Raw genomic sequence first — 72089 nt, forward strand, 5'->3', positions numbered from 1 at the left:
GAGAGCAAAGGAGTCACCTCGTTTATGACTGCTGGAGGAGGGGCCTGAGGGTCCACCGCAGCCATGAAGGCCTAAGGTGGGGAGAGTTCTCTCCTCGTCCCCGAGCGTCACGGCCTTGCCGGATGATCATGGTCAATGGCGCTGAGATAGCTCAGGGAATAGCGGCCCACTCCGAGGGAAAACTTACCCAAAGGCCAAAGAGGAGTGGTGAGTGTGAGGAGCCAGCGCCGGAAAAAGAGGATGAGGGCAAGCTGCTGCTGGTGTCGGGGGAAAGATGGGCCCAGTTGGGGTGTCCCATCTCCCGGGTTTCGGCACCAATGAAAGGAAAGGAGCGATACACAGCAGCAATGCACGGGAGAATTCTGCTTTATTAGGGAAAGGTGCTGGGTTATATAGGAAGGGGCATGAGCTGATAAGAGATGTCACTTCTACGGGGCTGGTGGCTATTGGCTAGGTGCTGGGATTAGTGGGGGGCGAGGGGTGAGTTTGCCATCTTATGGATGGGGGCGCTTCACTCTCTACTTTTAGTCAACATAGTTCTGGAGGTCCTTGCCACAGCAATTGGGCAACACAAAGAAATAAAGACCATCCAGGTTGGTAAGGAAGAAGTTAAACTGTCACTGTTGGCAGATGACATGATACTGTACATAAAAAACCCTAAAGAATCCACTCTAAAACTACTAGATCTAATATCTGAATTCAGCAAAGTTGAAGGATACAAAGTTAATACACAGAAATCCATTACAATCCTACATACTAACAATGAACTGGCAGAAAGAGAAATCAGGAAAACATTTCCATTCACAATTGCATCAAAAAGAATAAAATACCTAGAATAAATCTAACCAAGGAAGTGAAAGACCTATACTCTGAAAACTACAAGAAATTCACAAGAGAAATTAAAGAAGATACCAATCAATCAAAACATATCCCATGCTGACAGACAGGAAGAATTTATAATGTTAAAATGGCCATCCTGCCTAAAGCAATGTACAGATTCCATGCAATTCCTATCAAAATACCAACAGCATTTTTCAATGAACTAGTGAAAATTTTTCTAAAATTCACATGGAACCACAAAAGACCCCGAATAGCCAAAGCAATCTTGAGAAGGAAGAATTAAGCTGGTGCTATTACGCTTCCGGACTTCAAGCTCTACTACAAAGCCACAGTAACCAAGATAATTCGGTACTGGCACAAGAACAGAACAATAGACCAATGGAACAGACTAGAGAGCCCAGATATAAGCCCAAGCATATGTGGTCAATTAATACACGATAAAGGAGCTATGGACATACAATGGGGAAATGACAGCCTCTTCAACAACTGGTGTTGGCAAAACTGGACAGGTACATGCAAGATAATGAAACTGGATTACTGTTTAACCCCACACACAAAAGTAAACTCAAAATGGATCAAAGATCTGAGTGTAAGTCATGAGACCATAAAACTCTTCAAAGACAGCATGGGCAAAAATCTTCTCACTATAACCATGAGCAACTTCTTCCTGAACGCATCTCCTCGGGCAAGGGAAAGAAAAGCAAAAATGAACAGGTGGGACTACATCAAACAAAAAAGCTTCTGTATGGGAAAGGACATCATCAACAGAACAAAAAGGAATCCTACACTATGGGAGAATATATTTGTAAATGACGTATCTGACAAGGTGTTAACATCCAAAATATATAAAGAACTCACATGCCTCAACACCCCAAAAGCAAAGAATCTGATTAAAAAATGGGCAGAGGATACGAAGAGACAATTCTCCAAAGAAATTCAGATGGCCAACAAACACATGAAAAGATGCTCCACATCACTAATCATCAGGGAAATGCAAATTAAAACCACAATGAGATATCACCTCACAACAGTAAGGATGGCCAGCATTGAAAAGACTAAAAACAACAAATGCTGGTGGCAAGGATGCAGAGAAAGGGGAACCCTCCTTCACTGCTGGTGGGAATGTAAGGTAGTTCAACCATTGTGGAAAGCAATATGGAGGTTCCTCAAACAACTAAAAAGAGAAATACCATTTGACCAGGTAATCCCACTTCTTGTAATATACCCAAAGAATACAAATTCTCAGATTCAAAAAGACATATGCACTCCTATGTTTATTGCAGCACTATTTACAATAGCCAAGATATGGAAGCAACCTAGGTGTCCAGCTGTTGATGAATGGATAAAGAAGATTTGGTAGATATACACAATGGAATACTATTCAGCCATAAGAAAGAAACAAAAGGAACAAATTCTACCATTTATAACAACATGGATGGATCTGGAGGATATTATCCTCAGTGAAATAAGCCAGGCAAAGAAAGACAAGTACAAAATGATTCCCCTCATTTGTGGAGTATAACAATGAAGCAAAACTGAAGGAACAAAACACCAGCAGACTCACAATCTCTATGAAGGGACTAGAGGTTATCAAAGGGGAGGTGTGTGGGAGGGTAGGTGGGGAGGGAGGAAGAAGGGGATTGAGGGGTTTTATGTTTAGTACACATGGTGTGGGGGTTCACGGGGAAGACAGTGTAGCACAGAGAAGTCAAAAAGTGAATCTGTGGCATCTTACTATACTGATGCACAGTGACTGCAATGGGATATGGGTGGGGACTTGATGATACGGGTAAATGTAGTAACCACATTGTTTTTTCATGTGAAACCTTCATAAGAGTGTATGTCAATAATACCTTAATTTCAAGAAATAATAAAAAAAAAATACTTCACGTGAAATGTGGTACTGGTGCACATTTTGGGAAAATGGCTGGTTAAATTATGGGCACTACCCATTCCTAGTTGGTGTTTGAGGCTGAACTGTCAGCATTCAGGTCTTTCACATAGAATTGATTTGTGAGTGACAATACTCATCACCTTGTATCACCCAGTTCATGATTTTATTTAGACTCTGAATTGTATGTCTAGACGGTGAGAAGATCAGCTCTTTAAAATACGTAACCAGAGGAAATGCAGAACAGGCTGATAAGGGCCCTGGCATGCAAACAAATACCATGATAAAAATGCCCTCCCTATCAGGCCTCCCAAAGTTGCCTTTGTGCTAAAGGCAGACTCCCAGTGCTCTGTCTTCTGCCTTTGATAACATCTTTACAATGAACTTTTTCCTAAAGCCAGGCTGGGACAACCCACAGAGGTTGCAAAGATCCTGTTGCTTCTGTGTTTAAAAGCTTCTGAAATGTACAGAGCAAATTATCCTATCCTTACTTGTTCTCCTATTAAGACAGGTCTAGTGTCTCTCTCTCAGATGTATTTCTTTCCTGAGGTGGCTGGTTATTGAGAAACAGCTGCAGCCTTTGCTGGCAGTTTGAAGGTTTAGTAAAGGTCACAATCTAAAAGCAAATGACTGACTTTATTGAATTTAGCCTTTCTGATTTGGATTCTAAAATGTGGAATCAGAGCAGATCATTTGAGCTGCTTCCTCCATATAAACATTTGTAAGTCCGGGGAGAGGAAATCCTGGGGCAAAATGCCTCTAAACACCAAAATCAGTCAAAGGGAAAAATAAAGTTTAAAAAATCTGTTTATTGCTTACACACCACAGTCCGGGCCCTTCTCTCTTTCCTGCTCCAGCAGAAACAAAACTGCTACAGCTCCCCTGACCTCTCAGCTACAGAGAAGCCCTCTGTTGCCCAGGTAATTACCCATTGATATGGAGATGAACTTCTCTCAACCCCTGAGGAATGATGCAAATGGACTAAAGTCATACTTCTCTCCACTCTTGAGTGCCTGTTGATATGCAAATGTACTAAAGCCAGGCGAGATATTCTGGAAATATTACAATTTTACCCACAGGCCACCCTTCCAGAAATCTCACCTTACAATTTACTCATTCCCCCTCTTCCGACCAAACTAATGACATACAATAAAATCATGATAATCCTCAAGCCAGAGGACTCATCCTATACAGATTAAGTAAATGTACTTTACAGCACAATCCCTTACCAAGCACAAAATATGTTTCTCCACCTGTTTACTCATTCCTAACAGCCATGCTAGACTGCTCACAAAACTTTTACCAAACATTAGTCAAAGTCAATCCTCTAAGATTTTTTTTCTTGACAACAGCAATACGATCATGATAATTCTCCAGACAGAGGATTCAACAAGGTTCAAAGTCCCATGCAGATTAAGTCCAAAGCTTGTCCATTCCAGCCATCACGTGGCAGCTGCAGTCAGGGTACACATCCAGGACACAAGGACTGTAGAAGTAAGTTGTGGGGGGCCACTTTGCTGTTTTTCCAGGACACATGAGGACAGCTTCCAGGCCTTTTCCCCAAAGTGCCAGAAGAGCCAGCCATTGCTGGTCCATGCGTCGAAATGCCAGGGCCATGTCCATTTGATTCCTAATTGCTGCACCCATCCTTGCAATGCACATCTAATAATGTGGGTACCTTACTCGCTCTCAATCACCGGCGACGGGCCATAGGCTGCAAAGAGATGCTTTAGGTCCTTCTTGGTGGTTTGCTGATCTGCACAATGTGCAGGGCACTTCTTCCAGGCTCGGCTGACTTCTTCAAAGGTCAATGGCAAGCCCCACCAATGGGCAACAAGCCCATATTGTCTTTGTCCCTGTGTGCAGCAAACGCTGATGTAGCTATTGGCCCACATCAGTGGCAGGCTTTCCTTCTAGCCAGGGCACCTGGGGCAATGCATCTGCTTCATCATTCCCTGGGGAATGCAAAAGCAAATGGCCAGTCACATGATATACAGTAGATGTCTGTGCCACACCACTCCATGGCCTTTAGGTCCAGTCTCTCAGTTATCCCGTGATGGGACAGGTGTTTATTATCTTGGTCGGAGCTTTTCTGGCAATGGGCTCCGGGGTACATAGCAGCCAGTTGCTTCTCTAGCAAGATGTACTGGACCTCTGCTCCTTTCCACAGTTGTGACCAGGCTCCAGCCGGCAGCAGAAGCAGCAGCAGTGGCAAAATCAGTAGACTTAGGCTCGGGCAATGGGCTGGGGTCGGCGCTTCCATGACCACATGAGTGTAGACACACTTCCCTTGGTGCGAGCGCCACTTCTTCCCATCATTTCTAGGGGCAGCCCTCCCAAAGGTCCTACCCATTGTAACAGATTTTGGGTTCAGAGGAATACTGCTAACTGCACCAAATGTTAAGTCCAGGGAGAGGAAACGCAAGGGCAAAATGCCTCTAAAAACTGAAATCAGTCAAAGGGAGAAATAAAGTTTAAAACCCATTTATTGCTTACAAACTGTAGTACAGGCCCTTCTCTCTTTCCTGCTGCAGCAGAAACAAAACTGCTGACGCCCCCTTCACCTCTCAGGTACAATAAGCCCTCTGTTGCCCAGGTAATTACCCACTAATATGTAGATTAACTTCTCTCCACCCCTGGGGAATGATGCAAATGCACTGAAGCTGTTGGTGCCCTCCCTGCCTCTGTCCTGCAGATAAGGGAGGGGACATGATGAGATATCAAAGATCTGAAAGGGCCAGCCAGAGGACTCAAGGCATAACAGTGCAAGAGTAATGCCGAAAAGGCACTCCTCATATTTATTGAGTAAATGAACCCAAACATCCAAAGAATTCTGAGTAGGGGTTTCAACACATGACCAACACACAATCATTATCTGACCTAGGGCGTGATGCTCCTCAAAGACACCAAAACCATGTGAGGGTGGTCATGAGTTGTAGGAACTGTTTTGTCTTTACTCATTCTGTTACTGATCATGCATCAGGAGTTGTAGGAGAAACAATCAGGTCATACGTATTTGTACATATGATCCCTATATCACTTGATTTATGTGTTAAACCCATTAATCCCACAAAAGCCATACTTCTCTCCACCCTTGAACACCTGTTGATATGCAGATGAACTAAAGCCAGGTGAGATATTCTGGAAATATTAAAATTTTACCCACAACATCATTTAAAATTTATCTTTAATTGCCAAGAAAAGGATCTGGTTAGGTTATGAATCAGTAATACAAGCTCCTGATGCTGTTCTTTATCACTGTAAGGGACATTTCTTAAAAATTATGTTTGTGATCATTTAAATCCAAGGATTGAGAAGAAGATGAGGAGTGTCCTTTGCAGATATTATACTCCCATTGGAAATAAAGATGTAAATAACACTGACATTGGCATTCAGATAGTAAGGATTTTGGGGTTCAAAATGAGTCATAAGTCAAAGATAACTTGGCTAAGTTCAGTGCAGCCCAACCCAAAGAATGCTTTCATTCCTTTTTTTATTGAAATAAAGTTGACATACAGTTATATTTCTTTCAGATGTACAACAAAGTGATTCTATAATTATATGTATTACTGGATGCTGACCACCATAAGTGTAGTTACCCTCTGTTACCAAACCAAGATATTACAATAGTATTGGTTGTATTCTTAATCTTATCTTCTTAAGAATGATAAAGTGGTTGAGTCAATGGGCTCAACACCCTTTTTGCTAATCAACATTAGAAGAAATCCAGTCAGGGATACACTAAGACTAAGACAGGAGTGTATATGTGTACATGTAGGCAGGAGAAGTTACTAAAAATAGTGAGTTCTGAACACAGTCTTGAGCTACTGAAGTTAGTGTTATTTTCTTTCATTTAGTCAATCATATTTTTTAGTTTGTAGCACCTTAAAGGCACCATTCTAAGTTATGAAGACACACTGGTGATTAAGACAAACAGTCCCTCACTCATGACACTTAAATTCTCTCCCACTTGGAAACACATCCCAAGACAGACTCAAGATTTATCCTCTGGCTTTTCATGGGAGACACATTATGTGGACCTGAGGATCAAAGCCATAGTCCTAAGTCATCATTACTGTTTCATCCACTGTAGGCCATATATATCCCAAGGTAAAACAAGCCCCAAGTAGAAGTCTTCAACCCTGGAGCCAAGGCAGTGGTGGTGGAAGGCAAGGATTGGGTGAAGGGTGCAAATTCCTTTTTTTTTCTTCAATTGCATGCATCAAATACATACACCTTTTCCTTTAATTTAAGGGTCTGATAGTAGAGAGGGCTTAATTTGAGCATGGGCTTTGAGAATCTTGGAATAGGCCTTTTATGAACCACTGCAATTGGATCAGGAGCCATCCCGACTCAATCTGGCAATAGGAGTGGCAATTATTTACTCCTTAAGGACTTCCAGGTAAAAAGTTTTCCCAATGCAGATCCAGCTTGCTTTGAGTGAAGACTTTCTTTTTCATCAAATTTCAATGAGTTTATTGCACATGTATTTGTTAGTACCTGTTTTGGGACAGGCTCTGTTCTGGTTTCTGAGCATATGGTGTTGAAGCAGAAAGACAGTTATGAGACTTATGGTAACTAAGTAAAGATAGAATTAAACAAGTAAATTTAAAATTTATTATTTGATCCCAGCAATGCCATTTGCTCTGAAGGGTGCTGAGTGTGTAAGTGATAAAGCAAACTGACTTATTCTGGGGATCAGGAAAGCCCTCTTATTTGGCTAGAAATAGGTGAATAGGAATTGGCAGGGAAAAAAGGAGGACAGTTTTAGGCAGAAATAAGAGAGTGAGGAAAGAGTGGCAGATGTGTGTGTGAAGAATGGAATAACAGAAAAACACATTTGTTTAAAGCCTGGACCGTGAGGAAGACAGTGCTGCCAGATGAGGAAGGAGATGGGCAGGCCTCATAGTACTATGGACCTCAAAGACGAGGGTGAGGAGTTCAGAAAGTCTGTTAACAGAGACAAGAAGCATTTTAAGCTGGCCATGAGTAAGATTAGATTAGCATTCTTTGAAGATCACTGCAACTGCCACATGGAAGTGGTTTGAAGGGAAGCTGATGTGAAGTACAAGAACTGTCAGGGAAATAGTACAATTGTTCAGCAAGGAATGATGAGGGCTGGGATTCAGGTGGTGTGAATAGGTATAAATTTTAAACACCCTTCCTTGCAAAGAATTCTAGGGTAGGTCAGCCATCTAAATTTTCCCCACAGAACTTTCTGCTCTACCAGAGGGGAACAACATGGGTTCACACTGGGGCTGGTGTGTCAGCTGCATTCATGGTACAGCATAACTGTACGTGTATGCTATCAAACACAGGTCCTTTTGCAGAATCAAGATATGCAACAGAGCTAATGCCCATTTATGGGACTTGGACACAAGAGTATTGTTTCAGGTGACCAGAGCAGCTTCCAGCTATTGCAGATTTGTGTTTAGGATAGTTTGGTCATAGCTCTGATTTATTGGATGTTGAGCCCTTAATTGGGATGCTCTTCCAAAAATGGCATTTTTCCTGTGGGGAATATGATTACCTTCATGACAGTCTGATTTATGGACAACTTTTCAGGAATACCCATTGATTCTAGTGCTCAGCACCAACCCTGTTCTAGGTCAACTGTGTGCTAGATATAGGGTATACAAAGATGTCTTCAAGAAGGAGTTCACAACCCAAGAACGTCAGGCTCATTTCTAGCTGGAAAAACCCAAACTTATACTCCATCTAACCAGATTTCTTAATGATCACTGCCATCATGTTTTCTCACACCACCCCTTTCAGCTGGCCCTTTATCCTGTCCAGACTGACATCATCCGTAGTCACAATTCCATAGAGATCCAGGCCAAAGGGCCAGAAAGCAAAAACAAAGGAAACCATTTATTCATGGATTGCATTCTAATATCTTCCTAGGCCATGGTTTATGTATCCAAGTATTTTCCACAAAAGACCTAGTATCTCAGAAATATGCCAAAGCAAAGCTTTTTTTAACTGTTTTTTTTTTCCATAAAAAAATTCTCAGACTTGAAAGTGCGGCCCTTCATTAATAAAATATGATACTTACTAACTCCCTGATGTAATGAAAAATGCAGTGTTTGGAGATGGGAGCATGTGTGCAGATTATTTATCACTGAAGTAGCTTCCAAAGCTGGATTTCCAAGCATGAGCCATATAAATAGAAGCTCAGAAAACCTCTTGTGAGTGACCTGGCCTTTTTGCTATCACCTCTCCTGAGCTAACAAGATAAATACTTTGCTTCTTTTAGAGGAAACACTTCAAAGGCAAAAATAGCTCTTCCAAGAAATCATTTCTAAAAGCTACTGCCTTTGAGGAGGCTACACATGGCTCTCTAATGAAGCAGTAGCTTACTGTTTTTCTTCCTCTTGCTAAACTATTTCCTCTTGCTTGTTCTTTTATGTTTTTTTTAAATTTGCTTATCTTTCTGAGGCTTTTGTGAACACAGCTAGAGCATAAAACTCTTTAAAGTCCACTATATCTACCAGGAAACTGACTCTGTGATTTTGTGAAGAAGCAACCAGAAGAACTGTGAGCAGTGGTCCCGGCTGGCTCCAGAGAGATGTTGTTTAGAGGTTTCCTGCACAGAACCCAGCTGTGTTCTAGTCCCTGACTTTTGTGAGTTTACTCTGACAAAAGTGTAGCCTCATGCATCAGAAATGGCATCAATACCCTAAAACCTTGTTTATCCTCATGTGTATGTAAGTGGATGTATGATGAGAAAGACAGAGAGAGACAGATATCCAGGTAATAGTGGTTCCCACAGTAATTGGTAGTAATAAAAATGTTAATATTAATAATAATAGTAATCATATTGATAACAATGAGTAATAAAACTATAATGCATTGAGTACTTGCTTGTACAGATAATGAACTAAAGTGTTGATATTTATTATCTACCTCAATCCTCGTAACTCCAGAAGATTGATTATATTAGTCAGAATAGGCAGGTGAAACAGCAATAATAAATTAACTCTAAAATCAGTGGTTAACAAAGGTTAAGATTTATTCCTTACTTGTATCTGTTGTGATTTCCTTGGCCATTATACTCCAACAGTGGTAAAGTGATCTGAGTAGTTTCCTCCTGCCATTCTCCATCCCTTAAGTTCTTTGGTCATCTATCTGTGTAGATGGAAACAAGTATAAAGAACACATATGTCCTCTTATCAGTATCAGACCAGAATTGGCATGTTTTAATTCCCCTCACAAACTATCGACTAGAAACAATCCCATGACCCACACAAACTGCAAACGAGGGGAGCATATGCACTACTTTGTGAGCACCACTGTCTTGTCCATTTGATAACACTATCATCATCATTTAACAGACAGAGAATGAGAGACTTTGAGAGGTTAGTGTTTCAAAAATAGTAAGAGCCAGGGCCAAGGTTGGACCGAGATCAGGGATGCTGAACCTTGTTCATATTCTTTCAGGATAATTAGACTCATTCATTCATTCATTCATCCCACAAACATTTGACAAGCATCCATTATATACTATACAAAGAACTGTGCTGGGCTCTGACAACACCACAGTGAGTAAGTCAGATGAGGTTCAAGGTAAATACGTGTGGGGCTAAAACATACATATTTTCTTTCTATTCAAAAGACATTTCTTGAGCATTTCCTGGGTAGTTGTACAAGACACTATATTGAGGAGATCATAGTAAAATCCAATGTAGATCCTGGCCTGAAGACTTGATGATCTATTAAGGTAAACTGGATATCAAAACTCTGTATACTCAACAGTGATATCATGCTTTGCTTGATCATAAGGTGGAACATACCAATTACTGTGGGAACCAATAGCAGGCAGAAGACTAGAAGTGTTTTCATGGTACAGATGTAATAAAACAGGGTAATGGGAAGTGGGGAAGATGTCTAACAGATAGTGTTGGAGTGAAGGATGGAGAGACCTGCATGAGGAAAATCCCATAGAGAAAATAGTGTTTGTTCAAACAGAGGTAGCAAGATCTCCATGCATGTGGAAGAGAAATGTATGCATAGGCAAGTGTGAATAGGGTCAGAGCTAAAAAGCTAGACATCAGGCGACATGGATAAAGCAGTTCAGCAAATGGTCAGGACTCTGCTGTCATGAAATAATATGTGAATACTAGCTTGGCTTATTCCTTACTGTGTGGCCTTGGACAAGCCCATTAACACTCTGAGTTTCAATTTCTCATTATATTAAAATAGGGATAAATTTAGAACCACCTCATAGGATTGCTGAGAATATTAAATCAGATAATGTTTCTAAAGTCTGGCATGTAGAAATCCAATTCTGTGCCATGCCTAATGCCTTATACTCAGGTGGATTGACTCACAAGGGTCATTATGGTCATTTTCCAATCCAGTGTGCTACATCCAGAATGTCCATTTCCTCCAAAAGCCCCACATCTGTATTGAGTGAATCACAGAATGTGCTCTTGGCTTGGGGTGGGAAGTTTGGGTGATGGCTAGTCGGGTAAGTTCTGTAGTTCTGTCTTTCAAGATTCTCTTTGCTAAGACTGATTAAAAGCTATGATTCTTACATTCTTGTTTTGAATGGCTCAAAGGTAACATTGATCTCTTTAGGATGGTTGTGGTAGGGATGCTTCCCTTAGAAACTAAACTGTCAGAGATGGAGGAGCCAATGTGGCTTTTTAGAGGAATTTTGACTCAAGGGATATTCTTAAATTCTTTTGAATTAAGTACTTCACTAGTTGTTTTCCCAACTAGAAAGAGCCTCTAGCTTGTAAGCAAAAAAGCATTAAATACTGTATTAGTTATTACAGAGACCCTTCATGTTTTTAACTAGAAGAAATGATTAATATTTATTCCTTGCCTCAGGATTATGATGTTCATAAGATCCTGGGTCTTGAGGGAAAACTGCCCCATCATTTGGCAATGGTAACACTCGTTACTGTTAATGCAATGGTAACACTCGTTACTGTTAATGGACTTGCAGGGAAGCGCACTCCCTCTCAAACTGCCTCAATCTATTCTGGAACTGGAGCCAGTACTGTGAGTTTTAGCTACTCAGCAGAGCAGGCAAAGCCTAACTTTTCAGAAAAGTATTTTAAGCACTTTCTGCTAGCTTCCTTGTTAGGTAAGGTATCAAGGTAATTTAAGTCCCTTTTGTGATCTAAAGCCTCTGCTTGCTGGCTTATTGCTTTTTAATACTTTAATACTAGTGGCTTCTGGTTTTATAATATTTTACATTTATTTTACAGACTTCTAGATTTGCTGAGATGACTCAACTAAAGAAGTGCAAACTGATTAGCAACATATGACAGAAGGGGAGCTTCCTCCTTGTCTCCTGCCTTAACGTTCTCAAGAATGTTCAGAAGCCTGGGTAGCTCAGCATCCCTGAACTCCCCTCTGCTTTTGGTAAAGGCACAGATTTTGGACTCAGCAGAATTCATAACAGACTCTGTGTGGTGCCACACTCATGGGTGAGCACATGGTATGTGCTTCTGAAACCTCTACTGAATGAGTGAATGTCCACAGGACATACTCAGGAAACTGGAAGAAAGCATTTTGTGGATAATTCTCAATTCACCAGGTACGCCATTGTTTTACCCAATGCTTTGCAGTAGTTCCATCTTTAACCAGGGTACTTTTTTTTGCAGCTGTTAAGAACAAATATAAATTCTGCTTGTGAATATAACCTATGAAATTACTTATATGGGATGTGAGAGATAGCTATATATCTAAAATGTACAACTATCTATTTCTTTATCTATACATATTCCCATAACCATATATGAACCTTTAAATAAATATCATTCTATCAAAAAAATTAAGGGCACGTGTAACAGGTAACTCTAAAACTCAATGGCTTAAAACAATAATCACTTAACATCGTTCATGAATCAGTGGGTTATATGGGTACTTCCGCTGATCATGGATCAGCCTGCTCATAAGTCTGAGGTCAGCTGTACATTCTTTAAGTGTGAATTCTAGTGTGGCCTCACTTGGGGTGACTGGGGTGTTTCAGTCCTCTTTAACATCTAGATTAATGTCCCTAGTATAATGCCCCTCTAGCAGGCTAGATCTGGCATGCTTTCATTGGGGAGACAGGGATTCAATAACAAGCAAGAGGTAACATGCAAGCCCTCTTGGGGCATAGGCTTGGAAATGGCACCATGTCATTTCCTCTGCATTCTATTGGCTTAAGCAAATTACAAGGTCACCTCAGATTCAAGGGATGGAGAATCCGTTCTGCCTCTTTTGGAAAGGAGTGAAGAAACAGAGCTATTACTTCAATATGTCTACCACAAGCAAAGAAGAGCATTAGTTGGAATTGTGAGGAATAAGCTAGGAACAAAATAATGACCAGAGATAAATTTTCTTTAATACTTAACTAGAATCTTCCATCAGAACTGAGGATTTATGGTTTAGAGGAATGACTGGGGGAAGCCCCATGGACTGATGTGGAAGCTGGGACCACTACTTTGAACAGAAGTTCTGGAAGCTAAGATACTACTAAAGGCTTCATGTGGTCTGACTACAACAAACAGAATGGATGAAATTGCCACATAACCACCTGGGCATGGAAGAGCTCCACAGACCTGCTTCTTCCAAGCATAGCCCCATTGTCTGTTTAGGGTGCAATAAAGAGTTTCTGACTTGCTCTGTCTCCCTTGTGAACTTTATCCTTAAACAAATGTGAAGTAGGTCAAGAGTAAAAGAAAAGTAACTATGCACTTTCTCTTCCTTTTCTCTCCATGTCAAGTCTCCTTCAATCCTATTTCCGTTTTGGTCTCTATGAAATGGAGATGACAGAGGGAGAAACATTAAGACACCATTCACAGAAAACAATGTCATCTTTGCTTATTCATACACCCATGTATAACCAAGGCTTGGTGTATATGTTTCTGTTGTGGAATGAAATTAAACAGCTTTGGTTAATTTTTGAAGTTTAAAATGAGATAACAAATATTTTGGCCCTAGATCTGCATACAATTTACCATTAGCACTGAATTAATCAGTTACCAATCAGTCAGTCAGTCCATATTGAGTGTACCTATTATTTTCATCTCTAAGGAAAAGTAATATCCATGGTTTCTACTCTATATAGTTATGAGCTTTAATTCAGGTTAAATTTACCTTTAAATTTGCTGAACTTGGGGTTCCTCAAATGAAATCAGGTGTATGTAACCATTTCTGGCCCAGGTAGCTTACAGAGATGATAACAAAAGAAATGGGACAATGGATGGAATGGGACTTTGAATAAATCTCTTCAAGATATAAGGAATTATTGAGACTGAAAGAGGATAGTTGTTTTTTCAGGTGACAGAGGGTAGTGTTTTGCCAGGTGACAGAGGGTAGTGTTTTGCCATGCCTGATGGAACGCTTTCAAGTGAAATGTTTTCATTTCCATCAGCACATTTCAGTGCTGTATATTAAAGTAGGACGTGTGTGGTTATATGCATAATTAAAAGGTAATAAAACAGCTACTTCACAGTATTCTAATTCAGAATGTGACAGATGAGAACTTAATTGTTCACTCTGTGATGGCTGCACTCAGTGTCCACTTAACAGAAGGTGACTCACGTGGAGACTTTCTCATCAGGGCCTTGAAGGGCTTCTGTTACAATCTCCATTCTCTTGTTTCTGATGCTGCTGCTGTTCCAAGGTGGTGACAATCCACTTAAGTGTCAAGGAGAAATTAGAATCCTTTCACAGCACTGGATTGTACTGCTGGCCCCTTGAGCCGAGCACAATCCATCTAATTGCATGTCCTTATTGAGTTCCTCGGGATGTATGTGGCACTGATTTTAAAGACTGAAGGGGAGGAGGACTGAGAAGCCTACAGTCTGGCTTGACTGATAAGCCTTTCACACAGAGGCAATTAAGGAACAAGATAGTACATGCATGGTTTAACAGCTTCCAAAATGTATTGTTTGTGCATCTACTGTGCATTTATTCTAATCTTACTTGTATTAACTGTGTCAATATCTGTTACTGCCACTTGTGTGTAAATTCTTGAGGGGAAAGAACAATTACATATGTCATGTCACTCTCAATAAAAATCCTTCAGTGGGATTTCTTTCTTAGGTCATGACAGAGTTTTGGGCACCAAACTCTTTGTCCTATGACAAACAATTAGGGCTGTGGAAAATGGATCAAAAAACTGTTTACAGGCATTGGTAAATAGTGTAAGATTATGACTTGAGATAGAAAAGAGAAAAATGAGGTGAGACCTATATTCCTTTTTGCCTGGAGTAATTTTCTAAATTGTGCAGAGAGGGGAAATCCAAGCAGAATCAATGTGGTCATACTGAGTTGATTGAATTTCAAAGAGAATTAAACAACTGAAATGTTCAGAGAAGAGAACCATAGAAGAGGAAGTTACACAAAGAAAGAGCTCAAGATTGCATGGGGCTTTCCTGAGTCTTTGGTGAATAGTGATTTATGTATGTCATGAAATTGGGCTAAGAGCAACTATCAATAAACTCTAGACCGAACAATTCCCAGACTCCACATGGGGTTGGGAGACTTTTGAATTCCTGGGAGATGACTGAATGAGTCAGAGTAATGAGTCTTTATTGAATACTCATTCTGTAGAGCCCCCAGAAGAGTCAAAGCAGTCCTAGGGTAAAGGCCATTCGAGATGTTCACCAACAAAACCATAAAACCAACCATGAAAAGATCAAACTGATCTACAAGAAATGTCAAAACCAATATTAGTACTCTTTAAAGGATAATAACAAAATCCAGGCATTCACCAATGTGATTTTCACAATACTTGTATCTAATCAGAAATTACTAGAAGTGCAAAGAATCAGTGTAACCTATAAACACAAGAAAAAAATTAATCAACAGAAACAAATTTAGAAATGACAGAGATGCTGGACTTAGCAGACAAGAGAGAAGGCCAGAAAAAAATACCCCATAATATTGACCCAAAGCCCCAGCTGCTGCCCTCTGGACCCACCTCTCTGCTTGCACTGAGACTGTGTTTCTTAGGGCTTCTCTAAGCCAATGACTGAACATGGCAGAGGATTTAAGGTAAGCCCATTCCCCCAATGGGAGACATTGAAGATTTCCTTATCTGTCTGGTTGAACTCTTCTTGGTACTGCTCAGCTGTCTAAGATTTTTCTACCCAATCCCCTTCCTCCCCTCTCTCTATGATAGTTGTCAGATCTGCCCCATGGTTTGAAGTCTCTCTCTGCCTTTTCATGCCTTCTCCCCTTTATCCTTCATAGGCATTTTCACCAATAAATGCCTTTTATTTCTATTCCTGTGTCAATATTTGCTTTTTGGAAGACTTGAGCTAAAAATGTCAAAGGACAGAGCTTCAAAATTCATGAAGAAAAATATGACAGAAATGAAAAAGAGAAATACATATGGCAGAATATATATTCTTTTAAAGTATACATAAAATATTTATCAAGTCAAATCATATATCGGTCCATTGAGTGAGTCTTAATACATTTGTAAGGCTCAAAATTATATAACATATTCACCCTTGATTCAGTAAAATTAAATTAGAAATCAATAATAAAAGGATAATTGAAAAACCTCCATGTACTTGAAAATTAAATGATTAAAATAATTATAAGTAACCAATGAGTCAAACAGGAATTTTAAAGCAGAGTTGGAAAATATTTTGCATTGAATAATTAATACAACATATAAATATTTTGGAATCCAGGTAAAATAGAGTTAATGGGAAATGTATAGCTTTAGAAGAAAGGAAATATTAAAAATCAATTATCTAAATTTCCCTTTCAAGAAGCTAAAAAAGGAGTGGATTGAACAAAAAGCACAAAGAACAAAGGAAATAATACATATAAAACCAGAAATCAATTAAATAGAAAACAGAGAAATAATATAAAATATCCATAATGCCAAATACCATTTGTTGTTGAAAAAAATGGTAAAATTAGTAAAACTCTAGTTAGACTGATCAAAAGAGAGAAAGAAAAGACACAAATGATCAGAATGAAGACTAGAAGAAGAGATATCACTGTAGAACCTCCTGACATCAAATTATATTAACGAAATATTGCAAAACATTTTATCAGTAAATTATAAAATTTTTAATGGAAAAAATTACTTGAACGATACAAATTAGCTAAAAGGCTCAAAAATGAATATAAAATATGAATATATCTGTGTTTATTAAGTAATATAAATTTAAACCTCATTAAAGAAATTCCAGGACCAGAAGGTTTCATTGTTGGATTCTCTATATTTAAGGAAGAAATACTACCCATCCTACACAAACTGTTTCAGGGAATAGAGGAGGAAAGGGCACTTTTATTTTTTTTATTATTTATTTTTTATTAATGTATTATTGATATACACTCTTATGAAGGTTTCACATGAAAAAACAATGGGGTTACTACATTTACCCGTATCATCAAGTCCCCACCCATATCCCATTGCAGTCACTGTGCATCAGTGTAGTAAGATGCCACAGATTCACTATTTGACTTCTCTGTGCTACACTGTCTTCCCCGAGAACCCCCACACCATGTGTACCAAACATAAACCCCTCAATCCCCTTCTTCCTCCCTCCCCACCTACCCTCCCACACAGCTCCCCTTTGATAACCTGTAGTCCCTTCATAGAGACTGTGAGTCTGCTGGTGTTTTGTTCCTTCAGTTTTGCTTCATTGTTATACTCCACAAATGAGGGGAATCATTTTGTACTTGTCTTTCTCCACCTGGCTTATTTCACTGAGCACAATACCTTCTAGCTCCATCCATGTTCTTGCAAATGGTAGGATTTCTTTCTTTCTTATGGCTGAATAATATTCCATTGTCTGTATGTACCACATCTTCTTTATACATTCATCTACTGATAGACACTTACGTTGCTTCCATTTCTTGGCTATTGTAAATAGTGCTGCAATAAACATAGGGGTGCATGTGTCTTTTTGAATCTGAGAACTCGTACTCTTTGGGTAAATTGCACAGAGTGGGATTCCCGGGTCATATGGTATTTCTATTTTTTGTTTTTTGAGGAACCTCCATACTGCTTTCCACAATGGTTGAACTAATTTACATTCCCACCAGCAGTGAAGGAGGGTTCCCCTTTCTCCACATCCTCACCAGCATTTATTGTTCTTAGTCTTATCGATGCTGGCCATCCTTAATGATGTGAGGCGATATATCATTGTGGTTTTAATTTGCATTTCCCTGATGATTAGTGATGTGGAGCATCTTTTCATGTGTCTGTTGGCCATCTGAATTTCTTCTTTGGAGAATTGTCTCTTCATATCCTCTACCCATTTTTTAATCAGATTATTTACTTTTTGGGTGTTGAGGCATATGAGTTCTTTATATATTTTGGATGTTAACCCCTTGTCAGATGCGTCATTTACAAATATATTCTCAGGGAAGCACTTTTCTTTTATAAGCCTAGCATTGCCCCATTATAAGAATCAGAAAAAAATTAACGCATTATGGACAAAAATCCTCTAATGAAATATTAGCAAGTCAAACTGGGCAATATATAAAATGGTTAATCCATTGTGAAAAAGGAGGGGTTACACCAGGATGCAAGTTTGGTTTGTCATTTGAAAATCAATCAGTGTAGTTCACCATATTAACAGAATAAAAGGGGAAAACTGGTAAGGTTTTCTCAGTAGATGCAGAAAAACTATTTGACAAGATCTAATACCTATTAATGATACTAAGCACAAAAGAATTTCATCAAAGTATGGGTAGAAGAGTATTTCCTCTACCTGTGAAATACATTTGTAATAAATCTACAGCTGACATCATACCTGATGGTAAAAGATTGAGCATTTCCCCCATGACATCAGAAAGCAAGGATGTCTGCTTTCACTTCTGTTCAGTATCTTTTTTTAGATTCTAACTAGTGCCATGAGACAAGAAAAAAAATAAAAGCATACAGTTTGGAATTGAAGAAGTATCCTTATTTATAGAAATAATAAATATTAGCAGTGTTACAGAGTAAAAGATCAAACTACAAAAATCAATTCTAATTCTGTATACCAACACTGGAAGATTTGAAGTGAAATTAAAATTTGCCTTTACAGTAACATAATAAGATAAACATTTGGAGGTAAATTTATCAAAATATGTGTAAGACCAGTACACTCCAAACCATAAAATACTTTGTAGAAAATTTAAGAATATCCTAAGTACATGAGGAGGTTTGTGAATTCAAATATTTCGTTTCTTTTAAAGCACCAATGCTATCCAGTTTGGTTTAGATTCAATGCAGTTCCAAGCAAAACACCTGCAGGTGTTTTATAAGGACTGACAAGCTGATTCTGAAAATTATATGGGAATGCACAGCTAAAATAATTTTGAAAAGGAATAATAAAGGTAGAGGACTTAGACTACCTGATTTCAAGGCTCACCCTGCAACTAAAGTAGCAAGACAATGTGGTATTTATGTAAGGACAGACATATAGATCAATGGAACAGATTAATTAGCTCAAAAATAGACCCACACATATATTATCAATTGATTTTCAATAAAGTCGCTAAGATATTTTAGTGGGGAAAGTGTTGTGCTTTTAACAAATGGTGCTGGGAAAACTGGATGTACATATGATAAACAAATGAATCTCCTTCACATCATATAGAAAAATCATCTTAAAATGGATCATAGACCTAAATTAAGAACTAAAACTATAAACTTTTGGAGGATAACACCAGAAGAACTCTTTTCAGCCCTGGGATTGGCAAAGATTTATTAGAATGCAAAAAGCTCTGGTCATAAAAGAAAACATGATAATTTGACTTTAAAAACTAAGACTTATGTTCTTCAAAGCTATCATTTAGAAAATGAAAATACACCACAGATGGTGTCTTAGTCTGTTTGAGTTGCTATAACTATACCACAGACTATGTATCTTTTAAGGAACAGAAATTTATCACTCACAGTTCTAGATGCTGGAAAGAACAAGATCAAGGTGCCACCACGGTAATGTTTTGTTGAGAGATCTCTTACCGGTTCATACCTAGCAGCTTCACACTGTATCCTCATATGGTAAAAGGCTCTGGGGAATCTTTCTGGAGCCTCTCTTACAAGACACTAATCTCACTGATGAAGGCTGCACCCCTCATGAAGTAAGCACCTCCCAAAGGCTCTACTTCCTAATACCAGCATCTTGGGGAGCAGGACTTTAACACAGGAATTCTAGGGGACACAAACATTTAGACCATAGCAAATAGAGAAATTATTTTTGCAAAACATGTATCTGAAAAAGAAAGAACTACTTCCAGAATATTTAAGAACTAGTATAACTCAATAAAAAGACAAACATCTCAACAAAAACAGGCAAAGAATGGGAACAGACATTTCATACAATAAGATAAATGCCCAAAAGCACCATGAAAAATGTTCAAGATTATTATTCATCAAAGAAATTAGTTTAAAACCACAGGAGATACCTCTACACATCCACTAGAATGGCTATAATTAAAATGACTTATTTTCACCAAGCTATGCATCCCTCTTCAAAGAGTCCTTCTTTGAACTCAAATCCAGACTATTTTCCCTCACAGCCCTTTATAATTCCCTTCTTAGCACCTAAAATAATTCTGTAATACATATTAAAATGAATATTAAGTGATAGTCTTCTCCTTTAGAGTAAAGTGCCCTGAAGGTCAGGCTACCACTTTGGCCCCCATTCCGTATCTGGAAACCTCTACAGTGGCTGACATTTAGGAGAGTCTCAATAAATACTGAAGATAAATGAATGAATGAAAAGCCTAAAGTGACACAGAGACTTATAGAACAAATACTTATAAATGCATGTATTAATGAAAATTAAATAAGGGCTCCTGTTATATTCTCATTTGTTTACTCATTTTATAAACTCCCTACCCAGGCCAGTGATTTGGAATAATCTCATATGTTCAGCTGGGAAAGCTTTCTGATGGGTAGAGGCAAGTTTGCTTCATTTGTTCTTGACTGCTTTCAGTAGGGTGAAGGCAATGTCTTTGAACTTTCACCAATATCCTTGTCATATCTATTTGATCATTCTGTATTTGAGCATTACTAATCCCAGAATCTAAATCCCAGTTGCTATGGCCTTTTGTGATCTAGGGCATACTGAAAAGCAAAGCCTTTTTGAGTTACAGATTTTTAGACTGATTCACAGATTTTAAAACTTACTGGTTTCTTGGTGTTTACTACAGTACATTTTGATACAAGGCTGACTGAAAAGAATGGGCTTTCACAAAGATCTAAACCAATACTTTAACATTTTCTCTAGCTTTCTGACAATTTCACACCTTCTATCACATGAAATCCCTCATTTTATTAAAACAGAAGTCTTACAAAAAGTTCCTGATGTTTCTATTCTTCTGCTCTTCTCTACTACTTTACTCATTCCTCTACTTCCTATGGTATGTGATGTGACTTACCTGATATTTAAAACGTGGAAAGAATAAACTGGCCATATTTAGCTCATTCCTACCCTTATTTTTCTTGAGAGTCACCTTTCTGAAGAAAGTACATGGGCTCTGTTGCCCTAGACCAACTCAGTTTAGTGCCACTCTGCCTGGACAGATAACTTTATTAAAGTCCTGAGATCCAGATTTGAGGCTAAGACGCTCTCCCACTAAGCTGCTTGTACCAGTTTTGAGGCTAAGATGCTCTCCCACTAAGCTGCTTGTACCAGGTTAGTTTTTAACAGTTCTCAGGTTGACATATTTATTGCCACTCTTTTCCTTTGTTTTTTAGTTTATTCAGAAGTTGGGCAGGAATAAGAAGTATGCTTTACTGGGCTTCCACAGAGATCTTCACAATGAACACTGTCTCTGTAGATTTAGGCTTCTTAAAGTTTAATTATGAAAACAATTCCCAATTAGCATCAGCAGACATTTTTATTGACCATATATGTTCAGGCAAATACACCAGACTCATGAGGAATTCATGGCTTACTTAGAAAGATTTAACATAGATAGGAACCTAATTGCGGCAAAGTAGAACATGGTTTTTGTTTAGTTTCTATTTTTTATGTGTATAATTCAGAGGATTTTAATATATTCACAAAGATATATAACCATCACCATTATCTAATTCTAGAACATTTTCATCACCTTGCAAAAAATGTGTATCCATAAGAAGTCATTCCCTATATTCCTTCCTCTAGCCCCTGGTAACTACTAATCTACCTTTGGTCTCCACAGACTTGCCTATTCTGGACATTTCATAAATATAGAAACATATAATAGGTGGCCTCTTGGGTGTAGATTCTTTCACTTAGTATAGTATTCTCAAGGTTCATGAATATCATAGCATGTATCAGTACAGCATTGATTCTTGTGAGTGAATAATAGTCCAGTGTTATAAGAAATGTGTATAATTACCAAATATTATGGGATATTTCAGATATCTTCCATTGAGTCCAAGTTTAATCCCTTCATGACATAAGAAAGTACTTTTTATGATTTCTACTTTAATACACTTCATTAAGGTACCCTTCATGATCCTCATATAGTTATATTGGTGATAATTATTAATTCCATATTAAGCTAAAAAAACATGTATACTACCATTGTTGGGAAGAGTGGTAAACGATAACAAAATCAAATAAGTAAGATAGATAGATAGATAAACAAACAAACAAAGGCAGCAAGCCAGTTTGTAAAAGACACATTCACCCTTTGTTTATTACAGCACTACTTAGAATAGAAAAGAAATGGAAAGGACCAATGTATCCATAGTTAGAGTAATAGATAAAGAACATGTGGTACATATAAGCAATGGAATATTATTCAGCCATAAGAAGAAAACAAATGCTACCATTTACAACAACATGGATGAAGCTAAAGGGTATTATGCTCAGTGAGATTAGCCAGTCAGAGAGAGAAATGCATTGAATCATTTTACTCTCCTGTGGAGTATTAGAACAAAGAATAAACTGAAGGAACAAGACAGTAGCATCCTTGCCACACATAAGAATGGACTAATGGTTACCAAACGGAAAATGACTGTGTAGGATGGGTGGGAAGGAAGGGATAAGGGAGAAAATCGGGCACTACGAGTAGCACACATAGCGCGGGCGGGGAGAGAAGCACGGAGATGGCAGTATAACACAAAGACCAGTAGTGATTCTACAGCATATTACTGGGCTGAAAGACAGTGACTCTCATGGGGTATGTGGTGGGGACTTGATAATGGGGGGAGTCTAATAAAAATAATGTGGCTCATGTAAATCTTAAGTACTGACAACAAAATTAAAAGAAAAAAACAGTACCTTGGATATGGTTTCCATATTCCTGATGCTGTCAAGGTGCTCAGCGCGCACCTCACCGAAATCATACCCCCAGCCAGGGCATCAAGCTATGAAGTGGGAATGTGCTCCAATTGCCGTACACACTCTGTCCCTACGAAAGAGGCACTGTTGTGATGTTATTGAAACTCCACGCAACAGTGCTTCTCTTGCAAAGTCCAGCCTCAGATACATATATGTGTATATATATGTAAACACACACACACACACACACACATATATATGTATATCAAAGATTTCTCTCATCTGGGGACTACAACAACAAATAAATTACTGAAGGAGCAAAAGGGCAGCAGCCTCACAGTACCCAAGAATGGACTAACAGTAACCAAACAGTATGGAACAGGAGCAGATGGGTGGGAATGCAGGGATAAGGGAAGGGGAAAGAAACGAGGCATTCTTTAGGATGTATAATGTGTGGCGGGTCACAGGGAAGGCTGTACGACACAGAGAAGACTAGTAGTCATTGGACATCATCTAACCCCCCTGATGGACAGCGAGTTCAATGGGGTATTTTGGGGGAACTTGGTGATAGCAAGAGACTAGTAACCATAATGATCCTCATGGAGAAGTACATTAATGAAACCAAAATATAAATAAACAAGCAACAATAGAAAAAAATAATGATACCAAAATATAAAATAAATAAGTATAAAAAATGCTGAAAGCCACTTTTTAAAATATCTAGGTACCCCTATGTTTATCACAGCACCATTCACAATAGCCAAGTTAACTGTATGTGAGGAGATGAATAGTTAAACAAAATGTAGTACATATACACAATATAATATTATTCAGCCATAAGAAGAAAATACATACTACTATTTCCAAAAACATGGATGGAGCTAGAGGGTATTATGCTCAGTGAAATGAGCCAGACAGAGAATGATGAGTAAGAAATCATTTCACTCAATTGGGAGTAAAGAACAGAGAAAAACCTGAAGGAGAAAAACATTAGCAGACTCACAGAACCCAAGAATGGACTAATAGTTACAAAATGGAAACAGACTGAGGTGGATGAGTTGGAATTTAGGGATAAGGGTGGGAGCGAAAGCAGGCATTATGATTAGCATGTATAATGTGGGTTTGGCACAAGGACGGCTGTACAACACAGTGGAGACAAGTAGTCATTTTAGAGCATCTTATACTGCATTGATGGACAATGATGGCAATGGAATAACTGGGGGAAACTTGGTGATGGAGAGTCTAGTAAACATAAATTTCCTTATGTAAAAGTAGGTTAATGACACCAAGAAAACAAAATATGTATATATATATATATATATTTATTTATATATATATATACAATATGCATGTATGTATATATCAATAAGTTAATAAGTAAAATGGAAGACAGTTAACCAGTTTGAAAAACACATATGCACACCTATGATTATCACAAGACTATTCACAGTAGAAATGGAAAGATCCGATGTGTTCACAATTAGACTAATGGATAAAGAAGATGGGGTACTGATAGGCAATGGAATATTAGTCAGCCATAAGAAGAAAACAAACGCTAACATTTACAACAACATGGATGAAGCAAAAGGGTATTATGCTCAGTGAGATGAGGCACACAGAGAGAAAAATGCATCAAATGATTTCACTCTCTTGTGGAGTATCACAACAAAGAAAAAGCTGAAGGAACAAGACAGAAGCAGCCTTGCCAAAGCTGAGAATGGACTAAGGGTTACTAATAGGAAAGTGACTGTGGAGGAAGGTTGGGAAGGGAGGTATGAGGGGGAAAATTGGGCATTACAAGTAGCACACATAATGTGGGCTGGGAGGGGAGCACAGGGAAGGCAGTAAAACACTAAGACCAGTAGAGACACTAGAGCATATTACTGGGAGGAAAGACAGCGACTCTCATGGGGTATGTGGTGGGGACTTGATAATGGGGGGAGTCTAGTAACCGTAATGTTTCTCATGTAACTGTTTAGTACTGACACCAAAATTAAAAGAAACACACAGTACCTTGGATATGGTTCCTAAGTTCCTGATGCTGTCAAGGGGGTCGGTGCAGACTTCACTGAAATCAAACCCCGGCTAGGGCACCAAGCTGTGAACAGGGAACCTGCTCCAATCACCATAGACAATCTGTCCTTACGAAAGTGGCACCACTGTGATGGCATGGAATGTTGTGATGTCATGGAATCTCCAGGCAACAGAGCTTCTCTTGGAAAGCCCACCCCCACATGGTAGGCACTTCCCAGCCGTGGCAAGACGCATCATCTTAGCAAACAGTAGTGGTTCTAGCCTACATATACATATATATATATACATATACATATACACATATCAAAGATTTCTCTCATCTGGGGACTACAACAACAAAGAATAAACTGAAGGAGCAAAAGAGCAGCAGCCTCACAGAACACAAGAATGGACTAACTGTAACTAGGGGACTGGGGTGGACGGGTGGGAATGGAGGGATAAGAGAAGGTGAAAGAATGGGGGCATTGCTCAGCATGTGTAATGTGTGGGGCGGGGCACAGGGAAGGCTGTTCAACACAGAGAAGACTAGTAGTCATTCACAGCATCTTAACACGCTGTTGGACTATGAGGGCAAAGGGTTATCTGGTGGACACACTGTGATGGGGAGAGTCTAGTAACCATGGTGTTCCTCGTGGAATATATTAATAATAAAAAAAATAAACAAACAAGTGAAAATAGAAAACAAATTAGTGATACCAAAATATAGAATAAATAAGTAAAAAGAAACAAATGCAGCAACCCAGTTTGGAAGAGACCTATGCACCAGTTTGTTTATAACAGCACTATTCACAAAAGCCAAGTTAAGTGTCCGTATCAGGAGATGAATAGATAAAATGTGGTACACATACACAATAGAATATTACTCAGCCATAAGGACAAAGTAAACACTACCATTTCCAACAACATGGATGGAGGAGGTAAGAGTATTATGCTCAGTAAAATTAGCCAAGCAGTGAAGAAGAGTACCAAATGATTTCACTGATATGGGGAGTATAAAAACAGAGATTAAACTGAAAAAGGAAAACAGTAGTAGACGCACAAAACCCAAGAATGGACTTATAGTTACAAAAGGGAAAGGGACTGGGGTGTAATGGCGGGGATGGAGAGACAAAGGGCAGGGAAGACAGGGGGCATTATGATTAGCATGTATAATGTTGGGTGGCATGGTGATGGTTGTACAACACAGAGAAGACAAGTACTGACAGAACAGCTTCATAGTACGCTGATGAACGCTGACGGCAATGGGGTATGTGGCGGGAACATGGTGATGGGCAGTCTAGTAAACATAATTTGCTCTTGCATTTGTAGCTCAAAGATACAAAAACAAATAAACAAATAAACAATGCAGCAACCCTGTTTGAAAAAGACATACGGCCCCCTATATTTATCACAGCACTCACTATTCAGTGTAGAAAAGAAATGGAAAGAACCAATGTGTCCATAATTAGACTAATGGATAAAGAAGACGTGCTACATCCATGCAATGGAATATTATTAAGCCATAAGTAGAAAACAAATGCGACCATTTACAAAAACACGGATGAACCTAGAGCGTATTATGCTCAGTGAGATTAGGCAGACAGAGAGAGAGAAATGCATCACATGATTTCACTCTCCTGTGGGGTCTTAAAACACAGTAAAAACTGAAGGACAAGACAGAAGCAGCCTCACCAAACCTAAGAATGGTGTAACAGTTACCAAAGGGAAAGTGACTGTGGAGGATGGGTGGTAAGGAAGGGTAGGAGGGAAAACTGAGCATTGGAGTAGCACACATAATGTGGGCGGGGAGGGGAGTGTGCAGTAGGCAGTATAACACAAAGACCAGTTGTGATTCTACAGCATATTACTGGGATAAAAGACAGTGACTCTCACAGGGTATGTGGTGGACACTGGATAATGGGGAGAGTCTAGTAACTATAATGTTCCTCATCTAAGTGTTTAGTATTGATGCCAAAATTAAAAGAAACACACAGTACCTTGGATATGGTTTCCATATTCCTGATGCTGTCAAGGTGGCCGGCACGCACCTCACTGAAATCATACCCAACGATAGGGCACCAAGCTCTGAAGAGGGAACCTGCTCCAATCACCATAGATACTCTGTCACTAGGTAATAGGCACCATTGTGATGTCATGGGATCTCCAGGCAACAGTGCGGCTCGTGCAAAGTCCACTCACAGATGGTGGGGACTGCCCAGCCATGGCAAGCTGCATCATCTAAGCAAACATTAGTGGTTCTGGCCAACGTATATATGTGGGTATATGTATGTATGTATATATAGATAGATAGATAGATAGATAGATAGATAGATAGATAGATAGATAGATAGATAAATAGATATACACACACACACATATATATGAAAGATTTCTCCCATCTGGGGACTACAACAACAAAGAAAAAACTGAAGGAGCAAAAGGGCTGCAGCCGCACAGAATCCAAGAATGGACTAACAGTAATCAAAGGAAAAGGGACTGGGGTGGAAGGGGTGGGAATGGAGGGATAAGGAAGGGGAAAGAAAGGGGACATTGTTTAGCATGTGTAATGTGGGGGAGCACAGGGTAGGCTGTATAACACAGAGAAGACTAGTAGTCATTCCACAGTATCTTATCACGCTGATGGACGGGGAGTGCAATATTGTATCTCGGGGGAAATTGGTCAAGGGATGGGTGTAGTAACCATAATGTTCTCCGTGGAATAGTTGATTAATAATAACAAAATATAGATAAAAAATAAAAATACAAAAAAATTAATGATACCATAATATAGAATAAATGAGTACAAAAAAAGAATGCAGCAACCCAGTTTGGAAAAGACCTATGCACCCCTATGTTTAGCACAGCAATATTCGGAATAGCCAAGTTATGTGTCCGTCAGGGGATGAATAGTTAAAAAAAAATGTGGTACACATACACAAAAGAACATTATTCAGACATAAGAAGAAAAAAAATTCTACCAATTCCAACAACATGGATGGAGCTAGAGGGTATAATGCCCAGTGAAATAAGCCAGACAGAGAAGGATGAGTATCAAATTATTTCACTCGTCTGGGGAGAATAAGAAGAGAGAAAAACCTGTAGGAGAAAAACTTAAGCAGACTCACAGAACACAAGAATGTACTAGTAGTTACAAAACTGAAAAAAACTGGGGTGGATGGTTCGAAATGCAGGGAAAAGGGTGAGGGAGAAAGCAGGCATTATGATTAGAATGTATAATGTGAGTTTGGGACAGGGAGGGCTGTACAACACAATGGAGACAAGCAGTGATTCTTCAGCATCATACAACATTAATGGACAATGACTGCAAAGGAGTAACTGGGGGAAGCTAGGTGATGGGGAGTCTAGGAAACGTAAATTTCCTCATGTAAGAGTAGATTAATGACAAAAAGAAAACAATACATATATATATATATATATATGTTTTTATATATCAATAAGTAAATAAATAAAAAAGTAAAAAACAGAAGGCGGTAAATAAGTAAGCAAAACATACACGCACCCCTATGTTTATCACAGCACTATTTAGACTAGTAAAGAAATGGAAAGAACCAATGTGTCCATAATTAGGCTAATGGATAAAGAAGATGTAGTACATGTATGCAATGGAACTTTATTTAGTCCTAAAAAGAAAACAAATGCTATCATTTACAACAACATGGATGAAGGTAGAGGGTATTATGCTCAGTGAGATTACTGAGACAGAGAGAAAAATGCATCAAATGATTTCCCTCTCCTGTGAAGTATTAGAAGAAAGAAAAAACTGAACGACCAAGACAGAAGCAGCCTTGCGAAACCAAAGAATGGATTGATGGTCACCAAAGGGAAAGTGACTGTGGGAGGTGGGTGGGAAGGGAGGAAAAGGGGGAAAATTGGACATGATGAGTAGCGCCCCTAATGTGGGCTGGCAGGGGAGTACGGGGAAGGTAGAAAAACACAAAGACCAGTAGAGATTCTACAGCATATTCCTGGGCTGAAAGACAGTGACTCTCTCATGGGATCTGTGGTGGGGACTTGATACTGGGGGTGTCTAGTAACCATAATGTTCTTGATGTAAGTGATTAGCACTGACACCATCTTAAAAGAAACACACAGTACCTTCGATAGGGTTTCCATATTCCCTGATTCTGTCAAGGTGGTCAGCGCGCACCTCACCAAACTCATACCCAAGGCTACGGCACCAAGCTCCGAAGTGGGAACCTGCTGCAATCACCATACACACTCTGTCCCTAGGAGAGAGGCACCACTGCTGTGATGTCACAGTATCTCCAGGCAACCGTGCGGCTCTTGTAAAGTCCAGCCACAGATGGCGGGCACTGCACAGCTGCTCAAGCTCCATCACCTTACCAAACATTAGTGGTTCCGGCCTACATATACATATATGTGTATATATACATACATATATACTTATATATATATATATTAAATAATATCTCTCATCTGTGGACTACAAGAACAAGGAAAAAACTGAAGGAGCATAAGAGCAGCAGGCTCACAGCACCGAAGAATGGACTAACTGTAAACAAATGGAAAGGGACTGGGGTGGAAGGCTGGGAATCTGTACCCCCCCACATTATACACACGAAAAATTGCCCCCTTTCTTTTCCCTTCTCTTATCCCTCCATTCCCATCCTTCCCAGGGATAAGAGAAGGGGAAAGAAAGGGAGTAGTTTTTACTGTGTATAATGTGAAGGTGGGGGTGTGCACAGGGAAGACTGCAAAACACAGAGAACTCTAGTAGTAATAACAAAGCATCTTACCACGCTCATGGACAGTGAGGGCAGTGGGGTATCTGGGGGAAACTTGGTTATGGGGTGAGTTTAGTAACCATAATGTTCCTCGTGGAATAGTAGATAACACCAAAAATATATGTATGTATGTGTATATATATATATATATATATGTAGATACCAATAATAAATGTAGAAATAGGAAAAAAAAAAGGGTGCAACCCAGTTGAAAAAGACATATGCACCCCTATGTTTATCACAGCACTATTTAGAGTAGAAAAGAAATGGAAAGAACCGATGTGTCCATTGAGTAGACAAATGGATAAAGAAGATGTGGTAATACACAATGGAATACTACTAAGCCATAAGAAGAAAACAAATGCTGCAATTTACAACAACATGGATGAAGCTGGGGGGTATTATGCTCACTGAGATTAGCCAGAAAGAGAGAGAAAAGCATCAAATGATTTGACTCTCCTGTGGAGTATTAGAACAAAGAAAAAGCTGAAGGAAGAAGATAGAAGCAGCCTTGCCAAAGCTGAGAATGGACTAACGGTTACTAAAGGGAAAGTGACTGTGGAGGATGGTTGGGAAGAGAGGGATAAGGGGGAAAATTGGGCATTACAAGTAGCACACATAATGTGGGCTGGGAGGGGAGCACAGGAAAAGCAGTAAAACACAAAGACCAGTAGAGATACTAGAGCGTATTATTGAGAGGAAAGACAGTGACATCATGGGGTATGTGGTGGTGACTTGATAATGGGGGTAGTCTATTAACCATAATGTTTCTCATGTAACTGTTTAGTACTGACACCAAAATTAAAAGAAACACACAGTACCTTGGATATGGTTTCCATATTCCTGATCCTGTCAAGGTGGTCCACGCGCACCTCACGGAAATCATACCCAACAATAGGGCACCAAGCTCTGAAGAGGGAACCTGCTACAATCAACAAACACACACTGTCACTAGGAAAGAGTCACCACTGTGATGTCATAGAACCTCCAGGGAACAGCACTGCTCTTGCAAATTCCACCCCCAAATTCCAAAGGGAAAGGGACTGGTGAGGATGGGTGGGAAGGGGGGGAGAGGGGGGAGAATGGGGCGTTACAATTAGCACACATAATGTAGTGCGGAGGGGGACTGGGGAAAGGCAGTATATACAAATAATGATTCTACAGTTTCTTAGTATGCTGATGGAAAGTGACTATAATGGGGCATGTGGGGGAAACTTGATAATAGGGGTAGTCTAGTACCCATAATGTTCAAGTAATTGTACATGGACGATATCAAAATTAAAAATAAAGAAGGAAAGAAAATAAGTAGTAAAAAAAAGGAATAAGGTAAGAATCTTACTTCTTGGCAAACAGAGAATCTATAGCATCTTACTACACTGATGGACAGTGACTGCAGTAGGTAAGAGGGGGACCCGACAACATGGGTGAATGTAGCAACCACATTGTTTTTTCATGTGAAACCTTCATAAGCGTGTGTTTTAATAATACCTTAATAAATCAAAAAAAGAATCCTACCTGTTAACATCCTGGATGTTCAAATGCAATCTTACCTTTAAGATGGGATGCTTCCTGCCTCTTACTACGTTGTTTGTGACTGGGTTTACTTGACATATTAATCGCCCAGGTTATATATAACTTGATTAGGGGCTGAAGGAGGAAAAGCAGCATCTGGGCAAAGTTAAAGATAAACTAGGCCTTTTCGCAGGCTAAAGTAAATTTTACAATAGCCTCATTTAATTGACACAATGCAGACTTGGGCCATGCTGAGGTATTTTCTTATCTGGGAAATGTTCCAACATTCCAGGCCAGGCTACTCCTGGCTTTTTAGTTTTAACTAATCTTCACGGAAGAATGCTTATACTCCTAGTTTGGTATTTTACTTGAGAGAATTCATGTGACTCTGACTTTGCTGAATTGTTTAATTCGGAGTTTTGGAAAGGGTCTTTTTCCAGAGGCCCTCACCCTACTCTGACTACACCCACGGTCCCTGTCTCAGAATCCCTGTGGCAGACTACGAACCGAAATGACGGTAAGATATGAATTTCTAAATACAAGAAAATGCACTGTCAGTTCCCATACCAAGTAAAGAAACTTCATTCCCAAATAAAAAATACGGGAGGTACCTCACGAAAAATTTTTTAATTCTAAAGGCGCTGCCTCCAGGCGGCCCTCGCCCGCTGCCCCGCCCCGGGTCACACTTGAACCTCAGCTCGCCAGCCCTCACCCTCGAGGCCCCCGCCGAGAAAATCCACACACGGCAAAACGCCCACCGGCCTCCCCATCTGCGCGGCACGGCGCGGCCCCTCCACCTGCATCCACGGCCCGGCGGCGGGACCAGCTCGGCGTTGCGGCCCTAGGCCGGGCCGACGCGAGCCGCGGGGTGGAGAGCAGCCGCCCTCACCACCCGGACGGATGGAAAAGCAGCGGCTCCGGCGAGCCCCTCCCCAACTGCCACGGAGAACTTCAACGGCCGCTCGCACGTCTGCCCCGGGCGCATCTGCTCCGCTCCCTCCCTACCCGGGCGGCTCCTCTGGCGGAATGCTTCGACCTCCGGACCCCGGGCGGACCCCGCGAGCCCACAACCCGCGTCGGCCGCTTCCCGACCCCGCGGGCCACGCGCTGCCCACCAAGCCACTCGCAGGAGCGCCCACTCGTCCAACTCACCCGCGCCCTCAGGCGGAGGCAGGGGTTACGGCGCCACGTCCGGGTCCCGCCGCGCCCCGCGGCCACGTACCTTTCAGCCCGTAGAGCCGTCGCTGTCGCCTTCACCCTGAAGCAGGGCCCGCTCTGGACCCTCCACTGCAGGTCTGTCGCAGCGGGAGCCGCTTCTCGGCTGAGCTCTCTGAAGTCCGGCCGGGCCAGCGGCTCAAGTCCGAGCCGATCGCCGCCCTCAGGCCGCCGCGGGAGAGCGGAGGAGGGGCGAGGCGGCGATCCGAGGCCGGTACCGCCCCCGCATGCGCGCCGGGAGGCCGGCGCAGCCGAGCACGGCGCGGGTCCGTCCGCATCTGCTGCGTGGACTGGACGGTGCGGGCCGCTCCTGACCGGACCGAAGCACGGACGGAACAGCGGAAGCTGCCTTTCCCGGCGGCGCTCGCGACACTACTGACTGGGGGATAAGACGGCGGCGGCGCCTGCAGCTACTACGCAGCCGCCGGACTTAAGCGATCTGCGCCCAGTGGCTGCCCGCCATCGACTGACGGCCCTCCCGGCCAATGGGCGCGAGTCGCTCGGGCGCAGCCCCGCCCCCGACTGTCCGCAACAGTTAGACGGTGGAAAATAGAAGGAAAAAAATTAAATCTATTTTCTGTCTCTATGTATTTATCTCTTCTAGACATTTCATATAAAGAAATTATACAATATGTGACCTTCTGTGTCTGCTTCTTTCACTTACAATGTTTTTAGGGTTTATCCATGTTGTCGGATGTATCAATACTTCATTCCTTTTTATGACTGAACAATATTTCACGCTATGGATATAACATCTTTGTGGTGTATCCATTCATCAGTTGATGCGGTTGTTTTCACTTTTTGGCTGTTATAAATAATGCTTCTATGAACACATTTTTCTATAAGTGTTTTCAAATCTAGGTAGTAATGGAATTCCTGGGTCATATGGTATGCTATGTCTAACTTTCTGAGTAACTGCCAAATTATTTTCCAAAGACGCTGCCCCATTTTACATTCCCACCAGAAATGTATGAGGGTTCTAAATTCTCCACATCCTTATCAACACTTATTTTTTCTGTTCCTGGTGGGTTTTTTTTAACCATCTTAACTGTCTTTGTGGGCATGAAGTAGTAGCTTCTTTGCCCTTTAACTTTTCTTGTGTCCCTTGTAAACAATATAGAGCTGACGTTTGTTTTTGTTCCCTTGTCTGACAACCATTTTCTTTATGTTATGCGTTTATTTAATTTCTTGTACTCTAATTACCAACTTAACTGGATTTATTTTTAATCACATAATTTTGTGCTTATTATGTCATATTATTTGAAAAATATTCTTTCCTTTCAGATTAATATTCCTTTTCTATTTCCTCATGACACTTTTCTCCATGTCTCAGTTTGAAAGTTCTATTCAGTATGTCTATTTTTCAAGAGCTCACCATAGATATTTTTATTTTTTATTTTTTCATTTTTTTATTTTGGTATGATTAATGTACAATTACATGAGCAACATTATGGTTACTAGAACCCCCCATCCTCAAGTCCCCGCCACATACCCCAATAAGAGTCACTGTTTTTCAACCCTGTAATATGCTGTAGAATCACTACTTGTCTTCTGTGAGGTATCCTGCCCTCCCCGTGCCCCCATCCCTGGCCATATTATGTGTGCTATTGTATTGCCCCTTTTCCCCCCTTTTCACTCCCTTCGCACCCACGCTCCCAAGCCCCTTGCCCTTTGGTAACTGCTATAGTCCATTCTTGGGTTCTGTGAGACTACTGCTGTCCTGTTCCTTCAGTTTTCCCTTTGTTCTCATACTCCACAGATGAGTGAAATCACATGATACTTGTTCTCAGCCTGGCTTATTTCACTGAGCATAATACCCTCCAGCTACATTCAGCATCATAGATATTTTAACATGCATTCTCAACAATATCTCAGGTTATCGTGATGCTTTAACTTCCTTCACAAAACAAAGCGTTCTTAAACTTTGATCATTCTCTTCCCCATTTATATGCTATTATTTTCTCGTATTTTTGTTCTAACTGTATCTTAAATCCCACCCATGAGGCATTGTTATTGTTTCATGTAGTCGTTCAAAGCACTTACCACATAGTCAACAATGTCTTTGTTCATTCCCTTTTGCTTTTCTATAATTTTTTTAAAAAATTTTTAGTTAAGGTATTATTGATATGCACTCTTATCATTGTTTCACATGAAGAAACAATGTGATTACTACATTCACCCATATTATCGGGACCACCCCCTTACCTATTGCAGTCACTGTCCATCGGTGTAGTAAGATGCCACTGATTCACTGTTTGCCTCCTCAGCTGCACAGACACTTCCTATCTCTTTTTCTCCCTCTTTTTCTTCTGGTACCCCTATAATGCAAATGTAGTTCCATTTGGATTGGTCACACAGTTCTATTAATATTCTTTCATTCCTGGAGATCCTTTTATCTCTCTCTGCCTCAGTTTCTCTGTATTCCTGCTTAAGTAACCTCAGTGACCATCATTTTTAAATAATTTTTTAAATGCGTTTTTAATTCAAATGGATTTTGAAGATAACAGAAGAATAATCTGGAAAATACTACAGTGATCATCCCCTACAGGTGCTTAAAATTACTTAAACCAAGGTTACAAAAACAAATTTTTTTTAGAATCCAGGGATTACCATTAAATAAAAATTAATTTCATTGTTTGGATAACTCTACTCCTTTCTGCTAGACCTTTCCCATGTTATGAAATATTTCCATTATGCTAAAAAATAAAAAGCATGTGTCAAAGCAAAACAGCAGTAAATAAATACAAAAAAACGTTTAGCATGTGAAAAGCAGGAAAAAAACAAAGGCAATCTTTGTGCATAATGTTTACATGTCATGTACTTAGTGCAATTTATTGAAAATTTATTAACGCATAGACTTTATGTATGTAAAAGTAAATTTACACATGAAAGTGCTTCTTCTTGAGCATTCACTTTTATCACTTCCTCCCTTCTTATTTCAAGATTAATAAGGGAAATCATCCCAACAAAATGCCTTTAGTTAAGTGAGCCAGAATTTAAATACTGCCCTGATTCTTTCAGTTGTAAACTCATACAAGTACCACATGAGTAAAGTACTATTCCTGACTTTGAGGAGCTCACGGTACAGTGGAAGTAACTGATACAAACGACATACAGTCTTTTAACATTTTCTTTATCTATATGAGAAACCATAGCGTATTTTCACTTATCTCTAGGATAAAATTAAGTTTACATGCGTAATACCGAAATACACCTGTTAAAAAGGTCAGTTTAATGTTGTAAACTAAATATGGTTACTAGAAGTTCTCATTGCTTGGTAGATGTTGATATTTAATGCATACGTTGTATAATACATACATTTTTATTTTTATGACAGATACTTGAAATTGAAAATTTCACTGATACATAATTTAGAACAGGGTCTTGCAATTGGTACTTGGAATATTTGTCCTTCCAATTTTTCATAAAGAGACATACACTATGGATTCCTCCTACTGAAATAACAAAAACACATAAAATGTCTGTTTACTATTTCACATATTTTAATGATTTTGTGAATTTATAGTATTTTCTATTCACTCTTTCTCATCTCCTAAAATAGCTATTTTCCTGGCCTTCCATCTTCTGCATCTGTATTGCAATTAATACACTTTCTATGCTGAAAATATAGATCTTTTATCTTCAATTGAAATTGACAAAAAGATGCTTAAGAAAAACAAAAATAAGGATAGTTTCTATTAGGACCAGGAAACTATTTAAAGCCTCTTGGTCTGCATTGACACTTTCTTAGCTAGGTATTACCCCTGACTACTTCACCCCCCAAAATAATTCAGTTTACACACACACAAACACACACCTCATTTGTAGTTTTCAGTGTCCTTTATTCCTTGTAACACATTGGTTATAAACACATCCTTTATTCCTTATAACACAAAGTGATCCTCTGAACTTTTCTTCTTTAATTTTCTCCTTTGGGTTTAGATCTTTTCATTGATTTTTCTTTATTCTTTAAAAATTCCAGATATGTTAAAACTCCTGTGAAATCTCCTGACCTATTTGTAATATTTAAAGTTCAATCTTAGAGTGCAGAGAGAACTAAAGGCAGAATTCTTGTAATTCATGTTTAGCTTGGGAGAATCCAGAATTACGCTGCAAAATGCAAAATGAAAATTTTTGTTAAAAGGAATTTTAAGACAGTAGGAAAATTCACAAGTGGAAAATTAAATTTAGAGCAGTTGAATACTCCAGTAGAACTATACGTTAGCTTACCATGGGGGTGTGGGTGTGGAAGAGAATTAAAACAAAAAGCATAACTTTAGAGAGATGTGGCCGTTCTTTAAGTGTAAATAAAGGGTCACTGATAAAGAATCTCAGAACTGTAAAGAGGCTGAAAAGTCATCTTGTCCTAGCTCCTTATCTCAAGAGGAGAGGCTGAGGTAAAAAGGCAGATTCTTACCCAAAATCACACAATTAATAATTGCTAAGAATAAAGTCTCTGAAATCTTACTCCAGTGATCACGTTCCTCTTGTAGTATGTGTGTATAGGGGGCTCATAACTGCATATTCCAACAAACCATCAGGCCCTGTCTCTACCTTTCTACTTTTGAAGTTATTAACAAGAAAAAAAAATCACCTTAAAATGTTTTCAAAACCAATAAAATACTCATAATTTGAACACATTGGCCAAAGCACCTAAATTATGTCAGTTAAATTATCATTTTAAGTTATCTAACAAAATCCAGTTTGCCTTTTTCAAACTCCTAGCATGAACAAAGCCTAACTGCCTACTGTTTCAGACTATCATTTCTTCCTAATAAATTGCATAAAAAGCAATATGAAAAAGATTGTAAGTTTTAATTGAGAAAGTTTTATATATAATGTATATATAAAAATACACATGCATGCAAGAATATACACACACACACATAGAGAGAGTTAATTAACATTCTTGTTCATATTGGCTTACTAAAGAAACAGTTTATTCTCATTAGATTAGATTGCATAACCTTTTTTAAGTAGTGAGTTTTTAATTAAATAGATTTTCTTTATTTCACTGGGTGTCATCAAAAATTTAAAGTACTCCTTTGAACTACTGTTTCTCTTAAAAATTATGTAATGACCGTAGTTAATCAAATAATTTATACTTAAAAAGAAATAATACTTTTCTTTCATCTAAAATAATTTTAAAAAGGCTTTTAAATGTTTTAAGTTATTTCGTCGAATTTATATGATCTAGGCAAATCCAGTCATATCTGTTTTAATTTAGTGCACAATAAAATATATTGAGTTTTAAAATCATAATACCAAATATAGTTGCAAGATATTATAGATGAACCCTAAAATGAATTGCATTGCTTCAAAACGCAAAATGTAATTCACTTTCGTAAATATTTTTATACAGTATTTACTGACATCAACCATTTTTACCACGTCTCGGTATTTTTATTTTTCTGCTTTAATTTATTCCATTAAAATTTGATAAATTCAAGTTGTTTATGATAAAAGGTTAATGTTTTGCTCTTATATAAAAAACTTGGATAGTATTTAAAATATCTACACACACACACACATGCACGCACGCGCGCACACACACACACACACACACACACGCGCGCGCGCGCGCGCGCCTAGGATTCTCCCTTAAAGAACACTTAAAATCCTTCTATACTGTTTGGTGCTTTACTCCTTATATTATATTGCATTTTCATTTGTTTTCTTCTGGATACCCTATATCAGGCTTAAGAAAGCAGTTTCTTTTTAACTTGCATAATTCCATGCTAACAAAATTTGTTAACTTGAATTTCATTTTAAAATTGTATATTCTGATACATGTTTTTGTCTGTTTTCTTAACTAGTGAAAAAAGCCATAGATTTTAAATCTAGAGGTTTAAATGGTTTCCAGGGAAAGACAGCAGCAACAAGTTTTCTGTCTGTGAGTGTACTCCTTTTTTTGTTACTTTCTCTCGTGCAAGAGTGAAGTTTGTGGTGTCTGTGTTGGTTGTGTGTGTTTTCTTAAAAATGTTCGTGTATTTACCAAATTAACTGCATTAATATCTATATAACATGCATGATTATTATTCAGTATTTTCTTGTATTTAAATGTGCACTGAGTTAATGGATTGATACAGAAAGCTCCCAAACTCAGATTGTTTCGACATATAAAAAACAACAGTAATAAACTTTTAATCTAGAGTGTTGGTAATATTTTAGTTTTATAACTCTAGGATGTGAGATAAAAAAGTGAGTAAAATTCCACAAATTGGTGGTTTCCTACAGGAATTTTTGTGTGAACATATCCAAATTTCAACCAGTATTTCTCTGAGGAAAATTTTAATAGCAACTTCTCATTTAGAGGAAAAAGGTATTCTTAATTTGACTTAATTTATCTGAACCCTTTAAATCAATAGTCTTTTATAAGTTGATTAATTTTTGATTTCTTTTGAAAATCTCACAAAATGGCTTGAAATACATATGTTTATGTATTGCCTCAATATACAATTTTGCCCAACATTCAGGGATTTATAGATCATCAGAAATTCATCCACGAATCTCAGATTAAGAATCACTAAATTAGAAAATTCATATATATTACCATGAATGGATATAGAATAAATTTATGAGAATTATGCATTTTTGTAGAGTAAGTCAATAGCACTTTGTAGAAATCCCCTGCCTTACTGCTCATACACATACAGATAATAATTTTGAGAGAAGCCATTCATGACATACATCTGACTTCTAAAATAGCATGTTGATAGAAAGTAAGTTTAGTTGTTGTAAATGATATGTTATTCGATTTTACAGGAATGTGTTTAGCATTGTTATTTTTAGTCAGTTCCAAATCATCTGATGAGATGAGCTTATACCTATTTAACAAAAATCGTTTTATCATAACTACATAAGGAAAGGATTATATGCTAACATTTATACATAAAAAAGTACATGAAAGAAATTGAGAAGTTACATCAATTATCAAGAAACAGACCTGGGGCATGTATATTAACAAATCTTATAAAGAATAATTAATTTTAAAATGTGATACTTACATTTTGGTATATTCTGAGACTACTAAACTAAAATCAGCAGTTGTCAATAGGAAATTGTTGGTCAAATACAGTTACCTGTTTGGATAGCACTTGAACAGTTAATATCAAAGTACATAATTGTAAATTAAGATTTCTTGTTATGCTTTGGTGGTTAAAACATAGTTTCAAATTGATAATGACAGTTTTTAGGGAAAATAAATAATGCTACAGTATGTTTCCCATATATTAATAATTTGATTAGTTATTTTATTTTGAAAGACATTTTTCTTATAATAGAAAATAGAAACAAAAAGCCATATGAAATTATTTGGACACATCGTATTTCATCATGTCAACAAGAAATAAAAATATTTGCAGACTTAAACATTAGGGTTACTACCTTTATTTTCCTAATATTTTGTCTAATATAGTTATTTTTGAATTCTAAGTAGAATTAGAAGCTGCTACTGTTTCACCCTTTTCTTATTTTGGCTACTCAAATGTTATTTTATATGGTACATGCTTCAAACGTTCAGATGCCCAGAGAAATTCAGTCTGTTTATGTACAACTATCTAAGATTTATCATAGCACTAAGATACATGCAACTCTCTATACTTGGCACATTGCCTTAGTGCAAATATATGTTATTTTCATTGTTTATGTGCAGGAGTTGTGCAGCTCAATAAAAAAAGGAAATTTAGACAACACTGTGTCTGGGTGTGGAGAGGGAAACCTGACATTTTAAAATACAAATATTTTATTTTTAAATCTTTTATGTTTGCTTTAAAATTGTCAGGACAAAAATTAATGAGACAATAAAAGTCATAAAGCCAAACTGTAAATTTACTTCATAATTTTAAAACAAATTTTGCACTCATATTTTATGTAAGAGATAAAAATGCTTTTCATCTTGTTTTATTTTTGAATGTAATATCCCCACTTCAACCTAAGCAAATTATATAGGCCGATTTTTTATAGTCAAGGATAATAAACCAAAAGCATTTTAAATTTTATATTCCTCCAATTTTTTTCTCAAGTATTTATTCACTAGTTTCAAAAATATATTCTTTATGGTTGTTTATAGAAAAGGGTTACATTGTTTTAATTATGTCAGTATTATATACCTATTACCAAGTAAGTATTCAGTTTTTATCTCTTTGAAATAATTTAACACAGAACCAGTTTTAAAAGGAGACAATTGTTATCTCACATCCACCTTTCAAATGTAAAGAAATAAACGCAGCTCATCTTCTTTGAAAAAATGATCAATTCTATTATCAGAATTGCCAGAAATTAACATAAGCATAGATGATATACAGCACACACATTGCTAAAGCATGTCTTCCCGCAACAGCAATTTTACAGTTTAACTAAGAAACATTAATAAGAGATTCAGGACGTTGCAGTAGTGTCCCTGGAGAGCGTTTGGCTGTTTAAATGGCTAATTCAGATTATTTTTCCAACTTTCATCCCTGAATTCTAAATAGCCTGTATTCATCCCACCTTATTCTACATAAAGGCATAAGTTTTCCAAGAAAGGAAAAAAATTAGGTTTTTTAATTTTAAAAATGAAAAGAATATTTTATATTTAAAATGTTGAATTTAGTGAACTAGTAAACTTGCCAAGTTTTCTACTTGAATATAAAGATGGAATTATAAAAAAAATGAGCTTCCCATTATGTATTTTTTATTTCATCTTCTTCAAATTCATACTTCCATTCATTCATTATTATCCATTCATTTCACAATTCCGTTTGAGCTACATCTCCATGGGAGCACCGTGCTAAACTAAGCAGGTAAAAGAGTAAATAAAACACAATCTCAGCCTGCAAGATTCCAGCATTTTATTGGGAAGCAAAACAAACAAGGCAACTCTGTGAAGAATATAAAGTTAGTATAAAGTAACATTCTGTCAACATCCATGATGTTTGAATTCAAGACCAAAAGTGTTTTATTTTATAAGGTGGAATAAATTTTTTAAATGCACTATTAAAAAATCAAAGAAAGGTAGCTGGATGAGGTAACAGGGATGTGACTTTTGGTCAGAATCTACTCACTTTTATTTTTAGAATAGATTGTATGCTGTGTAAAGCTAGAAGCCTCAGAAAACTTGCTAATAATAACACAATTATATTTTGAGGTTGAGTATTTATATAGCCAGTATATTTAAGCTGGAACACCCGAAAATATGGTAAATTTATTAAGGTTATGGTAACATATTTGAACAGACACATGTAATAAAGATACTGCACCTCAATGATGTTAGAAAGGACAATTCATTTAATTTTTAAAATCCAATACGTACTGCCCTCCTCTGTTTTTCTCACAGATACGTGGGGAAAATGACTAATAGTGAATGAGTAAATAATAATGATGATGATGATAAAATATCCTGAAATGTTAGAGCAAAAAAGGGTATTCAAGAGGCAGCATCTTGTCCAGGCAATTAAACTTTTAAAGAGTACTCCTGTTCTTACCTCTCTGTAAGTTAAATTAAACATTTTTTAAATAAAAGTGATAAATCTAGCCATTTGCTTGAATGATGTTATGGAGTGAGAGCAGCTGATTGAATGAATACTAACTTCATTTGTATGTCTTGACATCACTTGCTGTGGGCAGTTATGAAATATCTGAATGTTAGAAAAATAAGAGATTATATGCACTTTGTTCTTTATTTTTATTTTAAATGTTTTCAATTAAGGAACATTAAGTGCACATATATAGATACTATCCTGTTATCTTTACATTTCAACTTGGGAGGTCTTTCCTCTCTTGTAGATGTCCATAAGCAGTGGTTTAAAGGACATGTACAAATAGACGAAAGTAATGTCGCGATTAGAATTGTAAGAACTGGGATTAAGTAAATGAAAATGGTGGACATTGTGAATGTGCTCTATATTTTAAGACAAAACGTTTGGAAAAGAGAATTAACTAGTGATGCTCTTTTCCCTGGCTGAGATTTCTGGACAGGATGTAAGGCTCAGGGGTTAAGAGTAGAATTTCTTGAACCAGGCTGCCCAAGGTTTAAACCTAGACTAAGGCACTAACTAGCAATATGACTTTGGAAGCACTTTTTAACCTCTCTAGTCCTCAGTCTTCTCACCTATAGGAAATGTGTAATAATAATAGCTACTTTAAGATTGTTGTGAAGATTATAAATGGGTACATGTTAAGGATGTAGAATAGTTCCTGACACATAGTACTACATAAGTGTATGCTATTATTGAAATTCATATTAACCTTAGCTTGATTTTTGAGGCTCTGATAAAATGGAAAAAATGAAATTTTATTATTTTCATTTTCTACTATATTGAAGGACCACCTTTATCTTAACCTATAATCTGTGGTATAGACTATAATAAAGTAGGTAAGCCTAGGTCATGCCATTGTTCCTTATCTCTATCCTATGTAAAAAAGCCACATTTTAATAACATTCACCACAATATTTTTAAAAATCTATTTAAAATAGTAAAAAAGTGCCTCCCATAGTAAATATCCAATTCATTGAAAACAGTATACCAGATATTGTTGTTTCTCAAACAACTAGGACGTATTTGCCAAGAAATCATTAACCCCTATCTATGCGTGTGGGCATATTAAAATATTTATAAGTTTTCCCTTTATCAAATATATCTCTTTGTATATATGAGCAAGGCATGTGCAACTATTAATTTATAACACAAACTAATTTAAAAATTAAAAATAAAACTGTCCATTTTATGTAAAAAGAGAGATTTGAATAACCTGGGAAAATGAGAGATCATATTTTACAAAAAGTGGAACTTGAGCTGAGTCTTGAAAATTAGGTGCCATTTTGACAGCTAAAGGGGAAGAAAGAGAAACCCTGGAAGCATGGAGAAAATAAAGCAAGCCCGGAATGAGCATGGCAGCCCATGAAAATGCAGAAAGATGAAGAATCCTGCAGACTTCAGTAATAAGTGTATCTTGGTGGCTAGTAGAAAAGATAATTGTTATACTATAAATGCTAGTAGAAAAGATAATTGTTATACTATAAATCTAGAATTGTATGAGATTTGAACAGTCGTAAAAATACTGTTTGAGGAAGTTTAGTTCTCCTTTAGTTCTCAAGATGGATTGGAGGTGAACGATGAAAGAGTCAAAAAAGCATCAGTAATGAGGTTATACCTAAGCTTCCCAATGCGATAACACTGGGAAATTTGGTGGGATTACCTAGAAGTTCATTAAAGGAAGAAGAAAGGAGCTTAACAAAAGATGACAAAAACATAGATGGAAAGTTATTAGCAAAGATGTGATTTTTCAAGACTTAAGGGAAATATAAAATAAGTAGAACTGTGGGTCAGGGCCTTCGAATTTGTCCACTCTGTGTCATAACAGCCAAAGGAAGAGAGTGCCCAAGATACAAACAAGCACACAAAAAACAGAATGGTAAAGAGGAACTAAATAGCAAGTCGGCAGACCAAAGAAGAAAAGTTGTCACTTGTTTTGTACGGATCGGTGAATATGTAATAAAGTTAGCAATTAAAGTATTGCTGGCAATACTTAGGAAAGTTGTTTTTATAGAATGAGGGGCATAAATACAAAGTTTCATGTCCAAATGAAAATATGACAACTTTACCAGGGCCATGCCTCCTGGGCCATCTGCTGGTAGTTCTGTTGCTATGTGACAAATACCGACCAATCTGAACTAAATGATGCTGGGATACAGTGGTTATCAATGTTGATTTACATTAGAATAACCTTAGGATTATTAACTAACAAAACAAACATATTTAAAAAAGAAACCCTCTAAGATTCCTCAAGGGAGGAACAACCTAAGACAGGCACAGTCGCAGGGGGGCCATCAGGTGAGAATTTGGGGATCAACAGAGGTGAGGCTCAGAACCTCACCCCCCCTGCTTTGAGAGAAATCTTCTGCATCCGTGGATGTCTTGATGCCCTTGTCTAGCCTGGATTAATACTTAGTCCATAGGCACACACCTGATCATCTGATCATCTACATTTGCCTTCTTACAGCACTAAACTATGTTTTCTACCTTTATCTTGCATCTACCTACCACTTCAGCATTTTATTAAAAATAAAAATAATAATAATAATAGAAATGTGGGATCAACATATAAATCAAGTACAAAAATCAAACGAATATTCATATTTGACCTGATTGTTTATAGGTCATATTGCATGATCAAAACCGAAAGTTTCTGTGATGACTGCCCTTGTACTGTTCACCATGTAAGAATTTATTCACTATGTAAGAATTCGTTCACCATGTAAGAACTTGTTCGTTATGCTTCAGAAGATTGGAGACTGACGAGAATTAAGCTTGAGATGGATTAAGGATTGTACATTGAGCATTGACCCCCCTATACTGAATTTTATTGTTGTTAACAACCATTTGATCAATAAATATGAGAGATGCCCTCTCAAAAATAAAAAATAAAAAAAAAATAAAAAAATAAAAATAAATAAATAAATAAAAAAGAAACCCTGATGTCCTGTGTCCCACCCTAGCATAATTGCATTAGAATATCTGTGGTAGAAGTAGGCCTCTTTGCTCTTTAAGGAAAACTCCTCAAGTGATTCTAATCCACAGTGTAGGACACGAAGCATTGCAATATTTATTTATTTCATCCTCTACAGTCTCCACTCAGGTATATTTGTTTCTTAAGAGTAGAAGAGTTGATGAGGAGCAAAATAGAATTATTCTCCAGTTCACTGTTACATTGAAGTTATGAAACAGTATCACTCGGATATTTCAAAACTATCTGGTTTAATAATCTTCCCACTAAAAAAACTGACCTTGAGGATTTCGTTTTCCACTGTGCTCACATTCATGGAAAAAATAAATCTTTCATCAACTGTGTATTCTGAAAAAATTGCGGAAAACATGTACAATGGCTAAGCAAAACATTGTTATGGAAATTGTAAAGTCATTATTTTGCTTTTCAGTATTATATCATAATTCAATGGAATATTGGTCATTTGCACCATAGTTTTACTTTGACAGTAGCAGACCAAGGTGTTCTACTATAAACTAGATGAGAAGTGCTAATAATTTTAAACTATTTCCATAGAGTCTTATTTTTCTACTGCAACTTAAAACTAACAGGTGCCCAAATGACACTGTTGTAACTGTTGGTGACTTCTGTACTGCTAGTAATTAATAGAAACTCTGGTACTGATACTCTGGGAACACGTTTCCCAAGATTTCATAGTTTACATAGTAATAAAATAAGGCGTTACTTGTTTATGTGTTAATAGAATAGCATGTAATTTCATGTGAACATCAAACTTATTTTCCTATAGTCCACAAATAGAAAAAATGTTTTGTCTTCATTTTTAGGTAGCAAAATTATATTTTAACTGTGTATAAACTAATGATTATAATAAAAATATACAAGAATATATTTTATGTAAATTTTTAAATTAATGTTATCCCTAATTTTCTAACAGCATGTTTTGTTCCTGTCTTTTTGTTTCCTGTTGTTACAGTAAACGAGGGTGGTATTAAAACAGCTCCCAATTTATGCCCAGATCCAGGAGAACCAGAAAATGGGAAGAGAGTTGGATCAGATTTTAGGTAATATTTTAAATTGTTTATTTTATTCTTTATTTTCTTAAAGTGTAGTTTAAATTTTTAAAATCACCAGCAATATGGAGATGAAGACCTGGTTATGTAAAACTGTGGCAGATAGATTCCATCGATGTTACTGTTAATAGTAGTTCATTATTTTAAAATGTCTGATTAAATATCTGTGTTTTTAGCAGTGATATTTTGTAGACTACAATGTGGCAAGCAATTTACTAAGTGGTATTTTTACATGTCTTCCTTATTTATTATGAAATCCTATATGGTATTTATTACATTATATTGACATACAAAAAAGAAAACTGAAGGATTTACACAGGTAATAATTTGATGGAACTGGAATTTGAAGTCATTACTTGTCATTCCAAAATCTGACTTTTAAAAACTCTATTGCATTATGCTTTGAAGTCAAACAAACTTCATTTAGATCCCATCCTTGCCATAAAGTATCTTGTCTTCTCCAAGAGTTTGTTTCCTATGATCTAAAAATGAGGATAATAATACTTATCTTTCAGGGGTTGAGAGGAAGATAAGATGCGATAATATACACTTGGTAGAATCACAGAGCTTGAGACAATATAGGTATTCAATTAATGCAAGTATCTATTATAGTATGATATATAGAATGTTATAAAATAATTACAATTAGGATAAATGTTAATACTTGCTACAAAAGCTTTACAAAATATGTTTTTTTACAAAAAGATATGGTTCATTGGAAATAGACAATACAATAGTAATATAAGGAGTTAAATTATCTTCAAGTGTAGTGGATTTTAACTCATAAGATCATCTTACAGTTATATTGCTTGCACCATGGTAGATGTTAGACATCAAAACGCTCACAGTTGGACTAAAATATAATGTTGCCATCATAGTTTAAGTAATGAGAAATGTTATGGACAAAAAAGGAAGTATGGTATTTTTAGGGGCTAGGAGATGAGGTCACAGAAGTTTAGTATTTAGCTAAGAGGTGAAGGATGATTAGAGTCTGGTATAGATAGGAAGAAAAATAAAGAGAAATACGTTTATATACTTGTACATTTATCATCTACATTATATTGTTTAACCTGTTATGTGCCTGACCTTGTACTAGGAACAAATAAAACACCCAAGTCCAGGCATAGTGCTTGCCACTACACATAGTTCTTAGGATTTAATGTCAGAAAAGACAATGTACAGTGTGCACATGTTCATTAATTAATGACTTAGCTAATGTATCAATTAATTAAATGAACACATGCAGATGTAATCACAAATTTAGAAAAGTACTCTGAAGTCAAAAAACAAAATTATAAAAGAAACTTCTGTGAGAAAGAATGAAAATATCAGTGTAGGAATCCACCCAATTTAAAAAGAACTGCCCTCTCATATATCCTAGACAGATTTTACGCATCTAGCCTACAGTGAAGGAAGAGCCTCACGGTGAGCATGATCTTGAATAGCTATTCCAGGAAAGCAAAGATAAGTGAGCCTAAATTACAGAAAGTAAATGGGAGTAAAGCTTAGAATAAAGTTGAGAAGATAAGGAGAAACCAGATCTCTTCTGCAGAGGAAGCAAATTGGCAGGCATTCAGCCTGATCTGGACAGAATATGTTTTTTTTTAAGCACACAGTACTTTTTTCCTCTTTTTTTTTTCATGGGAGCCAACATTTAAAATTACAGGGATTTCACACACACACACACACACACGCACACACACACACACACACACACACACACACACAGAGATTTTATATCCCTTGTTAGCTTTGGCAGCTGCAACTGATACACCTCCAAGGCAACATCTGCTGGAACCAACTCACAGCCCCTCGGGGGCTGAGAAAGCTCTCGCTGGTGCATCATGGTTGCCCCTAGGCTACTTCAGTCACTCACGTCACCCACCTGTTATGGGAAGCTCCGAAGTGTTGTAGGAGAGTGACCTGATCCAACATATATTTCAGTAGATCATGCTTTATAGTTTATATAGATGGATCAAAGAAAACAGAAGTTGTAGTTAGAAGGCTCCTACAGTTGTCTAGGTGTAAGATGCTAGAGGCTTGGTGATGGCAGTGAACTAGACAGATTCGAGGTATCTTTTAAAGACAAAATTCTCAGCTACCAATGATAATTCAATGTGGAAAGAAAAAAAAGTAATGAAGGATGATCCCTAATTTTCTAACTTGAGCATCATGAGAATGTAGTAAGTGATTATATTTAATTAAATGTGGAAGTCTAGAGACTTGAGGAGAAGAATCAAGAGTTCATTTCTGAGAGTGTAAACTTCAGATGTCTTAGAGATTTCCAAGTGGTACTTCAGCCCATAGTTGAACACAATTGAAATTCAGGGAAAACATGGGATCATCAGTGTGTGGATATTATAAATTGAAGCAACATGGCTAGGAAACATCATTTTGACTATGTAAGTAGGAAAGAACCTATGACATAGTCCCAAAGATCTATGCTATTTGAGGACATGATGGAAGTCAAGGAGCTATCAAATCAGTGCTCGTGAGTGGCAAGATATGTGGAGTGAGTGACGTGAAAGAAGGAAGTCCTTTAAAAGGGGTCAAGGACTGTTGGATACTATTGGAAAATTAGGACTGATAAACACAAAATAATATCTCTTAAATTTGACAATGTGAAAGTTGTTGGCAAGAATGATGTCATCAGAGAGAAGTTGAGACTAATTAAAATAGGCGGAAGAGTGAGTAGTAACAGTTCAGACGATTAACAGCTTTGGAACAACAAATTATATAAACTGCAGATTAATAGGGAAGTTCTTTAGTCTTAGGAACTCAAGAGAAATTTTCTTCTTAAAGATACAAGAAATCAGAGTTTGTTTACTGATTGATGCAAATGGTCCTATAAAGAAGAAAACATTAATGATAAGAAGGAGAGGGTATAAGTGAAGAACATATTTTTGTGGGGAGAAAATAGTGAGGATACCAAGGACAGGTAAAATGAAATTGTTCTTACTGTAACAGGAATCAAGACAGAGAAGTAGACAGGAGATGCTACGAAGCTTGCAGATTTTGTAATGTAAAACTGCAGTTTGAATACTTAATTTTAGTTTCCAAATATCACACAGATCATACAGTATTTGGTTTTCTCTGTCTGACTTATATCACTCGGTATGATGCCCTCAAGGTCCATTCATGTTGTTGCAGATGTCAAGATTTCATCTTTTTATAGCTGAAAAATATTCCATAGAACATGTATAACACTTCCTGCTTACCCATTCATCTTTCAATGGACATACAGGTTGTTTCCATATCATGGTTATTGTAAGTAATGCTGCAATGAATATGGAGGTGCAGATATGTTTTTGAGTTGGTGTTTTCATTTCCTTTGGATATATACCCAAAAGTGGAATTGTTGGTTCATAAGGTAGTTCTATTTTTAAATTTATGAGGAGTCCCTAAGCTGTGCTCTCTTGTGCACATATCCTTGCTAACACTTATTATCTCTTGTCTAGTCTTTTGCTTTTTTATTAAAGTATCATTGATAAGCAATCTTACATTGGTTCCAAATGTACAATACAGTGGTTCAACAGTTAGTCATATTATTAAATCCTCACCTCTTCTAGTGGAAATCTATCAACGTGGAAAGATGTTACAGAATCATTGACTATGTTCTCCATGCTGCACTATCATCCCCGTGAACAACTGATTATTGTGATTGTGAATCATTGTGCCCCTTTATCTGCCTCCCTCTTCCCCACCACCCACCCCAATCCCTCCCCCTCCGTAACCACTAGTCACTTTTCAGTGCCTGAGTCTACTGCTGTTTTGTTCCCTCTATTTTGCTTTGTTTTTATATTCCACAAATAAGTGAAATCATATGGTATTTGGCTTATTTCACTGAGCAATAATACCATCTAGATCCATCCACGTTGTTGCAGTGGCAGTATTTCTTTTATTTTTATGGCTGAATAATATTCCATTCTGTATAGGTACCACATCTTTATCCATTCATCTATTGATGGCTACTTAGCTTTCTTCTATGTGTTGGATATTGCAAATGGTGTGGTGATAAACATAGGGGTACATACATCTTTACAACTCAGAGATTTTTTTTTTCTTAAGGGAAATTCTTAGAAGTGGTGTTACTGAACTGAGAGGTATTTATATTTTTAGTTTTTTAAGGAACCTCCAGATTGCTTTCCACAGCAGTTGCTCCAATTTACATTCCCACCAACGGTGTAGGAGGGTTCACCTTTCTCTGCATCCTCACCGACATTTTTTATTTCTTGTTTTTTGGATAGTGGCCATTGTGAGATGATTTCTTGTGTGGTTTTGATTTGAATTTCCCTGATGATTAACAAGGTGGAGCATATTTTCATGTGCCTGTTGGCCATCCATATTTCTTCTTTGGAGAAATGTCTGTTCATATCCTCTGCCTATTTTTAATCAGGTTATTTATTTTTAGAGTGTTGATGTGTATGAGTTCTTTATATATTTTGACCGTTAACCCCTTATAAGATGAGTCATTTAAGAATATATTCTCCCATACTGTGGGGTGCCTTTTTGTTCTGCTGATGGTGTCTTTTGCTGTATAAAAGCTTTTTCAGTTTGATACAGTCCCACTTGTTCAAGTTTGGTTTTGTTTTCCTTGCCTGAGGAGATGTGTCCAGGAAAAAAATTGCTCATACTTATGTTTAAGAGATTTTTGCCTACATTTTCTGATAAGATTTTTATGGTTTCATGACTTAATTTGGGTCTTTGGTCCATTTTGAGATTATATTTGTGTATGGAGATCAATAATAATCCAGTTTCATTCTCTTACATGTAGTTGTCCAGTTTTTCCAACACCAGTTGTTGAAGAGGCTGTCTTTTCCCCATTGTATTTTAATTGGCCATAGATGTGTGGGTTTATATGTGGGCTCTCTTTTCTGTTACACTAATCTATGGGTCTGTTCTTGCACTGATACCAAACTGTTTTGCTTACTGCTGCTTTGTAGTAGAGCTTGAGGTCAGAGAGCATAATCCCCTATCTTTGTTCTTCCTTAGAATTGCTTTGGCCACTCAGTATCTGTTGTGTTTCCATAGGAATTTTTTAACTATTTGTTCTAGTTAGTTGAAAAATGCTGTTGTTATTTTGATAGGAATTGCACTGAGTCTGTAAATAACTTTGGGCAGGATGGCCATTTTGACAATATTAATTCCTCCTATCCATGAGCATGGGATAGATTTCCATTTAGTTGGAAGTTTTTTGGGAGTTCTTTTTGTTTTTTAATTACTAATTCAATTTCATTGCTGGGAATTGGTCTGTTCAGATTTTCTGTTTCTTCTTGGGTCAATGTTGGAAATTTGTATTTTTCTACAAAGTTGTCCAATTTCTAGGTGTCCAATTTATTGGCATGTTATTTTTCATAGTATTCTCTAATAATTCTTTGCATTTCTGTGGTATCCATTGTGATTATTCCTTCTTCATTTCTGATTTGTTTGTACTCTCTCTCTCTTTCTCTTGATATGTTAGGCCAGCAATTCATCTATTTTCTTTATTTTCTCAAAGAACCAGCTCCTGGTTTCCATGATTGTTTTCTATTGTTTTATTCTTCTCTATTTTATCTATTTCTCTTCTCATATTTATTATGTCCCTCCTTCTCCTTATTTGGGGCCTCATTTGTTCTTTTTCAAGTTTCTTTAATTCTGATTTTATACTGTTTGTTTGGGATTCTTCTAGTTTCTTGTGGTAAGCCTGTATTGCTATGTATTTTCCTTTTAGGGCTGCATTCACAGTGTCTCACAGATTTTGGGCTGTTGAATTTTTGCTTTCATTTGTCTCTATGTATTGCTTGCTTTCTGTTTTAATTTTTTCATTGATCCATTGATTATTTAGAAGCATGTTGTTTAGCCTCCATGTGTTTACTACTTGCCTTTTTGATAATCGTTAACCTATTAGGTGTGAAGTGGTTTCTCATTGTAGTTTTGACTTACATTTCCCTGATGAGTGATGTTGAGCAGCTTCTCATGGACCTATTGGCCATCTGAGTGTCTCCTTTAGGAAAATATATATTTTGATCCTCTGCCAGTTTATTAATTTGATTGATTGTTTTTCTATTGAGCTGTATGAATTCTTTATATATTTTGGTGGTTTTAGTGTTTATTTTTTAATTGAGATGCATACAATAAAATGCACAAATGTTACTGCACTGCTTACTGAATTTTGACATATATATATATATACACTCATTTAACCATTACCCAGACCAAGACATCAAACATTCTCACTGATTACCACTACTTCACTATTTTTACCCATCTCTCACCCCTCTGACAGCCACTAGGCTATTCTCTGTGTTTGAGTAAATTTATGTGTTTTTCTGTTTCATTTTTTTAGATTCCACATGTAAGTGAAATCATATGGTGTCTATCTTTCTCTGACTTACTTCAGTTAGCATAATACTCTGTAGGTCCACCCATGTCACAAATAGCAATATTTCATCCTTTTTGTGGTTGACTAATATTCCAATGTATATAGGTACCAAGTCTTCCTTATCCATTCATTTCTCCATGGACCTTTAGGTTGATTTCATATTTTGGATATTATAAATAATGCTGTGGTACACATAGGAGTACATATATATTTTCAAATTAGTGATTTTTGCTTTCTTCAACTAAATTCCCAGAACTGGAATTTTTGGGCTGTGTGGTATTTCTACTTTCAGTTTTTCCATATTGTTTTCTGTACTGAGTGTACCAGTTTACATTCCAACTAACAGTATAGAGGTGTTCCCTTTCCTCCACATACTTGCTAACACTTACTGTTTCTTGTCTTACTGAAAGTACCCACTCTGATCGTGGTAACGTGGTATTGCATTGTGGTTTTGATTTGTATTTCCCTGATTATTAGTGAAGTTGAGCATCTTTTCATGTGTTTGTGGCCACCTGTAGGTCTTCTTTGGAAAAATGTCTATTCAGGTCTTCTGTCCATTTTTTTAATCAGATTATTTGTTACTTTGTTGTTGCGCTGTATGAGTTCTTTATGTATTTTGAGTATTAGCCCCTTATCAGATACATCATTTGAAAACTACATTCTCCTTTTCTGTAGGTTACCTTTTTATTTTGTTGATGCTTTCCTTTGCTGTGAAGAAGCTTTTTAGTTTGATATAGTCCCACTTGTTTGTTTATGCCTGTTTCCTTTGCCTAGGGAGACATATCCAGAAAAAAATTGCTAATACCAATGTTCAAGAGTTTACAGTCTATTTTCTTCTAGGAGTTTTGTGGTTTCAGGCCTTACATTTAATCTTTAATATATTTTGAATTAGTTTTTGTTTATGGTGTAAAATAATGGTCCAGTTTCATTCTTTTGCATGTCCAATTTTTCCAGTACCATTTATTGAAGAGACTGTGCTTTTCCCATTGTATATTTTTGACTCCGTTTTTTGTAAACTCACTTACCTTATATGTGTTGGTTTATTTCTCAACTCCTGTTCCATTGATCTGTGTGTCTATTTTTATGCCAATACCATACTGTTTTAGTTATTATTGCTTTGTAATTTAGACTGAAAGCAGAGAATGTGATGCCTTCAGCTTTGTTCTTCTTTCTCAAGATTGCTTTGGCTATTCATGGTCTTTTGTGGTTCCATACAAATTCCGGGATTGTTCTTTTCTGTTCCTTTTAAAAATGCCATTAGAGTTTTGATAGTAATTGCATTCCATCTGTAGTTTGCTTTGGATAGTCTGGACATTTTAACAATATTCTTCCAACACTGGAGCACAGAATATATTTTTCATTTAGCTGTGTTTCCTTTGATTTCTTTCACAAATGTCTTATAGTATTCACCTTTTTGGTTAAATACACTTCTACATACTTTATTCTTCCTTATTCATTTATAAGTAGTACTGTTTTCTCTTTTTCTAATAGTTCCATGTGAGTGTACAGAAATACAACTGTTTCGGTGAATTGATTTTGGATCCTGAAACCTTATTGAATTTGCTTATTAGTTCTAACAGCTTTTTTGTCAGAGTCTTTAGGATTCTCCTACACAGGTATACCTCAGAGCTATTTGGGTTCAATTCCACACCAACAAATATCACAATTAACTTATTCCAATGAATTTTTTTTTCCCAGTGTATATGAAAGGTATGTATACATAATACTGTAGTCTAGTTAGTGGGCAGCAGCATTACATACAATGTGCATATCTTAATTAAATAACACTTCATTGCTAAAAAATGTTAACCATCATCTGCGCTTTCATCTAGTTGTTGGCTTTTTGCTTGGGGAGGGTGGGAGGGTTTTACATCAGTGTTGATGGCTGCTGACTGAGCAGGATTTTGGTTGCTACAGGTTGGGGTGGCTGTGGCAATTTCTCAAAACAAGACAACAGTGAAGCTTGCCACACCAATTAACTCTTCCTTTCATAAATAATTTTCCTGCAATATGCTATGCAATTTGATAGGGTTTTACCAACACAACTTCTTTCAGAAATCAGAGTCAATCCTGTTATGTCCTGCTGCTGTTTTATGAACTAAATTTATATAATCTAAATTCATTGTTCTTATTTCAACAATTTTCACAGCATTTTCATGAGAATTTGAATCCATATCAAGAATCCACTTTCCGTGCTCATCCATGGGGAGCAACCCCTCATATGTTCAAGTTTTACCTTAAGATTGCAGCAATTCTGTCACATCTTCAGGTGCTACTTCTAATTTTAGGTCTCTTGCTGTTTCCACCACATCTGCAGTTACTCCATCCACTGGAATTGTGGACATCTCAAAGTTATCCATGAGGGTTGGAATCAACTGCTAGCAAACTCCTGTTAATCTTGACATTTTGACGTCTTCTCATGAATCATTAATGTTCTTAATGACATCAAGAATGGTGAATCCTTTCTGGAAGTTTTTCAGTTTACTTTCCCCAGATTCATCAGAGGAATCACTGTCAAGACCACTATAGTCTTACAAAATTTATTTCTTAAATGAAAATATGTTAATTGAAAATCAGAAAGATTGCTTGATTTGTGAGCTGCAAAATGGATTATGTGTTATCCTGTCATGAAAACATTAATTTTGTTGTACTTTTGAGCTCTGCCAGAGCTCCTAAGGGACCAGGTGGATTGTTAATGAGCAGTACTACTTTGAAAGTAATTTTTTTTGTTTGTTTCTGAAGAGTAGGTCTTAAGAATGGCTTGAAATATTCAGTAAACCACCTTGTCAACAGATATGCTGTCATCCAGGCTTTGTTGTTCTATTTAGGGAGCACAGAGTAGATTTAGCATAATTTTTAAGAGCCCCGTGGTTTTCAGAATGGCAACTGGACATTAGCTTCAACTTAAAATCACCAGCTGTATTTTCCCCCAATGAGAGAGTCAGCCTTGTCATTTGAAGTTTTGAAGCTAGACACTGACTTCTCCTCTCCAGTTATGGAAGTCGTACATGGCCTCTTCTTCCAAAAGAAGTCTATTTCATCTACATTGAAAACCTGTTGTTTAGTGTAGTCACCTTCATTAATTATCTTAGCTAGATCTCCTGGGTAACATTCTGTAGCTTCTACATTGACACTTGTTGCTTCATTGGCACTTTTCAGTTATGAAGGTAGCTTCTTTCCTTCAGCCTCATAAACAAACCTCTGTTAGCTTCCACCTTTTCTTCTGAAGCTTCCTCACCTCTATCAGCCTTCACAGAATTGAAGAAGGTTAGGGTCTTGTGGATTAGGCTTTAAGGGAATGATGTAGCTGATTCAATCTTCTATCCAGACCACTCAAAGTCTTGAGGACACTCTCCTTTCCCTATTAGATGCTCTTGGATCCTTTGTCATAAATTAATTTGCCATATATGTGTTGGTTTATTTCTGGGTTTTCCTATTTCATTTATCTATGTGTCTGTTTTTATGCCCATACCATACTGGTGACATTATATCTTTTTTTTTCAAAAAATAGTCATCTAATTCTGTGAAGCATAAAATGCATGAGTTCTCTCATTTTTATACACTTGGTGTTGCTATTAATATACACAAAGTAATCCCACATTAAATAATGACAAATACCTGCTTCATCCATCAACAGTTTTAGTCATTAAAAATTATTCTCTAAATGCAACAGCTTAATATATTTATAAATATGTATGTAAACTATTTTGGTGAAAGATAGCCATAACTTAAATTGTGTGTGGTCTTAAATTGTTCCTTGAATCACCTTTTCCTTTTAATATTTTGTCAAAACTTTGCAATAACAGCTTATTTTTCATCTCCAATAGTAAGACTATGAGATTAGAGTAGAAAAAGTGTAGCTAGAGTGCTAAGCTATTCAGAAAGTGTGTACAGTGCAAGTACTAAGCCTTGTTATGCATTTATATTTCTTACCCATACTGAATAGTTTCATAAGTCATATTTCCTAAATGCCCTTATCAACTAGATACCGTAATTGGAGTAACTTTAAAATATCTAGTCACGCAATTTCTTCTATATTTATACAACTTAATTTTTTAGGAGCTAGTTTCAATATGGTAATAATGTCCTGAGCAGTCTTGGCCCCAAGCAACAACAGAACACTTACACTGTCACTGCTTTTTAGACCTGAGTAATATGTCTTTGAGGGAACCTATTCAAAAAGGCCAGAAATAACTTTCTATGATAATTCTTAATTGTCTTGGTCTAAAAATATAACAAGAGGAAGGTTGCAGTGCAGGTTTACTCAAAATCAATTCAGCAAGCTTTACTTAAGCATCGAAATCGTTTTTGCCTTAGTGGTGAAAAAATAGTAAGAAAATATCTGCCTTCTAGAAATAGAAAAAAATATGATATGGTAATAAGAGAAGCAAGTTCAAGTCATATGACCCAAGAGAATGTGGACAAGTTACAGTAAACCAAGGAAGATGAAAATACACTTGAAGAATGGATATGATTCTTTTAAGAAAAAAATGGCAGGATCATGTTCTGGGAAAAGAGAGCCACATGTGCTGTATTACTGAGCAGATAAAGGATGGAGGCATTTGAAAGAACAGTTTGCCTTAAGCAACTGGTTATTTTTTAAGTGAATAGTATCATATTTTTTATTTTTAAAAATACACACCACACAACAGAAATGATTTGTTTCCCATAAGAGACATTTTTAGTATTCTGTAACACAGTAAGGTAGAATTAGAAATAAAGTATCAGAAATTTAGGTTTGAACTGTATCAAGGAACAACCTAAGTCTGGAATGCAAATGTACAAGCAAATTACAAGTGATAAGCCCTAGGTTCAAGGCCTGCCTTTACTACTGTGAATGTGCAGACCTTTGACATACAGGTTTTTTCCTTAGCAAAATAGGAATATTGACATGTATGATGTTTTAATGAGTAACAAAATAATGTTGATAAAAGTACTGTTAAACTAATGTGTATGATGTCTGTGTATGACAATTGATGTTAAGTGATTTCTTAATTCAGTGACCTATAGAGAGGCCATGTTTTTGATCTGGGGATAGTATAGCAATAGCTATTTAATAAGAATTTTTATCCTAAAGCCAGTTGTAATGCATCTTATGATAGAATAGGAGACCATTGCCCTTGTATAGCTGACAAGTTTTAAGGGTGTAAAGTAAGAGAGGCCATGAAAATTGAAGAAAATTAATTAACAAGTTTGAAGATGTGGAATTGATGGGTGTATGATTTAGGGAAATAAAGTTTGTTACATCTGAATTCATTGGAAAAATTAGAGAAGGGAAAAACAGATTACTCAGCAATTATTGAGCTTTACTTTATCCTGGGTAATTCACTAGGCAATTTTATGACTGAAAGATAATCTAGTTCTTCACTATAGCAGTATAATTTTGTGTTACTCTTTCCATTTTCATTGAAAAAGATATAGAACTTTGGTGAGAATACATAGCTTCTATTAGTCAAATAAAAAGAGTGATAAGAATTGAAATTAAGTCAGTCTGATTCCAAATTCCATGCTCTTTCACTTTTACTGATGTGCACTTGTTTTTGAGGAAAGGCTGGTTCAATTTCTAAAAAGATAAAAATAAAAATCCAAATATAAAAAATGACAATGATACAGAATACAGAGAAACATGAAAAGCCATTCTTATTGAAGACTTTAGAGGTGATGGCATTTTTAAAGCAGAATACATAGTAGAAAAGTAGAAAAGCAGAGTTTTGAAGATGGGACATGGGAATAATACTTATTTTTAGGGAGTGGAAGGAAGAAGTAGATTGAAAAGAAGAGTGAAAAATAAGTGGTAAGAATGAGTACACTCAGGGATACTAACATTTTTTTAGCCACTAATGCCAAAAAAGAGGTGACAGTGGTGATAGAAGTTTGAAGTGAAATGAGGACCAAGGAAGGTAACTTACTTTAAGGACAGGGAACATACTGGTGATTTAAGAGATGATACAAAAAGTCAGATAACAAAATACTAGGAAATAGCTATATGTAAGGAAGTGCCACAATTGTAGACTATTTTTAGAAGATTTTTGTGGGGATTCTATCTATTCTATCTACTAAAAATCTTTTGCAAATACCAAAATAAGATATGGAAGTGAATATACTCACATATTTAGACAGCTCATGGTAGGAGAATAGGTAAAGATGGATCTACCTTCAAAAGTATGATGGATTTACATAATCATAGTCAGCTTTTCCTGACTCTAATAGTGTTTTAAAATTGCCAGATGAGAAGCGTGGTCCCTGCTGCCTCACTATATAGAATACTTATATACCAGTATTTTAATAATCCAAATGAGCACCCAAATTTTGGAGCCAATATTATTCTTTGCCATCAAGGGGAAGAAAAATTTGTGTCCATGTGGTGATGTGTCTTACAGGTAGGGAATCAGACTGGGCCATTCCTACAACATGAATGTCTGTGTAAGGTAAAGATCCTGGGAGCCAACTTTACTAGACATTTTGTTATCATTTTAAGAGATATTAGAATTTTACATTTATTTTCCACATAAAAATTGCTAGCAGCATCTATATCTCTTTGGCAGCATTTCTCCCTTTACAAGACTGTTATGCTCCACATGCATTTCAAATTAGAAATAAGGCTTTTAAGATTTCAAAATACAGCTTCTGGGACTCTCACTTTCGAGATCAGAGCACAAAATAGTAAGCAAAATAGAGCACATCCCATAAGACACCTTACTTCTTCTCCAAGTATTTCCTTATATATTATCTTAGTAATTTAGACATACTGATTCTTTAAAACAGAATAATATTTCTGTTTTAGCAACTATTGACTATACATCACTTAGTATTTTTGATGACTTTGATGTCCTGCTGTACGATCATATAATTATAGCATTTAATGGAAAAATGCTAAAGCTGCCATTAAATATAAAATGGTAGGGTAAATCTCACCGGTAGTGGTGAATACATAGTTATAGTTACATTATGTAATATGGCAACTGTGGTGGATAATTCACTTAAACTCTAGTTGAAAAGTTTAAAAGTGTAAAAATAATCATAACTAAAGTAATCTGTTGCAAGTTACACAAAATAAAAACATGTAAATTATAACAACAATAATCCAAAATGTGATGGGGAGGAGTTGTTCAGTGCAAAGTCTATGAATTCTACTAAAATTAAACTGTCATTTTAAAGTAGGGTGTTATAAGTTTAAGATATTTTATGTAAGCCTCATAAAAACCACAAAGAAAACTCCTGTAGTAGTTATAGAAAAAAATAAATAATTCAGAGTGTACTGATACCCAAAGACTTCAACACACACACACACACACACACACACACACACACACACACACACACAAACAGAAAAAAATTAACAAAATGGAAAATAGTAAGTCTTTACTTATTAATAATTACATTAATGTAAACACATTAAATTCTCCAGTTAAAAGGTACAGAATATCTTCTGGATTAAAAAACAAAGATCAAACATGTGCTTCCTGTAAGAGGCTCACTTTAGACTTAAAAGAAACAACTGAGACTGAGAGTGAAATGAGGTAACCAGACATTTCATGCATGGGGGGAGTCTTATAACCATAATGTTGCTAATGTAATTGTAGATAAATGATACCAAAATGAAAAAAAAATAAATAAGGGAACAGGAATACAGAGATGCTGAGGCAGAGAGACATAAAAGGATCTCTAGGAATGAAAGAATATTAAAAGAACTGTGTGACCAATCCAAATGGAACTACATTTGCATTATAGGGGTACCAGAAGAGAAAGAGACAGAAAAAGGGATAGAAAGTGTCTGTGCAACAGAGGAGGCAAACAACAGTGAATCTGTGGCATCTTACTACACTGATGGACAGTGACTGCATTGGGGTATGGGTGGGGACTTGATAATATGGGTAAATGTAGTAACCACACTGTTTCTTCATGTGAAACCTTCATAAAAGTGTATATCAATAATACTTTTACTAAAAATTTTAAAAAATAGTAGAAAAGCAAAAGGGAATGAACAAAGACATCATTGACTATGCGGTAAGTGCTTTAAACAACTACATGAAACAAAACGCCTCACGTGTGGGATTTATGATACAGTTAGAACAAAAATACGAGTAAATAATAGCATATAAATGGGGAAGAGAATGATCAAAGTTTAAGAACGTTTTGTTTTTGTGAAGGAAGTTAAAACACCATGATAACTTGAGATATTGTTGAGAATGCATGTTAAATATCTATGGTGCTGAATGGAGCTAGAGGGTATTATGCTCAGTGAAATAAGCCAGTCTGAGAAAGACAAGTATCAAGTGATTTCACTCATCTGTGGAGTGTAAGAGCAAAGATAAAACTGAAGGAACAAGGCAGCAGTAGTCTCACAGAACGCAAGAATGGACTATAGCAGTTACCAAAGCGCAAGAGGTTTTGGGAGCATGGGTGAGAATGGAGTGAAAAGGGGGGAAAGGGGCAATAAAACAGCATACATAATATGGCCGGGGATGGGGGAACGGGGAGGGCAGGATACCTCAGAGAAGACAAGTAATGATTCTACAGCATATTACTGGGCTGAAAGACAGTGACTCTTATGGGGTATGTGGTGGGGACTTGATGATGGGGAGAGTCTACTAACCATAATGTTGCTCATGTAAATGTTTAGTACTGACACCAAAATAGAAAGAAACACACAGTACCATGGATATGGTTTCCATATTCCTGTGCAGTCAAGGGGGTCAGCACGCACGTCACCGAAGTCATACACACGCAAAGGCACGAGGCTCTGAAGAGGGAATCTGCACCAATCACCATAGACACTCTATCCCTAGAAAAGAGGCACCACTGTGATGTCATGGAATCTCCACACCACAGTGCTTGTCTTGCAAAGTCCACCCAGATGGTGGGCACTGCCCAGCCGTGACAGGCTGCATCATTTTAGCAAAGATTAGTAGTTCTGGTCTACATATATATATATATATGTAATATATATATGTGTGTGTGTGTATATATAAGAAAAAGCTTCTATACAGCAAAAGACACCATCAGCAGAACAAAAAGGCACCCCACAGTATGGGAGAATATATTCTTAAATGACTCATCTTATAAGGGGTTAACGGTCAAAATATATAAAGAACTCATACACATCAACACTCTAAAAATAAATAACCTGATTAAAAATAGGCAGAGGATATGAACAGACATTTCTCCAAAGAAGAAATATGGATGGCCAACAGGCACATGAAAATATGCTCCACCTTGTTAATCATCAGGGAAATTCAAATCAAAACCACACAAGAAATCATCTCACAATGGCCACTATCCAAAAAACAAGAAATAAAAAATGTCGGTGAGGATGCAGAGAAAGGTGAACCCTCCTACACCGTTGGTGGGAATGTAAATTGGAGCAACTGCTGTGGAAAGCAATCTGGAGGTTCCTTAAAAAACTAAAAATATAAATACCTCTCAGTTCAGTAACACCACTTCTAAGAATTTCCCTTAAGAAAAAAAAAATCTCTGAGTTGTAAAGATGTATGTACCCCTATGTTTATCACCACACCATTTGCAATATCCAACACATAGAAGAAAGCTAAGTAGCCATCAATAGATGAATGGATAAAGATGTGGTACCTATACAGAATGGAATATTATTCAGCCATAAAAATAAAAGAAATACTGCCACTGCAACAACGTGGATGGATCTAGATGGTATTATTGCTCAGTGAAATAAGCCAAATACCATATGATTTCACTTATTTGTGGAATATAAAAACAAAGCAAAATAGAGGGAACAAAACAGCAGTAGACTCAGGCACTGAAAAGTGACTAGTGGTTACGGAGGGGGAGGGATTGGGGTGGGTGGTGGGGAAGAGGGAGGCAGATAAAGGGGCACAATGATTCACAATCACAATAATCAGTTGTTCACGGGGATGATAGTGCAGCATGGAGAACATAGTCAATGATTCTGTAACATCTTTCCACGTTGATAGATTTCCACTAGAAGAGGTGAGGATTTAATAATATGACTAACTGTTGAACCACTGTATTGTACATTTGGAACCAATGTAAGATTGCTTATCAATGATACTTTAATAAAAAAGCAAAAGACTAGACAAGAGATAATAAGTGTTAGCAAGGATATGTGCACAAGAGAGCACAGCTTAGGGACTCCTCATAAATTTAAAAATAGAACTACCTTATGAACCAACAATTCCACTTTTGGGTATATATCCAAAGGAAATGAAAACACCAACTCAAAAACATATCTGCACCTCCATATTCATTGCAGCATTACTTACAATAACCATGATATGGAAACAACCTGTATGTCCATTGAAAGATGAATGGGTAAGCAGGAAGTGTTATACATGTTCTATGGAATATTTTTCAGCTATAAAAAGATGAAATCTTGACATCTGCAACAACATGAATGGACCTTGAGGGCATCATACCGAGTGATATAAGTCAGACAGAGAAAACCAAATACTGTATGATCTGTGTGATATTTGGAAACTAAAATTAAGTATTCAAACTGCAGTTTTACATTACAAAATCTGCAAGCTTCGTAGCATCTCCTGTCTACTTCTCTGTCTTGATTCCTGTTACAGTAAGAACAATTTCATTTTACCTGTCCTTGGTATCCTCACTATTTTCTCCCCACAAAAATATGTTCTTCACTTATACCCTCTCCTTCTTATCATTAATGTTTTCTTCTTTATAGGACCATTTGCATCAATCAGTAAACAAACTCTGATTTCTTGTATCTTTAAGAAGAAAATTTCTCTTGAGTTCCTAAGACTAAAGAACTTCCCTATTAATCTGCAGTTTATATAATTTGTTGTTCCAAAGCTGTTAATCGTCTGAACTGTTACTACTCACTCTTCCGCCTATTTTAATTAGTCTCAACTTCTCTCTGATGACATCATTCTTGCCAACAACTTTCACATTGTCAAATTTAAGAGATATTATTTTGTGTTTATCAGTCCTAATTTTCCAATAGTATCCAACAGTCCTTGACCCCTTTTAAAGGACTTCCTTCTTTCACGTCACTCACTCCACATATCTTGCCACTCACGAGCACTGATTTGATAGCTCCTTGACTTCCATCATGTCCTCAAATAGCATAGATCTTTGGGACTATGTCATAGGTTCTTTCCTACTTACATAGTCAAAATGATGTTTCCTAGCCATGTTGCTTCAATTTATAATATCCACACACTGATGATCCCATGTTTTCCCTGAATTTCAATTGTGTTCAACTATGGGCTGAAGTACCACTTGGAAATCTCTAAGACATCTGAAGTTTACACTCTCAGAAATGAACTCTTGATTCTTCTCCTCAAGTCTCTAGACTTCCACATTTAATTAAATATAATCACTTACTACATTCTCATGATGCTCAAGTTAGAAAATTAGGGATCATCCTTCATTACTTTTTTTTCTTTCCACATTGAATTATCATTGGTAGCTGAGAATTTTGTCTTTAAAAGATACCTCGAATCTGTCTAGTTCACTGCCATCACCAAGCCTCTAGCATCTTACACCTAGACAACTGTAGGAGCCTTCTAACTACAACTTCTGTTTTCTTTGATCCATCTATATAAACTATAAAGCATGATCTACTGAAATATATGTTGGATCAGGTCACTCTCCTACAACACTTCGGAGCTTCCCATAACAGGTGGGTGACGTGAGTGACTGAAGTAGCCTAGGGGCAACCATGATGCACCAGCGAGAGCTTTCTCAGCCCCCGAGGGGCTGTGAGTTGGTTCCAGCAGATGTTGCCTTGGAGGTGTATCAGTTGCAGCTGCCAAAGCTAACAAGGGATATAAAATCTCTGTGTGTGTGTGTGTGTGTGTGTGTGTGTGCGTGTGTGTGTGTGTGTGTGTGAAATCCCTGTAATTTTAAATGTTGGCTCCCATGAAAAAAAAAAGAGGAAAAAAGTACTGTGTGCTTAAAAAAAAACATATTCTGTCCAGATCAGGCTGAATGCCTGCCAATTTGCTTCCTCTGCAGAAGAGATCTGGTTTCTCCTTATCTTCTCAACTTTATTCTAAGCTTTACTCCCATTTACTTTCTGTAATTTAGGCTCACTTATCTTTGCTTTCCTGGAATAGCTATTCAAGATCATGCTCACCGTGAGGCTCTTCCTTCACTGTAGGCTAGATGCGTAAAATCTGTCTAGGATATATGAGAGGGCAGTTCTTTTTAAATTGGGTGGATTCCTACACTGATATTTTCATTCTTTCTCACAGAAGTTTCTTTTATAATTTTGTTTTTTGACTTCAGAGTACTTTTCTAAATTTGTGATTACATCTGCATGTGTTCATTTAATTAATTGATACATTAGCTAAGTCATTAATTAATGAACATGTGCACACTGTACATTGTCTTTTCTGACATTAAATCCTAAGAACTATGTGGAGTGGCAAGCACTATGCCTGGACTTGGGTGTTTTATTTGTTCCTAGTACAAGGTCAGGCACATAACAGGTTAAACAATATAATGTAGATGATAAATGTACAAGTATATAAACGTATTTCTCTTTATTTTTCTTCCTATCTATACCAGACTCTAATCATCCTTCACCTCTTAGCTAAATACTAAACTTCTGTGACCTCATCTCCTAGCCCCTAAAAATACCATACTTCCTTTTTTGTCCATAACATTTCTCATTACTTAAACTATGATGGCAACATTATATTTTAGTCCAACTGTGAGCGTTTTGATGTCTAACATCTACCATGGTGCAAGCAATATAACTGTAAGATGATCTTATGAGTTAAAATCCACTACACTTGAAGATAATTTAACTCCTTATATTACTATTGTATTGTCTATTTCCAATGAACCATATCTTTTTGTAAAAAAACATATTTTGTAAAGCTTTTGTAGCAAGTATTAACATTTATCCTAATTGTAATTATTTTATAACATTCTATATATCATACTATAATAGATACTTGCATTAATTGAATACCTATATTGTCTCAAGCTCTGTGATTCTACCAAGTGTATATTATCGCATCTTATCTTCCTCTCAACCCCTGAAAGATAAGTATTATTATCCTCATTTTTAGATCATAGGAAACAAACTCTTGGAGAAGACAAGATACTTTATGGCAAGGATGGGATCTAAATGAAGTTTGTTTGACTTCAAAGCATAATGTAATAGAGTGTTTAAAAGTCAGATTTTGGAATGACAAGTAATGACTTCAAATTCCAGTTCCATCAAATTATTACCTGTGTAAATCCTTCAGTTTTCTTTTTTGTATGTCAATATAATGTAATAAATACCATATAGGATTTCATAATAAATAAGGAAGACATGTAAAAATACCACTTAGTAAATTGCTTGCCACATTGTAGTCTACAAAATATCACTGCTAAAAACACAGATATTTAATCAGACATTTTAAAATAATGAACTACTATTAACAGTAACACGATGGAATCTATCTGCCACAGTTTTACATAACCAGGTCTTCATCTCCATATTGCTGGTGATTTTAAAAATTTAAACTACACTTTAAGAAAATAAAGAATAAAATAAACAATTTAAAATATTACCTAAAATCTGATCCAACTCTCTTCCCATTTTCTGGTTCTCCTGGATCTGGGCATAAATTGGGAGCTGTTTTAATACCACCCTCGTTTACTGTAACAACAGGAAACAAAAAGACAGGAACAAAACATGCTGTTAGAAAATTAGGGATAACATTAATTTAAAAATTTACATAAAATATATTCTTGTATATTTTTATTATAATCATTAGTTTATACACAGTTAAAATATAATTTTGCTACCTAAAAATGAAGACAAAACATTTTTTCTATTTGTGGACTATAGGAAAATAAGTTTGATGTTCACATGAAATTACATGCTATTCTATTAACACATAAACAAGTAACGCCTTATTTTATTACTATGTAAACTATGAAATCTTGGGAAACGTGTTCCCAGAGTATCAGTACCAGAGTTTCTATTAATTACTAGCAGTACAGAAGTCACCAACAGTTACAACAGTGTCATTTGGGCACCTGTTAGTTTTAAGTTGCAGTAGAAAAATAAGACTCTATGGAAATAGTTTAAAATTATTAGCACTTCTCATCTAGTTTATAGTAGAACACCTTGGTCTGCTACTGTCAAAGTAAAACTATGGTGCAAATGACCAATATTCCATTGAATTATGATATAATACTGAAAAGCAAAATAATGACTTTACAATTTCCATAACAATGTTTTGCTTAGCCATTGTACATGTTTTCCGCAATTTTTTCAGAATACACAGTTGATGAAAGATTTATTTTTTCCATGAATGTGAGCACAGTGGAAAACGAAATCCTCAAGTCAGTTTTTTTAGTGGGAAGATTATTAAACCAGATAGTTTTGAAATATCCGAGTGATACTGTTTCATAACTTCAATGTAACAGTGAACTGGAGAATAATTCTATTTTGCTCCTCATCAACTCTTCTACTCTTAAGAAACAAATATACCTGAGTGGAGACTGTAGAGGATGAAATAAATAAATATTGCAATGCTTCGTGTCCTACACTGTGGATTAGAATCACTTGAGGAGTTTTCCTTAAAGAGCAAAGAGGCCTACTTCTACCACAGATATTCTAATGCAATTATGCTAGGGTGGGACACAGGACATCAGGGTTTCTTTTTTATTTATTTATTTTTTTTTATTTTTTTATTTTTTTTTTATTTTTTATTTTTGAGAGGGCATCTCTCATATTTATTGATCAAATGGTTGTTAACAACAATAAAATTCAGTATAGGGGGGTCAATGCTCAATGTACAATCCTTAATCCATCTCAAGCTTAATTCTCGTCAGTCTCCAATCTTCTGAAGCATAACGAACAAGTTCTTACATGGTGAACGAATTCTTACATAGTGAATAAATTCTTACATGGTGAACAGTACAAGGGCAGTCATCACAGAAACTTTCGGTTTTGATCATGCAATATGACCTATAAACAATCAGGTCAAATATGAATATTCGTTTGATTTTTGTACTTGATTTATATGTTGATCCCACATTTCTATTATTATTATTATTTTTATTTTTAATAAAATGCTGAAGTGGTAGGTAGATGCAAGATAAAGGTAGAAAACATAGTTTAGTGCTGTAAGAAGGCAAATGTAGATGATCAGATGATCAGGTGTGTGCCTATGGACTAAGTATTAATCCAGGCTAGACAAGGGCATCAAGACATCCACGGATGCAGAAGATTTCTCTCAAAGCAGGGGGGGTGAGGTTCTGAGCCTCACCTCTGTTGATCCCCAAATTCTCACCTGATGGCCCCCCTGCGACTGTGCCTGTCTTAGGTTGTTCCTCCCTTGAGGAATCTTAGAGGGTTTCTTTTTTAAATATGTTTGTTTTGTTAGTTAATAATCCTAAGGTTATTCTAATGTAAATCAACATTGATAACCACTGTATCCCAGCATCATTTAGTTCAGATTGGTCGGTATTTGTCACATAGCAACAGAACTACCAGCAGATGGCCCAGGAGGCATGGCCCTGGTAAAGTTGTCATATTTTCATTTGGACATGAAACTTTGTATTTATGCCCCTCATTCTATAAAAACAACTTTCCTAAGTATTGCCAGCAATACTTTAATTGCTAACTTTATTACATATTCACCGATCCGTACAAAACAAGTGACAACTTTTCTTCTTTGGTCTGCCGACTTGCTATTTAGTTCCTCTTTACCATTCTGTTTTTTGTGTGCTTGTTTGTATCTTGGGCACTCTCTTCCTTTGGCTGTTATGACACAGAGTGGACAAATTCGAAGGCCCTGACCCACAGTTCTACTTATTTTATATTTCCCTTAAGTCTTGAAAAATCACATCTTTGCTAATAACTTTCCATCTATGTTTTTGTCATCTTTTGTTAAGCTCCTTTCTTCTTCCTTTAATGAACTTCTAGGTAATCCCACCAAATTTCCCAGTGTTATCGCATTGGGAAGCTTAGGTATAACCTCATTACTGATGCTTTTTTGACTCTTTCATCGTTCACCTCCAATCCATCTTGAGAACTAAAGGAGAACTAAACTTCCTCAAACAGTATTTTTACGACTGTTCAAATCTCATACAATTCTAGATTTATAGTATAACAATTATCTTTTCTACTAGCATTTATAGTATAACAATTATCTTTTCTACTAGTCACCAAGATACACTTATTACTGAAGTCTGCAGGATTCTTCATCTTTCTGCATTTTCATGGGCTGCCATGCTCATTCCGGGCTTGCTTTATTTTCTCCATGCTTCCAGGGTTTCTCTTTCTTCCCCTTTAGCTGTCAAAATGGCACCTAATTTTCAAGACTCAGCTCAAGTTCCACTTTTTGTAAAATATGATCTCTCATTTTCCCAGGTTATTCAAATCTCTCTTTTTACATAAAATGGACAGTTTTATTTTTAATTTTTAAATTAGTTTGTGTTATAAATTAATAGTTGCACATGCCTTGCTCATATATACAAAGAGATATATTTGATAAAGGGAAAACTTATAAATATTTTAATATGCCCACACGCATAGATAGGGGTTAATGATTTCTTGGCAAATACGTCCTAGTTGTTTGAGAAACAACAATATCTGGTATACTGTTTTCAATGAATTGGATATTTACTATGGGAGGCACTTTTTTACTATTTTAAATAGATTTTTAAAAATATTGTGGTGAATGTTATTAAAATGTGGCTTTTTTACATAGGATAGAGATAAGGAACAATGGCATGACCTAGGCTTACCTACTTTATTATAGTCTATACCACAGATTATAGGTTAAGATAAAGGTGGTCCTTCAATATAGTAGAAAATGAAAATAATAAAATTTCATTTTTTCCATTTTATCAGAGCCTCAAAAATCAAGCTAAGGTTAATATGAATTTCAATAATAGCATACACTTATGTAGTACTATGTGTCAGGAACTATTCTACATCCTTAACATGTACCCATTTATAATCTTCACAACAATCTTAAAGTAGCTATTATTATTACACATTTCCTATAGGTGAGAAGACTGAGGACTAGAGAGGTTAAAAAGTGCTTCCAAAGTCATATTGCTAGTTAGTGCCTTAGTCTAGGTTTAAACCTTGGGCAGCCTGGTTCAAGAAATTCTACTCTTAACCCCTGAGCCTTACATCCTGTCCAGAAATCTCAGCCAGGGAAAAGAGCATCACTAGTTAATTCTCTTTTCCAAACGTTTTGTCTTAAAATATAGAGCACATTCACAATGTCCACCATTTTCATTTACTTAATCCCAGTTCTTACAATTCTAATCGCGACATTACTTTCGTCTATTTGTACATGTCCTTTAAACCACTGCTTATGGACATCTACAAGAGAGGAAAGACCTCCCAAGTTGAAATGTAAAGATAACAGGATAGTATCTATATATGTGCACTTAATGTTCCTTAATTGAAAACATTTAAAATAAAAATAAAGAACAAAGTGCATATAATCTCTTATTTTTCTAACATTCAGATATTTCATAACTGCCCACAGCAAGTGATGTCAAGACATACAAATGAAGTTAGTATTCATTCAATCAGCTGCTCTCACTCCATAACATCATTCAAGCAAATGGCTAGATTTATCACTTTTATTTAAAAAATGTTTAATTTAACTTACAGAGAGGTAAGAACAGGAGTACTCTTTAAAAGTTTAATTGCCTGGACAAGATGCTGCCTCTTGAATACCCTTTTTTGCTCTAACATTTCAGGATATTTTATCATCATCATCATTATTATTTACTCATTCACTATTAGTCATTTTCCCCACGTATCTGTGAGAAAAACAGAGGAGGGCAGTACGTATTGGATTTTAAAAATTAAATGAATTGTCCTTTCTAACATCATTGAGGTGCAGTATCTTTATTACATGTGTCTGTTCAAATATGTTACCATAACCTTAATAAATTTACCATATTTTCGGGTGTTCCAGCTTAAATATACTGGCTATATAAATACTCAACCTCAAAATATAATTGTGTTATTATTAGCAAGTTTTCTGAGGCTTCTAGCTTTACACAGCATACAATCTATTCTAAAAATAAAAGTGAGTAGATTCTGACCAAAAGTCACATCCCTGTTACCTCATCCAGCTACCTTTCTTTGATTTTTTAATAGTGCATTTAAAAAATTTATTCCACCTTATAAAATAAAACACTTTTGGTCTTGAATTCAAACATCATGGATGTTGACAGAATGTTACTTTATACTAACTTTATATTCTTCACAGAGTTGCCTTGTTTGTTTTGCTTCCCAATAAAATGCTGGAATCTTGCAGGCTGAGATTGTGTTTTATTTACTCTTTTACCTGCTTAGTTTAGCACGGTGCTCCCATGGAGATGTAGCTCAAACGGAATTGTGAAATGAATGGATAATAATGAATGAATGGAAGTATGAATTTGAAGAAGATGAAATAAAAAATACATAATGGGAAGCTCATTTTTTTTATAATTCCATCTTTATATTCAAGTAGAAAACTTGGCAAGTTTACTAGTTCACTAAATTCAACATTTTAAATATAAAATATTCTTTTCATTTTTAAAATTAAAAAACCTAATTTTTTTCCTTTCTTGGAAAACTTATGCCTTTATGTAGAATAAGGTGGGATGAATACAGGCTATTTAGAATTCAGGGATGAAAGTTGGAAAAATAATCTGAATTAGCCATTTAAACAGCCAAACGCTCTCCAGGGACACTACTGCAACGTCCTGAATCTCTTATTAATGTTTCTTAGTTAAACTGTAAAATTGCTGTTGCGGGAAGACATGCTTTAGCAATGTGTGTGCTGTATATCATCTATGCTTATGTTAATTTCTGGCAATTCTGATAATAGAATTGATCATTTTTTCAAAGAAGATGAGCTGCGTTTATTTCTTTACATTTGAAAGGTGGATGTGAGATAACAATTGTCTCCTTTTAAAACTGGTTCTGTGTTAAATTATTTCAAAGAGATAAAAACTGAATACTTACTTGGTAATAGGTATATAATACTGACATAATTAAAACAATGTAACCCTTTTCTATAAACAACCATAAAGAATATATTTTTGAAACTAGTGAATAAATACTTGAGAAAAAAATTGGAGGAATATAAAATTTAAAATGCTTTTGGTTTATTATCCTTGACTATAAAAAATCGGCCTATATAATTTGCTTAGGTTGAAGTGGGGATATTACATTCAAAAATAAAACAAGATGAAAAGCATTTTTATCTCTTACATAAAATATGAGTGCAAAATTTGTTTTAAAATTATGAAGTAAATTTACAGTTTGGCTTTATGACTTTTATTGTCTCATTAATTTTTGTCCTGACAATTTTAAAGCAAACATAAAAGATTTAAAAATAAAATATTTGTATTTTAAAATGTCAGGTTTCCCTCTCCACACCCAGACACAGTGTTGTCTAAATTTCCTTTTTTTATTGAGCTGCACAACTCCTGCACATAAACAATGAAAATAACATATATTTGCACTAAGGCAATGTGCCAAGTATAGAGAGTTGCATGTATCTTAGTGCTATGATAAATCTTAGATAGTTGTACATAAACAGACTGAATTTCTCTGGGCATCTGAACGTTTGAAGCATGTACCATATAAAATAACATTTGAGTAGCCAAAATAAGAAAAGGGTGAAACAGTAGCAGCTTCTAATTCTACTTAGAATTCAAAAATAACTATATTAGACAAAATATTAGGAAAATAAAGGTAGTAACCCTAATGTTTAAGTCTGCAAATATTTTTATTTCTTGTTGACATGATGAAAT

General features: G+C 36.5%; 1 protein-coding gene across 1 annotated transcript; it reads right to left on the reverse strand.

Annotated features, from left to right (window-relative positions):
- Nucleotides 1-3520: 3520 nt before the first annotated feature.
- Nucleotides 3521-34496, reverse strand: LOC140847114 (uncharacterized). Its single transcript, XM_073226323.1, has 8 exons — nucleotides 34470-34496; nucleotides 32364-32798; nucleotides 31250-31346; nucleotides 30521-30624; nucleotides 26931-27031; nucleotides 22921-23050; nucleotides 9754-9859; nucleotides 3521-7260 (listed from the first exon to the last, which is right to left on the reverse strand). The coding sequence occupies exons 1-6, from the start codon at nucleotides 34494-34496 to the stop codon at nucleotides 23002-23004; spliced, it is 813 nt and encodes a 270-aa protein (XP_073082424.1). The 3' UTR covers nucleotides 3521-7260; nucleotides 9754-9859; nucleotides 22921-23001.
- Between the last annotated feature and the right edge of the window lie 37593 nt (nucleotides 34497-72089).

Source organism: Manis javanica, chromosome 17 (genome assembly GCF_040802235.1).
Source record: "Manis javanica isolate MJ-LG chromosome 17, MJ_LKY, whole genome shotgun sequence".
NCBI classification, from domain to species: domain Eukaryota; kingdom Metazoa; phylum Chordata; class Mammalia; order Pholidota; family Manidae; genus Manis; species Manis javanica.

Coding starts and splice junctions, on each gene's coding strand:
- LOC140847114 (XM_073226323.1), bottom strand. CDS start 34,496: ATGAACAAAGACATTGTTGACTATGTG. Junction 32,799..34,469: donor AAGACATTGTTGACTATGTG/GTAAGTGCTTTG, acceptor CCCAGTCAGTAG/TGTCGCGAGCGCCGCCGGGA. Junction 23,051..26,930: donor ATATGGAAACCATATCCAAG/GTACTGTGTGTT, acceptor CCTCTTTCGTAG/GGACAGAGTGTGTACGGCAA.